This window comes from Coffea arabica, chromosome 10e, assembly GCF_036785885.1.
Source record: "Coffea arabica cultivar ET-39 chromosome 10e, Coffea Arabica ET-39 HiFi, whole genome shotgun sequence".
In the NCBI taxonomy this organism is placed as follows: domain Eukaryota; kingdom Viridiplantae; phylum Streptophyta; class Magnoliopsida; order Gentianales; family Rubiaceae; genus Coffea; species Coffea arabica.
In genome coordinates, this window is record NC_092328.1 from 10,446,850 (window position 1) to 10,518,938 (window position 72,089).

The window sequence follows — 72,089 nt, forward strand, 5'->3', positions numbered from 1 at the left end:
TATTCTCGATTAGTGAAGATTTTGCAAAATTTAATTATAAAAAGTAATTATAAAAAATAATCACAATCAGCAGAAATTATCCTTTAGGTGATTATGGATTTTAGCATTTTTTATTATTAAAAAATTGATAATCTGAATATAAAAGCAAACAAGAATATAAAAACTAATTATTTATAATTAGAATCTATAATCATTTAAATTTAATCAGCGAATAGCAAGCCCATATTATAATAAAGACCGATATTCTATACACTAGATGAGGATGAAATGTTTATCTTTTACAATTTATGGTCAAGATTACAGGTGCTCTTTAATTGTAATTATTTCTAATAACTATTAGAACAAATATATGGAAAAGCCTATTTTATTTTATGTTTTATGGTTGTCCTTCTTGCAGTAGAGAAAAATTCTATCTTCACTTTATTTATTTATTTATTTTGTTGGTACATGTTAAGAATATGATATCAGAATCCTAAGGTAAAAGGAAGTTTTCCATGGCTCCCAAATTACATGAGAACACACTCAAATCTCCTCTCCTCTTTTATTTTCCCGAAACTTAAACTTTTATTTTCATTTATTTATTTACTCTTTTTCTTCCTCTTCTCTCCAAAACTCCCAAGCTAGGAGCAGGGTGTATTATAAACAAGTCCAAGTGAAATTTCATGAATGGGAAAAGATCAAGCATCCCGTCATAATTTACAACTAGGTTACAAATACTAAATTTAGAAACCAGCTGCTACTTCGACTACAACATATAACAGTCACCTTTTCTGTTTTCTGAGTTGATTATGCACTTTGTTCTGTTTAGAGGAGACAATGGCTGATGCACCCTTAGTTCTCTTTTTCATAGGCAACTAGAACTGAAAATCACGTAAGCCATTAATCCAATCAGTCCCAACGAACATAGTAGCAGATAGACTAAAAAGTAATACAGTAATTATTCTAAATAATATTTCAAATAAACTCCTATCCAATCCAGACAATTGATATCAGATTTGAGGCAACCTTTTCCACACAATTACTAACCTGATTACCTTGTCTTTTGACAAAGGCAAAACTACAGTTACTGTTTCTATCTCTTAATCTAGCAACTTCCTGGACAAAAACACTAAGATGACTGCTGTCATTGCTACATAGAGCATCCTGTCGTGGACAAATTTTAAATCGTGTACCACAAACCATTTAGCAAGGTAGATATGGTATGAGGCAACTTTAAATACTACTTCCTCGATTATAAATATAGGATTTTGCAAAATATAGATAAGCAGTAAATGCAATAGCACTAAGTCAGGCAAGCAACCAGAAAAAATAATAAGGTGTGCCTTATTTAAGTTGTCAGAGAACCAACTCTGATGTCCATGCCAGCTTGTGCCTTTCTCAAGAACGGAGATGAGAAAGCTGCTTAGAGAGCTTCCTATCCCAAAGATGATGATAAATAGAGCGAGACCTGTGGTTCTCAATCCACTTGGCACTCGATCATAGAAAAATTCTTGCAAACAAACCATAGTAAACGCTTCAGAAATTCCCAGAATCAAATATTGAGGTGTTAACCAGACCAGATTCATTGGCACTGTAGCCTTTGGTTTGTCGACAACCCATACTCTTGAGCAGTTTGAAGACGCTTCATCTCAACAAGGGCAGCTATAACCATGGAAAGACATGACAGAACTATTCCAGTTCCAATTCGATGCATTATAGCCATACCCGATGATTTTCCAGTTATGGCTGTTGCAATAGGAACCAAAATGCGGTCATAGATAGGGATAAAGGCGACTAGTGATAGGCTGAGGAGAACATGCAGGGAAGCGGCTGGTACATCAATGCTTGGGCTCGTAGATCTGTCCATTGTAGCTCCTTGCTTTGCAAACAAGGTGGATGACTGGGAAAACACAATTCCATACACCAAACAGGTGGCCCATATTGGAAATAACCGCAGAACTGCTTTTGCCTCCTCAGCTTCCTTGATACTACAGACATTCCTACCTCCCTTTGAACCATCAGTGCCGGAAGGTCAAGGAAGTTGGTGACCTCATAACAGGGGAACCAGCGACCGCAGCCCTAGTGAATGACGGCCGTAACTGTAACGGTCCTAAAGTAGCGAAATTCCTTGTCGAGTAAGTTCCAACCCGCACAAAAGGCGTAATGATCTAGGTACTGTTTTGGAGAGAGACTTGGTGAAATAGATATGTCTGTGAAGATGCGGACTACCGGCACTTGGACAGATAGATCCTACGAAGTTTCACTATTCTTGGGATTGGCTTTGGGCCTTTCCTGCACAGCTTAGGTGGAAGGAGAAGAAGGCCTCCTTCTGGGGGGGCCGAGCCATCAGGTGCGAACAATGGTTTGTTCAGAAACCTATGACAGTTGCGAACTTGCAATGAGCATAATGTTGGGCTCTGAGAGAGCCAAACTCGGGGAGAATTTAACCATGAGCTAGAATGGGAACCACAACCATGGGTTTGACACCACATCCAACCCAAAACCTTAAGGCATTGGGTCTATGGATCATTCCCACTTATATGTTCCTCATTCTACTCATCTCTTTCCGATGTGGGATATTGATTCACACTTGATATCCCAACAATCTCCCCCTCAATTGTGAATCTCTTCCACATCGGACCTCTCTCCCTAGCCCATCCACTCCATCAAGTCCACTTCAATCTGGAGTGTACGATTCTTGCTCAAGAGCCCACATGCCCTTGCCTCACTACAGGTCTGCATGTTTTTTTTTTTCCTGCTCTTATCCAAGCCACGCCTTACCATTCCCACTGGCTTTTTATCCTGGAGTCACTGCCCAGCCGAACCATCGGCTCTGATACCACTTGTTGGGCTCTGAGAGAGCCAAACTCGGGGAGAATTTAACCATGAGCTAGAATGGGAACCACAACCATGGGCTTGACACCACATCCAACCCAAAACCTTAAGGCATTGGGTCTATGGATCATTCTCACTTATATGTTCCTCATTCTACTCATCTCTTTCCGATGTGGGATATTGATTCACACTTGATATCCCAACACATAATAACCAAAATATTCAACGGAAGAGTGTTTGTTTGGTTCCGGGGTTCTGAACATGAAGGTTAAATATAGACCTCAAGAAGTTGAGCGGTAAGATGAGAAGAAGTCTTGATTTAACCACATCTGAAAAATGGAAGTCATCGTGAAGCATGATTTTACAACATCCCAAGAACCATCAGATTTGCTTCCAATTACATTCAAATAAGTTCATTAATTTGATAAGCGAGAACAGACTTATGCACGTCACTACAACAAAAATGACCTTTCTTGACATGCCTATAAGGACACTTGCTGGTTTGTGCCATTATAGTAAACATATCATGACACTTATTAATAAATTCAATAATATGTACTATAATTTTTTTATTTTATCATGATATACAAATAATAATGTGCCTTTAGGCTACCTATGATGACACTCCGGAAACTGTGAGTTGAACAAAAAAAAAAATCGAAAAAACACAGAAAACGACATCGTTTTATTTTGGCTCCAAAACACTTGCTGAAGTACTGTGAAGTTTCATTTTGCCGGCAAAAGGACTTGGTGAAAATTTTCTTCTTCTCATCTCTCTCACCTCTCAGCATACAAGCTATCTCGGCCAGTCCAGAATGTTGGTAGCAATCGAAGCTATCTCCGCAAACAACCATCTTCATCTTTTCTAACCTCAACTTTAAATCCCTCGGCTAAGACATCTGGAAGGGCATGTAGGAAGTAAAAGCTGAAGAACGGAGCTCTACATTGGGAAAGCGGGAAGATACTTCAGGTGCGTATATCTTGTTCCAAAATTGAAGTGGTAAACACAATGAAGCTGTTGCCCATAACCTGTTCGATAAAATGTCAATTCCCCCCTGTTTTTCATTTTTTTCTGTGAATCTCTTTTAATGTTAATATATGAAACTTAGTTGTAATTGAAGCTCTGTTTAGGCTATGAATAGAAATCGACTTGGAAGCTCTTTGATGAAGATCAAAATAGCAATGGGGTGACTGGAATGACCTTTTTGCAAGACAAGTGCAAAAGTTTAAGAAATAGGTTGATGAAAATTAATATTTAAGGACTTAATTAATGGACTTCTTGTTGAACTGCACATTGGTCATAGATGACATAGCACCCTTACTAATTTGGCCAAAATGTGGTATACCCAGCTAGCAAAACTAAAGTTTGAAAGATGGATTGAAGGAAATACTCGAAAGATTGAATCAAGAAGAAACTTTTGGAGAAGAATGAAACTTTGGATGCTTTGGAAAGGTAGGGAAAGAGAGGGATTTACAGGGGAAAAGGAGGTGAAGGAGTGCAACTACCCCAACGAACTTTTAATTGTGATGGGGCGTAGGCATTGAATTTGCCAGACAAGAAAATAGCAGGATTTCGTGTAAAACTGTATTGTATTTTTTAGTCTTTTTTTCTTTTTTTTTCTTCCCCTATCCATTTTCTTGTCGAACTTCCACCCCTCCCAGTTCAGGATGACATAGCACCCTTACGGGTTCTGTTTTTTTTCTCAATTTAGTCCTGTTTCTAGATCAATTAGCTGAACAGTCATAGCAACTTAAAAGAATCCTGGGACCAAAAAAAGATTATGAGTATAAAATAAAAAGCTAGATAGATTCTCTTCTTTCTTTCACATTTCACTGTCTCTCTGTGGTGAATGCTTTTTCTTCATAAATATCTGCTGGTCTAACCGTGTCATAAACCTGTGCTTTTTCTATCAATCATTTTTTCCAATTACCTATGCCGTAAGTTGCATGCCTTTCTAAAGAGAGAACTTATAAAATTAATCACTACACACCAGAGATGTATCTATACTTTGATGGAAATTTAGTAAGATTCTTGAATTTCACCTTTAGTCTTCATGCTCATGTGTTTGTTTAACCTTTGACATTTCAGATTGAAGTTAGGAATTTTCCGAAGACGCGAGTGCAGGAGTTGGTACGAAGGGCTTTGTTCTGGTATTAGGTAAATAAAATTTCTATCCGCTTGCTTGCAAATTCTGTTTTTACAGATTGTTGAGAAATTTTGCATTTTGTTGATTTCCTTTATTTGCTGGGCTGCTTTATTTAGTAGACTGTAAATTCTTGAACTTGAAATTAGGGACTTGTAAGCCATGGCTTGAGTTTAAAAAATCAGGGCGCTTCTTATTCTCAATGATTTTATGGGATTTGTCTAGTTTTCTAAGTACTAATGTGTAGTTGTTGTTTTCATGCTCTTGGAAGCTTGTTGGAGGACATTTATTTATATTCAAAGTATGGATAAAAGTTGGATGGATTTTCCAAGAACAAGTGAAAAGTATGAGGCAGGACTTCAAATGTTTCTAAACTTTGCATTTTCTAGATCAAGTTGTGACGGACTGATTTTGTGTCCTTGCAAAGATTGCGGCATGGGTGTTTGTGTGACTAAAATGGAAGCATATGATCATTTGAAAGTGGTAGGCTTTATCAAGGGTTATAATAATTGGATAGCACATGGAGAGCTTTCTAACTACTATGAAGCCACATCTAATTCTGAAAATACATCAATTGGGGTTTCAAATGAGACTAATGACATGCAAGACTTGGTCCATGATGTATTTGGGATACCACATGGAACAAATGAATTGAATAGAGAAGGGGACTTTCCTGTTTCAGAGGCTGAAAAATTTTATAAATTGATTGATGATTCTCAACAGGATTTGTACAGTGGTTGCAAAAATTTCTCGAAGTTGTCTTTCATTATTCGTTTGCTTCACCTAAAATGCCTTGGTAAGATGAGTAACAAGATTTTTAATATGCTTGTTGAGCTGTTGAGAGAAGCATTTCCAGAGGCCATGACTAATTTGCCTTCTTCTTACTATGAGGCTGAGAAATTGATGAATACATTGGGGCTGGGTTATGAAAAGATCGATGCATGTCCTAATGATTGTTCTCTTTATTGGGGTAGTGCTGAAAAAAGAACTTCATGCGAAACATGTAACGAGCTTAGGTGGGTTGCTTCAGAAAATGATCCAACTGGTGAAAAAAGAAAAATCCCTCAAAAAGTATTGTGGCATTTCCCTTTAAAAGCTAGATTACAAAGACTATTTATGTCTTCTAAAATTGCATCTCAAATGAGATGGCATGAGGAAAAACGTACAAAAGATGGTTATATGAGACATCCAGCTGATTCTCCAGCTTGGCAAACTTTTGACTATCTACATCCAGAATTTGATAAGGATTGTCGAAATGTTAGATTGGGGTTGGCATCTGACAGGTTTAATCCATTCAACAACATGAGTTCTACACACAGTACTTGGCCTGTGGTTTTAATACCATATAACTTACCTCCGTGGATGTGTATGAAGCAACCGTACTTCATGTTGTCCCTGTTAATACCCGGACCATCCTCTCCTGGGAATAATATTGATGTTTATCTACAGCCTCTAGTTAAAGAATTGACCGAATTGTGGGATTTTGGCATTCAAACTTATGATGCATCCCGAAAAGAAAATTTTCAATTGCATGCAGCTCTGTTGTGGACCATTAGTGATTTCCCTGGATATGCAATGTTATCTGGGTGGAGCACTAAAAGTGAATATGCTTGTCCTGTTTGTCACAAGTTCACTCATGCACGACGGTTGACTCATAGTTTCAAGCATTGCTATATGGGTCATCGTAGATTCTTAGATAGTAAGCATAAATTTAGAAAGCAAGCCCAATTGTTTGATGGCACCGAAGAATATGGAAAGCGACCACCTTTGCAAACTGGGGATATGATTGTGAGTGAATTGGGAGACTTGCAAATTAAATTTGGAAAACTTGTGAAAGGTGATCCGAATCTGCCTTTTAATTGGAAAAAGAGGAGTATTTTCTTTGACTTGCCATATTGGAAAGATAATGTCTTAAGACATAATCTTGACTTCATGCACATTGAGAAGAATGTTTGTGAAAATATTTGGGGGACATTGCTGGATATTGAGGATAAAGCAAAGGACCATTATAATTCCCGCCGTGATTTGAGAGAAATGGGAATAAGAAAAGAGTTGCATCCCATTGAGACAGAACCTGGAAAGGTGTACTTACCTCGATCCATCTTCCTTTGCAATAGATAAAAAACAGAAAACTATGTTTTGCAATGTGCTAAAAAAAGTGAAAGTTCCAGATGGTTATGCAGCTAACGTCTCAAGATGCGTTCGAGTAAAACCACCAAGAATTTCGGGGCTTAAAAGTCATGATAATCATATCCTAATGCAGCAATTGATGCCTATAGCTTTGAGAAAGACTTTGCCAAAATCAGTGCGCTATCCTTTGATTCGATTGAGTAGATACTTCAGGCAGCTTTGTTCTAAAGTTATTTGTCCTCAAGATGTGGTTCGTTTGGAAAGTGAAATTGCCGTTATACTCTGCGATCTTGAGAAATGCTTTCCACCAACATTCTTCGATGTCATGGTACATTTAACTATTCATTTGGCAACTGAAGTAAAATTAGGTGGCCCGGTGTATTATCGCTGGATGTATCCTGTAGAGAGGTACTGCTTGTAATTCTAATTATGCCTTAAATGTTTATTACTTTTTTTCTTTCTTTGATTTGTGGAACTAAACAGAGAGTTTCGAATGATGATACTTTAGGTACCTAGGAACATTAAAATCTTATGTTCGAAATAAAAGTAGGCCTGAAGGTTCGATTGCTCAAGGCTACTTGGCAGAAGAATGCATAAACTTTTGCTCGTTGTATCTTGCGGACTATGTTGAGACAAAATTCAATCGTCCAAGCAGAAATGAAGAAGTACATAAGGAAATTGAAGAGGGTTTAGATATATTCTCTGAATCAGGACATCCTTTGGGGAGGGGCAAGCCAACAGTCTTTGATGCTCATATCTTGAGTAAAGCACATCAGTATATTTTATTTAACTGTGAAGCTGTCACACCTTACATAGAGTAAGTTCAACTACAACTTGATGCATTAAAATTTTATTGTAGAATTCAATGTATGATTACAATTTTGACTCGTGTACTTCTAGGCAGCATCGTAGATTGATAGACGAAGGGCATCCTCAAGTTGCACAGCATCTAAAAGAGCGATTGCACAGCGAAAATTTTGCTTGTTGGTTTGCTGAACATGTAAGTAAAATTCTGAATATTAAGTACAATTGGCATTATAGGACTTCAAATATAGTTTCATCATCTTTTTTTTTTTTTTTTTTTTTTTTTACAGATTGACAAGTTAGAACTTCCTCAAAATGTTTCGGTGTTGAGAGACTTGAGATTCCTTGCTAAAGGTCCAGATGTTGTTGGAATCCAACATGACAAGTACGTTGTTAATGGATTTCGGTTTCACACCAACGAAGTTGAGAAGAAAAGAAAAACGCAGAATAGTGGTGTTACAGTCAATGTAACAACATCCAGTTTTGCAAGTATAAGGGATCAAAATCCAGTTTTGAGTGAACTAGTTTACTTCGGCGTCTTGAAAAATGTTGTTGAATTAATTTACGGAGGTCGTCGGGTGGTGTTATTCGAATGTGATTGGATATCAAATGGTTCGAGAATGAAACAAGATGTTGATGGGTTTACTGTAGTCAATTTTGCAAATGTGAGGCCTTATGTTGAGCCATTTATACTCGCTTCACAAGCATCACAGGTTTTTTATGTGGAAGACCCAACTGATAAGGATTGGCAAGTTGTTATCTCTACCACTGCAAGAGGTGGATATAACATGGGCACAACCATGGATGTTGAGACATATTTGCAAAGTGATGTTGGCAATCCTGTTGTTGAGAATGAAAATGAGGAAATTAGTTGGGTTCATGAGGATGGACTTGGGATTGAAGTTGATTTGTCCCAATATAATCTGATTTAGTATCTTTTATAGTTGCTAAGCTTGCTGGCCCTATTGTTATATGTTTCAATTGCTAAGGCTCTACTACTGGCTGCAATTACTTGCCTACATTTCGTTGGTCTGAAATTACTTGAAGCTTGTGAGTTTTGGTTCATTTGATTATTATATAAAACAACTAAATTTGAAGGGACAAATATGGTTTCAAATTTACGGAATTGCAGATCATGGTGTTTATTCAAGCACATGCCCGTACACCATACATGGTCTCAATTGAAATGTTAGAACATATCCTGCATACCATTATTTGCATAGAATTGCAAATGTTTTCTAATTTAGACGGTGAATCATTGCAAGTTTGTATCTCCCTGAACATTAGAAACTTAAAACTCATCTCCTCCATAATTTGTTAATTGGAAGTTTAACTTTGGGAATCAAATCAGAAACCATAATTTGGAATCGGATTTACTTGAGATTCATTTAGCTAAAATTAGTAGGAACGGAAAATTGATCTCCACCATCACTTCTGGCCAAGATTATGTAGAAATTGAGTGTGAAGTTCCTTGAAATCGAAAATTGCAGGTATACTGTAATATGCTTCTCAAAAAGGCAATAATTCCTACTATAAAATTTCCAATGTAACCTTATTCCTTTGGGAGTTTTTCACCTCATGCTCTCTAACTACCTTTGTGTTATGGGAAATTGCTATCCATCAAATCCACTTTCAAGTTTGATTATGATTCGTTAAATGTTTTAACAAAATTATTTTATTATTTTTTATAATTACAATAATCATTTCTTTGTTTTGTTTTTTAAACTTTTGAGTGTAAGATATAATGCAATTTTTGCAAATCAATTCAGACCAAACATCCAATTTTTTTTTTTCAATCACCCCTCTCTAATTTTTGATCAATAGAAATAATTTGAAACTTTAATCTGTAAATTTCTTGAATAATTTTTTAATACAATGGAAAAATTATTTTTTAAAAAAATAACAATTCAAAAAGTGAATTTCTCTAAATTTCCGGTCCAACTGCTGTTTGATTGAATTTAATCGGTTTAGTCGAAATTGCACCTTTTTAACCATCAAAGTGACTGGAGACAAGATCGAACCGATCAAGCACGATCGAATCGATCAATTTGATCATACTGATCAAACATTGTTATTGCATATTCTGTATACATACTCCATAACTAATCTTTGATTGAAGGTTGTTCGGTTTAATTGAATTTTTGGATTAACCATTGAACAAGACTGGAGACACGATCGAACCAGTCGAATCGACCGAACCGATCATTTCGAACTTGGATTGTTATTGCATATATGTCCACTCCATAACTGATCTGTGAGCGAGTTTAATCGACCTTTGTTGAATTCATGACCCATATATAGTATTCAAATATGTATAAACTGTGAATTTAATTAAGAAGTAGGGGTGTAAATTCTAACTGGTTGAGGAGACAAACAAGAAATTGGTACTTATGTTAGAATTGGCTACGTACAGATTTGGTACCGTGTGTGCTTGGATCTATAAATTCTATAATAACTTTCATCTAAAATGCAGAAAACTTACTATATCAGTCATTACTAGATGTTCACTTTTCTTACCCCCATTAATTAAGTCTAAATCCATGACCCATATACAGTATTCAAATATGTATAAACTGTGAATTTAATTAAGAAGTAGGGGTGTAATGCTGAACACCTTTTCTTTATCCTTTTATTGTTTGGAATTGAAAACATTGAATATATATATATATATATGTTCATTCAATTCTAAGTGTAAGCCTAAGGTTTATCAGTGAAAAGTTCAATTTTAAGATCTTCTAAGTGTTTAATAGCTTATAATAAACACAAAGTTGAACGGCAATTGCTTTGGAATCGAAAATATTGAATATTCTAAGTGTTTAATAGTTTGTAATTAACACAAAGTTACACGGCAATTGCTTTGGAATTGAAAACATTGAATATATATATATGTTCAATCAATTCTAAGTGTAAGCCTAAGGTTTATCAGTGAAAAGTTCAATTTTAAGATCTTCTACGTGTTTAATAGCTTATAATAAATACAAAGTTGAACGGCAATTACTTTGGAATTGAAAATATTGAATATATATATGTTCAATCAATTCTAATCCTAACGTTTATCAGTGGAAAGTTCATGTATTCACAAGTTCATTTTCATGTTCCATAAACTAATTCGATCCTTCTAATGGCTTGTTAGACTACAAGCCGTACATAATTGCTAGCAGCATAAAATAAATTGAGTACCGAAAACATTTTGATTAAATTCATGTTTTTTGTTAGCTTCTCAAAATTTTTAATTTAAGATATTTTTAGTTGTTATACTATATTGTGTATAGCTTTAACAAAGTTTTTAGTTGTTATATAGCTTTAACAAAATTTTTAGTTGTTATATTTTGAGTTGTTATATTATATTGTATATAGCTGTAACAACATTTTTAGTTGTTATATTTTTAGTTGTTATGTAGCTTTAACAAAATTTTGCCCAAACACACAAAAATTAGCGCGGCAAATTGAAAAATTCAAGAGGCTTGACTAATTTACTTTGGCATCATTAGTACCGCCTTCATTTCAGACATCTTCTTCCTCTCTCGTTGTCCTCTCCCTTTGCCCTCTCTCTCTGTTTCAAGCTCGCACCACCAATTTGGATAAACCCGTCCATGAACTCGAACCCATTTGGGTAACTTTGTTGAGCTCGCACCACCAATTTGGATAAATCCCTAATTCGGCTGTTGCATTGGCTTGGTGGCAAGAAATAAGAAATTAGGGCTTCAAAGCTTGGGTGAAAGTTGGAGTTCAGATCTTTAAGCTTGGGGAAATCGAGAAGTTAGGGATTCAAGCCATAGTTTGAGGTAATTTCAGTATTTTGTGTCTAATTTTGCATTGCATGGGAGACATCTGTCTAATTTAGGTTGTTCAATTCCCATTTCTGACAAGCTCTTTCTCCGTTTCTGAGAAGCACATTTCTAGTTGATTAGGTCGAAAGCCTGGTAGAGATGATGTATGTTCTTCTTTCTTGTCAGATTAGGACAATGTGGCTTGTGAGAGCTGTCGAATGCGACATAGTGTTGTGTATTGTCAGTTGCTTTCCGTTACAACTTTAAAGAGTAAATTTCCAAAGTTTTTTTTCCTCATGAATCCTGGACTTCTAAATTGTTGGTGCTGATTGTTTATGAGGAAATTTGTAGTCACAAATGAAAAGGATAGCTTTGGATTCTAGTATGATTGTTGAAAATTGTAAGTGTCTTTGCTAGTACTTGGTAGATATTGGGTTCTAAAATGCCTATTCTATTAGTAGCGTTTTTCACCAGCAAATGATTGTGTACTGGACTGCTTGATTTGAGCAAGTAGGGGGTTTCCCCATGAATGATGGACTTCTTTTGGTTCTGCTCTGTTTTTACTTTCCATGGGAACTTTTCAGTAACCTCTCAAATGGAACTACATGACTTGAGCAGACCTTGTGACGTGAGAATATTTTGTTGATAGAGATGATAGTATTAGGATTTTGAGAATTGATTTGTGGGTTTCGTCAAATTTACCCAACTGTAATCATCAAGTTCTTAAAGCTGTTTTCAAGTTCTGATTTATAAGCAAAAAGGTTTTTCAAATATAATTAGAAGCAAACTGCCCGAGTTTGATATACAATAGATGCCTTCAAAGAAAGGGACAAACTGTAGATAGTTTTGAAGTTGAAGATGATTGGCCTATTTGGCCGACAAAGTTGCTGATGTCCTTTCTGTATTTAAACTATACAGGGGAACGATTTGTGTTTTCCTTGTTAACTAGCTGTTAGTGGTTAGTTCTTTTAAAACTTCAGGAGAATTTATAAGCAGATAAGAAAAAAATCTGAAACGAGCATGCCAGCTGATCTGGTGCTGAAGTAGCTGCTTATGCAGCTAGTTTTGCTACTAATGACTAGGAAAGTGAACAGGGTGTATTTGTATAAAATTTGCAAAAACTTTGATAGTAGCTATACTGGTTGATTCGTATTAGTAAACAAAAAATATATATACACATTTACATTTACATTTGTCCCTTCAATAAAGGCTACACATTTACATTTGTCCCTTTCTTCCCCCAAAAAATATATATATGGTGGTGGACCTGGTATCAAATAAATGGTGAATTATGCAGGCATGGCCCGCAGAGGTCGAAAATGTAAGCGCGGTGCAAATGGATTGAGAGATGAACCAATTGAGCAACCTCCCTCATGTCATGAAACAAGGCAGCAGCCTCCACTTGGAACAAGCCATGAAAATGTAATTGAACAAGTTCAAGGAGAAGCTGCTCGGGCACCTCAATCTCCAATTCAGAATTCTACATTGGGAATAATGCAGGAATCAGGTGACCAAGTTAATCAACAAGTTGATGGAGGTTCACAGTCGCATGAGCAGTGCCAGAACTCTCCAATTCAACAATCTCCACTTGGAACAAGGCACGTACCAACTGAAGAAAATCCAAATCAGGATTCTCAAGGTCCACATTCCAATGACACCACCTTCATGTCATGCAACTCGGACGATGCAGGTATTACTAACTGTTTGAACCAATTCCAGAAGTGCATTTTTTATGTTCATAACTTGCACCTTTTTCTTATTTCATACAGGAAAAGAAACTGCAAATGATTCAAGTGAAGTACATCAGAAAACCCGAGACCCTACATTTATGAAAGAAATTTGGGGTCGGCCTAAGGACCTTCCACTGATTGAGATTAAACTCGATGACAATGGGATCCCAATAAGTGAGAAAACCTCTTTCTCTGAATTCTTGGGCAGTTTGGCAAGGAATGGTATGTATTGTCCAATAGCTATTGAAAGTTGGCTTAAGATGCCAAGGAAACTTAAAATGGACATGTTAGAAGTGATAAAGGTAATGGTTTGTATTATGTATGCTTTCTACAAAAATTACTGTGAAGTTATGTTGATTTTCTTGTTCCTAACTACGTTTCAGGAAAGGTTTGCTTTGCCTATAGGATTAGAAGCTTGGACCTTAAGATCTATTGGCAAAAAATGGAGAAGCTGCAAGGCAGATTTAAAGGCTACATATTTTGATCTTGCCGTGCCAAATGCTGAAGCTCGGTTTCAAAAGGACATAAGGGTACGGGAAGAGCAATGGATCAAACTTTGGGCTTATTGGAAAAGTGAAGAAGCAAAGGTACAAATCAGCTACAACATTCTTCATAAAGTTGTGTTTATTCAATGCTGTAATCTTGATTTTGATTTTGAAATTTAGAAACTAAGTGAGAGGAACAAGAAAGCTAGAGGGGAGAAGGATGAACTACACAACTGGAAAAAAGTCATTTGCCCATCTTCGGAACCACTTGGTGATATCTCATCCTTTTTTTAGTTGCTAATTTTTTTTACTCGTACATGTTTCATTATGTTAGCTTGTTTTTTAATTATATGCTAAATGCTAAGACTATAATTAAAAAAATTCAATTTCTTATAGGCCAAACAGTTGGGAAGACCTCCTACTAGAGTAGAAATGTTCAATAAGTTTTATACCCATGCCGATGGAACTCCATCAAGTACCATAGTTGCTGAGAATTTGGTAAGGATCTGAGAACACAAGCCTATAAATTTTACCATTATTTTCAGACAGGCTTTTGCAATAACAAGTGTTTTCCTTTATTATGTAGGAAAAAATGAATGAGCTGAAAAATCAGCTTCCATCGGAGTCGCAAGATCCAGTTGGTCGTAATGACATATTTGCCCAGGTGGTTGGGCAAGACAAACATGGTCATGTTCGCTTGTTTAGTAACGGTGTGAATCCAACGGACTTATGGGAAGACATTCCTAGTCGTAACACATGTTACCGTATAAGTGTTCAACAATAGTCAACATTGGTCCGTTTGGAGGAAAGGCTTCAACGACAAGATGATGAAATAGCCAGCTTGAAGAAAATGGTTTCAGTTCAACATGGAAGGGGCTCTCCAATTGATAGCCCGAGACATTCTTCATCATCATCTAACAATGTGTCAAGCCAAACTCCATCGCGAGCCACGCGACCTATTCGAGTAAGTATTTACAACTTTTAAACTTTCACATTTGTAAACTGGAATTTGGCATGAGTTTGATTCTTGTACTTGTTGGATCTTTACTAGGTAGGGAATATGGTTTCACTAAAAAGTTTGTTTGACCCAACAAAAATCGTGGCAAAGGGATATTTACGGAGTCTGAATCCATTGGATGAGGTCGGCGGACAAGTTCTTGGGCCAAATTGGTGTGAAATACAGATACAAGTTGCAATGAGTCCACGTGAGCAATTGATTAGACCGTATGATTTGCAACAAACAATTGAAGATGCACTTGGTGCACCAGTTGCTTGGCCTTGTCATTTGGTGAGATATGCACTTAAATACATTGCAGATTTTCTGGAATTTTAGTTCTAGCTATGATGATCTAATGATCGCCTTGGTCTTTGTGCACAGGTGGAAACAGCTGAAGAATGATGGGGACTTCATGGTTATGACTGAGGACTCTCAACAAAATGGAAAGTTTGGAAGCTACTTCTACTTCTTTCAACTTGTTAGGGATGAGAGTCTTTTAGTTTGTGCACAAGAAAGTCTTTCAAGTTATTGTAAATGACAATCTTTTGGTACTGGTTTGGGATTTTAGTACTTGCTTTTAGCACTTGTTTGCGATTTTAGTACTTGTTATCGACTTTTAATTCACTGAAATATATTTGAGTATTGACTTCTTCTTTTAAATTGCTATATGCATTCTGCTCTTTGGGATAATTTTACAAGTCCCTTGGGATTCTGGTTGATGGAATGTACAGCAGGGAGGACTAATTGCAGGTTGCTTCCATATAAAAAAAAAACATGGAAAAACTCCTGGCAATTAAAAGTGTCAGTATAGCTTAGCTTCGAAAACACTAATGACAAATGGCCATGTCGTCCAAAGCAGTGTAAATTCACATGGTTGCGTGACCTTAAAGCCATATATTAAGACAACTGAAGATGCCTTCATAAATTGGATACCTACTGATCCGCTACTGATGTTCTAATGCTATACGAACACTTTCGATTATCACAAAAAATAGTTTTTGTTGGCAGAAGGAATGCTATAGCAGCATGGTTTTCCTGACACATTTGAATGCTGCTAAAGATTTGAGGCTATCCCCACATTGGAAGGGACAACACTCGCCCTAAGTGTGAGGATAGATAAAGTGTCAGGTTAGATTATTTAAACTGACACCTTTAAATGCCTTTAAAGGCCATTTTTGTTGTAGTGCGTTATGTTTAGCCAATCCTTTCAAGACAGAAAACATTATCAGAACACATTAAAATCATATAGACAACGTATTTATAAGTCAGCAGTATCTACGAGAAGTTAAAGATCAATAACTTCATCTCAGGTAGTCATGATAAATTACAGGACAAGATAATTCCTTACTTGAATTGTTGACAACTTAGATAAGGCAGAAAGCCCTCAGATTCCTCTTCAGTGGATATTACTGAAGAATTGGTTTTACAATTAAGAGCTGCTTTCAGAAACACCCGGCCAATTCTCTCAAAGGGGCTCATCTCCTCAATGCTGAAGCAGAATGGGTAACTAAAAGTGCCAAGCAAGAAAAAGATAAGCGCAAAACCAATGGCAAGGCAGAGATTCCCAAATCCAAGGCCCTAACTATGGTTATCCCGAAAATAGATCAAAATCAGTACCAAATCCAAGGCCCCAACTAAGGTTATCCTGAATATAGATCAAAATCAGTAATATGACCGACACAGCCCCGCAGACCCCGAAATTCCACCACTTGAAAAACTAGCTTTTCGGCTTGCTTTCTTCTCCATCAAATTGGTCAGCTCCAAAAGCTTGTATACAAGGCTTAAACCCTCTATGGGCTACAGTTGAAAACGAGCTTTTCGCCTTGCATTCTTCTCCATCAAATTAGTCAGCTCCAAAAACTTGTATACAAGGCTTAAACCCTCCATGGGCTACAGCTACTAGATACAATGGAAAAAAGAAGAAAATAACTTGGAACTCCGAAGGAGAACATTTCATAGCATTTGCCGCATTGTGACAGCTTGGAACTCCGAAGGAGAAAATTTCGTAGCGTTTGCCGCATTTTGATACTCAGATGACTTGACAGAGGTAAAAACTGTTGAAAGGGTTAAGAAGCCAAGTCCCTGATGATTGACAGAAATGTAAAGCTTAAAAAATTGTTATACCGAAAGTAAGCTTTTGGCCACTTGTTGATGACTAAGTAACAAATCTGGAGTCATGCATAATTTTCTCTAGTTAATTAGTCCGTTCTTCCTTTGGTAGTAATTAACCCCTCAACCTATTTTCACTCATAATTGATATATCAGGTACACATCAAACTTCTTGCGGAGCACTTTTTTTTTTTTTTGTTTGGGCTCCTTGTGGAGCATTAGCCATTGAAAATCAAATTCAGAGCATTATACAGCCAAAAGAGCTGAGATTTTTAACTACAAAATTGTCTAAATAGACAGGGTTAAAGCGATGCATCATTAGTAGCGTGCATGATGAGAAATTATATTCAATGCTCAGAGAATACATCTACAAGACTACAATGTTTTTTTTTTTTATTTAGCTTGTAGTATGACTTCTTAGAGAATAGAGTATACTACAAACATCTTGTTAGGAACTTGAGTGTTAATTTTCCCTCTAAATCACCATGATTGAGCTTAGGCATAAAATCATCCACATTATTTAATTCTCCGCCCACTAAAAATTTTTAAAAGATAAAATTAAACCAAAAACAACTTTATATACAAATTCCCAAATCCACAAATAACAGTACCAATATTAACATAAAATAAAAGGTAAGATAAAAAGAAGGGAAAATGAGATGGTAACGGCCCGTGATTTATCCCAGAGTTGTGCTAAAATTGTGGGAGGAAATGGATTACCGGTTCCTCTCATATTTTTATCTTTCTATGTTTCTATCTCTGCCGTCGGCTCCCAAATCCTTTTAATTACCAACTTATTTGTCTATTGACGGCAATCATTAGATTCTAACCATTACTCAGACCTTCTCCCCATCCGACTTCATCTCACAAATTTTCTTTTTCTTGAGAAAATTCTACTTTTATTATGTTCTGCAAAAAAAAAAAAAGGGAACTTGTATAATTTGAAAGGACAAATCATTGGGTTTTTAACTGCAATTTTCTAAAACTGTTTTAAATGTTTGGCTTTATTCCTGTTTGCTGTCCGTTTTTGAGGCATCGAAAGACAATTAAAAATTTTGGAGACGTTGCTATAAGCAAGGGATATGATTAATTTGAGATTCATTTTGGTTTTCATTTTGATTTTTACATGTCATTTAGGATTTGTTGTTGAAAAAGGTTAAAGTTATGCATCGATTTGGTAATGATTTGCAGTCGCTGGTTGGTGTCTCCAATGGGATTGTGATAGGTTGTGGTCGCCGGCAATTATCTCCACCCAGATTGTGGTGCTTGCTCCCAACAATTGTGATCGGATGCAATTTTCCTCTTTCCATTTTAATTGAATGTGAAAGTATTTTCCAAGCACTAAATTATATTATTAACCGATCTGACAGACCTCCCCTGTAAGATTCAATCTAACGGACCTCTGTAGATTCAATCTTAAACGCGTCTGTGATGTAAATGTTGCTCAAAAAGAAATAACATCGAAAGGAAAGCAACAACTAATAAATGGCCTTGCAGAGGCCCCGTCCTGAGCCTATACACATGGCAGCCCAGGGAGGCCTGAGCTGGGCTTAGACCCCGGGCCCATGGGAACCGTCCCGCGGACCCCCGCCGCTAGGGCTCCAAGGGGCTCCAGAGAACAATCCCGCATAGGTCGGGATTGATCCCCCTCAGTGCGGGATTGAGACTATTCTGGGCAGGTCCCGAAACGTACAGAGGTCGGACTCCTAAGCAGGTATAAATAATAACGCACACCGACTGTGCAAGGTACGCTCACTATTCGACAATAACTCCCGTCCGTTTACTTCCTGTGAATCTCACTCGCCGGAAAACTAACTTGACCGTCGGAGTGCCCTCGGGGACGACCTCGGGGCTCCCATATTAGTTCACTCTCTTGTTCGCTTTGCAGGTTAGGGACACGCTCTTCTCATCAGCACGCCGAGCTCATCAGGTCAGCTCGGTTCGGGGAAGTTCCGTGCTTCTTCAGTTGGCGCCGTCTGTGGGAACGAGAAGGTACGAATAGTTGTGTTGATTGCGAGAACGCGTTCAAAGCGAACCGTAGAGAACACCGATCCCGGAGCCGGCGAGGGGTCCCGGCGAATGGAGACCGAGGCGGCTCGGGGCGCCGGGGGCTCAGCCCTTTCGGGGGAACGGAGACAGCAGATCTTTCAGTTCGTGACGGAGAACCTCCCCATGCTGGAGGACATAATTCGGCAAGCGAAGGAGGGGGGTGAAGCCGGTGGCGCGCAGACCTCTAAGGCGAAGGGGAAGGAGAGGGAATCACCTCCCGTTCCCTCAGAGGATGAGTCACTGGACCAGCCCCCCAGGAGGAAACGGCCACGGACCCCCCCTCGGCCGCAGGCCTCGGTGGTCGGGGATAGCGAGAGGTATTCCCGCGACCGGTCTGCTGGGGGCCGACCGAGGAATCCCTCCTCGTGGAAGCTTGCGCGGAACGGGTCTGAACGTTCCCCGGCCCGATCTATCAAGAGCCGGCCGCGGGACCCTCCCCAGTGGAAGCCTGTCCTGGACGAACTCGAGCAGATCCTGCGGCCGCAATTGTACGAGGACAACTAGACAGACTCGCCCTTTACCCGAGGGATAGAGGACAACCCGTTACCTCGGGGATTCAAGATCCCGAACATCAAACTGTACGACGGTTCGACCGACCCGGAAGACCACCTCTCGGTCTTCCTGACGCACATGCGTCTGCAAACCGCTGTGGATGCAGTCCGCTGCAAGACCTTCCCCATGTTTCTGAAGGGGAAGGCCCGGCTCTGGTTCCAGGGTCTGGCACCGGGGTCCATCCGGAGTTTCCCCGAGCTAGCCAGACAGTTCGCCACCCAATTCGTCTCCACGAAGACTTACTCAAAAAACGCGACTCACCTGATGGCGATCAGGCAGAAGCCGGACGAGTCCCTGAGAAATTTCATGACCCGCTTCAACACGGAGAGCTTGCAGATCAAGGACAAGGATGAAAAAGTGGTCATGGCCGCCTTCATGAACGGGCTCAGGGTGGAGGAGCTCTTCTACAGGCTCGCCGAGAAGCCTCCAGGAGACCTGGAGGATCTCTTGACCAGGGCGCACGCGGCCGATAATGCAGAGGAGGCTGCTCGCCTGAAGAGAGAGTCGGATCGGGAGCTCGGAGATCGGAGAGGACGGGGAAACCCCACCGAAAACAAGGACGGCCCGGCCAAGAAGAACGTTTTCGACCGGCTCTCAAAAGATAAAACCCCCGCTCAACCGCCGCTTCCGGAAAAAGGTTACACCCCCTAATTCGGCCCAGAGCCCAGATCCTGGCCGTTATGGAGGCGGAGGGCCTAGGAGAACGGCCACCTAAGATGGGGACACCCCAGAACAAGAGGAACCAGGACCGGTACTGTGTCTTCCACCGTGATGTTGGGCATGATACGGAGGGGTGCTGGGCCCTGCGAAAGGAGATCGAAGATCTGGTCCAGCGGGGCTTCCTGGGGCGAATCGTGCGGCAAGGTCGACCAGGCCAAGAGTCAGGACGCACCTACTGCGGAGACAGGGGCGAGGGCCAGCGTCACGACCGCCCTGAGCGGCGCGACGTTCCTCGGGGCAACTCACCCGACTTGGACACTCAGAACCTGACAGGGGTAATTAACACCATTGTTGGGGGCCCCACGGGGGGGGACAACCATGCAGCTCGGAAGAACAGGCGGCCTCCCCCCGAAGGGGATGATTCCCTAAAGCGCTTGCGCATGGATGAGGAGATCACCTTCGGACCAAGGGATGCGGTTCCCCTGGCGTCCGGGAACCACGAAGCCATCGTGATAGACGTCGTGACCAATAACTATCGGGTGAAGAAAGTGTACGTCGACCAGGGGAGCGCAGTGGACATCCTGTTTTACCGGGTGTTCAAGGAGCTCGGCTTGGAGGACGGACAGCTAACCCCGGTCTGGACACCCCTGGTGGGCTTTACCGGACCGCCCATCACTCCGGAGGGGATGATCACCCTGATGGTCACGGTAGGGCAGGCGCTCAAATGCCGGACCGTCCCCGTCAACTTCGTGGTGGTCAAACAACAATCCCCATACAACGTGTTCTTGGGACGGCTCGCCTTGAATGCCCTCTGAGCTATCCCCTCGTCTCTCCACCTCAGCGTCAAATTCCCCACCCCGGGAGGAATTATTGAGGTGCATAGAGATCCGCCAGAGCTTGCTACTTGGCCGTGCTCTGGGGACATGAGAAGGTGGTCGCCCAGACGACCAGCCTGGAGCCCTACATCCCGGGGGAGGAGGCCCGACCGTTGGGCACTCAGGACGAGATCGAGGAGTTCCCCTTGAGAGAGGACAGGCCTGACCAGATCCTCCGTATCGGTGCATCGTTACCTTCCGAGGAGAAGGAGGGCCTGAAGGCCCTGCTAAGGGAATACTCCCGGGTCTTCGCGTGGACGGTTGAGGACATGCCCGGGATTCCAACTGAACTGGTCGTCCACCACCTCAACGTGGATCCTCGCTTCAAGCCAGTGAAACAGAAGAAGAGAAGTTTCGCCCCGGAGAGGAATGAGGTGATCAGGAAGGAGGTCGGCAAGCTGCTGGAATCCAAGATCATCTTGGAGGTATATTACCCGACCTGGTTAGCCAATCCCGTCCTGGTGAAGAAGGAGGACCAGTTTTGGAGGATGTGCGTGGACTTCACAGATCTTAACAAGGCCTGTCCAAAGGATTGCTTCCCCTTGCCAAGGATCGACAGGTTAGTAGATTCTACTGTGGGTTTTGACATTTTGTATTTCCTGGATGCCTTCAAGGGATACCACCAGATAGAGATGGCCGAGGAAGATCGGGAAAAGACTTCCTTCATCACCGAGGAAGGGACGTACTGCTACCGGACAATGCCGTTCGGATTGAAAAATGCTGGAGCTACCTACCAGCGCCTGGTCAACAAACTATTCCAGGATCAGATCGACAAGAGTATGGAGGTCTATGTGGACGATATGATCGTCAAGAGTCGAACTGACCGGCAGCTCGTTCCCGACTTGAGGGAAATCCTGAACATCCTTTGGGAAAGCTGGATGCGGCTGAACCCAAAGAAATGTACCTTCGAGGTCAGGTCAGGAAAGTTTCTGGGCTTCCTAGTCTCCCGAGAGGGGATCCGGGCCGGCCAAACTCCAGGCCATCATGGACATGGCCCCCCCAAGGAGCGTCAAGGAGGTCCAACGGCTCACAGGAAGGATGGCCGCCCTGAATAGATTCCTCTCGCGCTCCGCGGTAAGGGGGTTACCCTTCTTTTGAATCCTGAAAGCACCAAAGGACTTTCAATGGACGGAGGAATGTCAGAAAACCTTCACCGACCTAAAATCATACCTGGCTGAGCTGCCTGCTCTGACTGCCCCGGAGCAGGGAGAAACTCTGTTCCTATACTTGTCTGCTTGCAACGAGGCCATTAGCGCGGTTTTGGTGCGAGAAGACAGGGGGGCTCAAAGACCAATATACTACGTTAGCCATGCTTTACAAGGGCCGGAGATGCGGTACACGCCGGCTGAAAAATTGGTCCTCGCCTTGGTGCACGCCGTTCGGAAGCTCTGACCTTACTTCCAGGCCCATAGCATTACTGTCCTGACGGATCAACCCTTACGACAGATACTCACAAAACCTGAGGTCTCGGTCAAAATGACCAAATGGGCCGTCGAACTAGCTGAGCACGACATCGGCTATCAACCTCGCACCGCCATCAAAACTCAGGCCCTGGCAGACTTCCTCGCCGAGGGAGCCAGTTTGTCTGTGACCGAGCCGAGCTTTATAACCGAGGAGGCGCGGCCGAAAGAGCCGTGGGTACTATTTGTGGACGGGGCCTCGAGTAAGGAAGGGAGCGGAGCCGGCCTGCTGTTCACCTCGCCCACCGGGGAGGAGCTGACCTACGCCCTCAGGTTTGACTTCCCGGCATCCAACAATGAGGCAAAGTACGAGACCCTGTTGACAGGATTGCGGATAGTCCACCAGATGGGCATAACCGCGATCAGGGTTCGGAGCGACTCTCAGCTCGTAGTCTACCAAGTCCGCGGGGAGTACGAGGCCAAGGAGAACGTCATGAGGAAGTATTTGACTAAGGTGCGGAAGGCGATAGCCCTGTTTGACACTTTTGAGATCGAGCGGGTGCCGAGGTCGCAGAACAAGCGGGCGGACGAACTGTCGAAACTGGCGTCCTCCTCGTTTGCCCACCTGAGCAAAGAAGTCTTGGTGGAGGTGGTCAAGCAAAAAACCATTGACCAGATCCAGGTCTTGGCCATAGACAGCCCGACCACTTGGATGACTCCTCTCGTGGATTTCCTCAGTTCGGGTATCCTCTCCGAGGATAAAACCGAGGCTCGCCGACTCCAACTCAGAGCTGCTATGTATGCCTACGTTGGGGGGACCCTCTACAGGATGTCGTATTTGTCTCCCCGACTAAAGTGCGTAACTCCTGAGGATGGCGACTATGTCCTCCGAGAAGTTCACGAAGGCCTGTGCGCGGCACATGTGGGGTCCCGAGTGTTGGCCAAGAATTGCCTGCTCCTAGGCTACTACTGGCTCTCGGTGTTTCGGGATGCCGCATCTCTTGTTCAGGAATGCCGAGCTTGCCAGGTGCACGCCCCGCTGCGCCACCAACCCACTCGGGAGATGGTCCCCATCCACAGTCCTTGGCCCTTTGCCCAGTGGAGAATAGACCTCCTGGGTCCCTTCCCCTGAGCTCCTAGAAGGTACGAACACCTCGTGGTGGCCATCGACTATTTCACAAAGTGGATGGAGGCCGAACCCCTAGCCACTATCTCCGGAAGGGCAATTCAGAAGTTCTTCTGGAAGAACATAGTCTGCCGCTGAAAATCCCGCATGTCTTGATATCCGACAGCGGGCGACAGTTTGCTGAAAATCCCTTCAGGAGCTGGTGCGTCGAGCTCGGGATTAGCCAACAATTCACCTCGGTCGGACATCCCCAGGCCAACGGTCAGGTAGAGAATGTTAATCGAACCATTCTGCAAGGGCTGAAGACTAGGTTGGAACTAGCCCAGTCTAGCTGGCTAGATGAACTCCCTAGCGTCCTCTGGGCTTACCGCACTACGCCAAGGACAGCCACTCATGAGACCCCGTTTTTCCTGACTTACGGGACGGAGGCGGTGGTACCCGCGGAGGTCGGCCTCCCCTCGCCTCGGATGCAGAATTTCGTTGCGTCAGCCAACGAAGAAGAGTTGAGATGCAACCTGGACATGCTGGAGGCCAAGCGCGAGGAAGCGGCGATACGGATGGCTAATTACAAGAGGCAACTTGCCCGCTATCATAACGCAAAGGTGAGGAATACGCAGTACCAGCCGGGTGACCTCGTCCTAAGAAAGAACTCAGTCAGCCGAGCTCATAACTCCAACAAGCTTGATCCAAACTGGGAGGGGCCGTACAAGGTCTTGGAGGCAAGTCGGGTTGGGTACTGTAAGCTTGCGAAATTAGACGGAATAGAAGTACCCCGAACTTGGCACTTCTCGAATTTGCGGTTGTTCGTAGGATAGATTGGTCCAGGGTATCTTACTGTATTCATACAAGTTCATCATTAAATAAATGTTCGCCTTTCAATTTTTAAGTCCATTCTCATTATTAATGCCGTTTAAATCTTCACTTCTACACTAGCACACTCAGATAATACTAAGTGTCCTAGTAGGGGGTCCTGAGTAGGGATGAATGGTAGCGGACGGAAGGCCTTTCAAGTCTGAGAGATCGAAACTCGACCCAGGAGGTCGGCATGATTATCTTTAAAATTTTGAGACGCTCGACCCAGAAGGTCGGCATAATTATCTTTAAAATTTTGGAGACGCTCGACCCAGGAGGTCGGCGTTTAAAATTTTGACGCTCGACCCAGGAGGTCGGCGGCTAAGGGACAAATTAAAATAAAAAATCAACGGAAGGCCTTTAAAGTTTGAGAGTTGATGCTCGACCCAGCAGGTCGGCAGGACTGTCTTTAAAATTCTGCCGCTCCACCCAAGAGGTCGGCGCAGCTTAAAAAACCTTAGGGTCCGGTGCTCGACCCAAGAGGCCGGCACGCTGCTTCAGTAAATCAGGTATGATGTTCGACCCGGGAGGTCGGCGTAATTTGAAACCTAGAGGTTTGGTGTTCGGCCCAGGAGGTCGGCGCGTCCCTGACAACTTAGTTGTTGGCTTAAAGTGTGATGGATGCTCGACCCAAGAGGCCGCCACGCTGTCTTGGTGGATCTATTTGGTACTCGACCCGGGAGGTCGGTGTGCCTTTTCGGTTACTAGAGTTCGGCGTTAGCAAGGATTGAAGGTCAAAATCAGATAGTTTCATTCAAACCTCGTTTCATATATGCGTTCAGACCCTATCTATTACAAAGCCTACTGAGCTATAAAAGAAAAGGAGAACATAGCTATGCCTTCTTCTTGCTGGCGACCTGCTTGAGGCGGGAGCTGGCGGTACACCTTAAGTATGTTGAGAGGCGTATGGTGAAGGCTATTCAAAAAGATATCTATGGAGATCATGAACTGCGGGGCATGGCCACATCCTTATAAGAAGATGGAAAGGGTTTCTGGAGTGGCCGCTACCCTAAGCCACCGGCTCCTTCTCGGAAGCCCTGCCGGGAGCCTCATCCTCCTCCAGGGGGACCTCCGCCAGCTCAGCCCCCACATCGATCCTGCCCACCAGGTCCTTCAGGGCATGCCTCTTGCAGTACCCATCGAAGAGCCAGTCCAGCTTCCCCTCGGCTGCAGGGTTGTAGTCCTTGAAGTCAGCCAAGTTGAAACCGGACGGGTTGAGACCCTTCACCTGGTCCAGGGCACGCCTGAAGCCGACCTGAAGGATGGGCTGGTTGAGGAGAGCGACGTCCGCGGCAAACTGTTCGGAGGAGATGAACTCCCGAACAACCTTCTTGCGCTCCCGGCTGACGGTGCCGGAGAGCTCAATGGCGTGGTCCTCCCTCAGCTTCGCCACGCCCTTCTTCTCCTGGTCCAGCTCGGACCGGGTGGAGGCAAGCTGGACTTGGGCCGTTCCCAACTTCTTCTCGGCCTTGCCCAATTTGGCCTTAAGGGAGTCGGCCTCCTGAAGGGCCTGGGTAAGCCTCTGCTCCGTCTCCCGATTCTTCTTTTGCAGTTCTCCAAGTCGGGAGACAGCTCGGAGAAGCGGGTCACCAGGGCAGCGTCGGCGGCATTGGCCTGAGGAAAGGAAGGTAAAAATTAGCACATCCCTAAGGAGAGAACAGGGACCCAAGTGGCCTAAGTGGATGAAGACTTACTTGGGCCTGGGCGGTGAAGTACATGTCCTGGAGCTCGGACGGACTCGCCAGGTCCAGCCACCTCCTGTCACGCGAGAGGACCAAGCCCGTGACCAACTCGCGAGCCACCTCGGGGAACTGGGCTCGGTCATTGATGGAGAGCTCCCAGGATGGGCAGAAGCGGCGGGGGTCGTGCATAGAGGGGGCTTGGCCCGGCTTCACGGGGGCCACATGGCGGAAGTGCCACAAGCTCGGGAGAGGCGTCTCCCGGGCGTGCTTCTCCGCGGAGCCAACCCCCAGGTGGACAGGGCCTCCCGACGTCAACAGGAGAGGGCGCTGTGCTGGGGCTGGCGTTGTGAGGACTCGTAAATTTCTTATATTTTTCTCAAAAATGCCTTTTTATTTAGAAATTATTCATTTATTATAGCCCTTCTACCCAATCGTTCCACAATGAGTGTAAATAAACATAGAAAGTAGGGTTTCACTTTTGGTTTCAAGATTGGAGCAAAATTAGGATTTTCGCGATTTTTCGCCGGATGAATTTTCGGTTCGGAGCAAGGATAAAATTTGGTGATTAAAAATGACTTTTAAGTGAGAAATAATATGTGATTAGGAGCAGTGATATAAGGTTAGTGAATAGGAAGTAAAAACCCTAGTACGTGTGTTTTTAAGAAAAACGGCGCGAACCGACTGGTACCGCGCACTACCGATTGAATGCACCACTTGACCACCACTTTCTTACCACATGAGCTCATTAATACTTGAGCAAAATATCCCCTCAATTCCAGCTGGCTTTGACCGAAATTGGTGGCCAAAAATACAAGGAGAAGAAAGAGAAAATTTTGTGGTTGTGGTTGATCCAAGTGTTGGCAAAACTTGTGGCTTAGACTAATCCTAATCTTCTTGCCTTTTAATCACCATAGAGCAGCCTTTCTTCTTCATTTTTCCTTGAGCTTGGCCGAGACAAGAGAGAGAGAAAGGGGGAGCAGGAGAAAACAATTTTCTTCTTGATTTGCACCATCTAAGTGATGAATCAAAATTCTAAACCGATTAAAGAGTGAGTTGTGGGCTTGGGAAGCTAGGGGAACTAAAAATTTCCAAAGGAGGTGAAGTATCACTCTTTCAAACTTTGTTTTGAGGTATAAGATCTGATCATGGTTCTTGTTCTTTTAAATTTTGGTTTAAGATGTTATCTAGCTCATGTTTTGATTAGACTACAAGTTATACAAGTTGTTGTGATGATTTTGGATGATATATGCAAGTTAGGGTTTGATGATTTTCTGCCTAAACTTGTTGTATGGTAAGTATATGTTGTATATAAGATTATATAAGGGGTTTTGGTAGTGATTGGAACAAGGAAAGGAAGAAAGTTCAATTGAAAATAAAAAATTCCAGATTTCTGGAAAATTTCAGCTCTATTTTGTCCGGTTTTATTTCACCATGTTAGAGGCCGAATTAGGCTTGGCATAAAACATGAAAGTTGTAGATAATGGTATTTTATAGTTTCCTACAAAATTTCAACTCAATCGGAGCAACATATCCTGTGAAAAGACTGAAATACCATTGTTACCCTGTTTCTACCCGAACTTGATAATTGCTTCTGTAATTGGTTAATTTGGTTGGGAATACTTCTGATTTGGTTATTGATGCCTTCTTAAGAAATGTATCCTTGTATCTTAGCTTTCAAATGGCTTTAGAATCACTTGATTTGGACTTAGGGAGCCTGACTTATGATATTTGAGCCAGAATTCGGTTTGTAAACCTGTTTTGACGGTGCTGGTTTGGTATACTGATCTTTTGACCTAGTTGCACTTCAAACTGGACTGAGTGACCTTCTTCAATCTTGTAGCCCCCTGTCTTAGCATCGAAATGGCATAAGTTTCACCTCAATCTGATAATCGTAGCCTCGGATGTACCCATTCCGTAAAACCCTATCAAATCTGTGTTTTTGTAAACTTCATTTCCGCATTTGTTATGAGTTGATTTATGTCCTTGTATTGTCTTGAGCCTATGGAACAGCTATTGAAATGCATTTGTGTTGTGTATAAACTTGGGCTTGAATGAGAAAAATAATGAAGCCAAAATAGCTGGAAAATTTGGTAAACACAAAGGGCGTGCTGCCCAAATTTTCGCTCAAGGACTAAGTTTCTATTTAAATTTGTATATTTTCGTTTGGCAAATACTATGACCGTTTTACCATTCCAAAACATGATACCTCTTCGATTTGAAACGCAAAATGTTTACTTACTCCGTACCCAAAATATAGAAGTATGAGTTAGGGTTTTATCGGCCACAAGTGAACTACTTTCAAGTACGGTTTTAAGAGTCTTCCTTTTCCATATGATTTTCATCAAAACCCTTGTTATATAACCTCTACTTGAATATATAGTGACTTTTAGTCATACAAACGATTCTTTACGATTCCGAAAGAATATTTTCTTAGCCTATCTATTTGTCTTTTGATTTGTCGTTAGTCAAATGTTTTCCGTTGGAATTCTATAAGCCTTTTTAAGCTTGGTTTTGCGATTGATTTTGAAACCCTAGTTATTTTTGTTCACGGGTCCAAATGTCCTCGTTTCACTTGAAAGTCTTTTGTACGTTCTACTCAATAATTGTCGAGTTTCTTTGATTGCACCTAATTGTTGTGCTAGATGATCTGTAATATTCTTTCTCGTTTAATTTAGGTTTTCTCGGTGACTGAGGATAATATCCGGAAGGATATTTTACCAGTTATTTTGCGTACATAGGTGAGTGTTCCTTGTTTGTTATATTTCCTTGACTTATTGGCTTGTTATTATTGATTGATAATGTGTTAAGGGCTTTCAATGATTGTTAAAACGAGTTTTCTAGGCGAGTGTGTACTTTATCGCATAGTTGCCTAGAAAATTTCAGCTCAATCGGAGCAACGTAGCCTGTGAAAAGACTGAAATACCCCTGCTGCCCTGTTTCTACCCGAACTTGATAATTGCTTCTGTAATTGGTTAATTTGGTTGGGAATACTTCTGATTTGGATATTGACGCCTTGTTAAGAAATGTAGCCTTGTATCTTAGCTTTCAAATGGCTTTGGAATCACTTGATTTGGACTTAGGGAGCCTGACTTATGATATTTGAGCCAGAATGCGATTTGTAAACCTGTTTTGACGGTGTTGGTTTGGTATACTGATCTTTTGACCTAGTTGCACTGCAAACTGGACTGAGTGACCTTCTTCAATCTTGTAGCCCCCTGTCTTAGCATCGAAATGGTATAAGTTTCACCTCAATCTGATAAGCGTAGCCTCGGATGTGCCCATTCCGTAAAACCCTATCAAATCTGTGTTTTTGTAAACTTCATTTCCGCATTTGTTATGAGTTGATTTATGTCCTTGTATTGTCTTGAGCCTATGGAACAGCTATTGAAATGCATTTGTATTGTGTATAAACTTGGGCTTGAATGAGAAAAATAATGAAGCCAAAATGGCTGGAAAATTTGGTAAACACAAAGGGCGTGCTGCCCAAATTTTCGCTCAAGGACTAAGTTTCTATTTAAATTTGTATATTTTCGTTTGGCAAATACTATGACCGTTTTACCATTCCAAAACATGATACCTCTTCGATTTGAAACGTAAAATGTTTACTTACTCCGTACCCAAAATATAGAAGTATGAGTTAGGGTTTTATCGGCCACAAGTGAACTACTTTCAAGTACGGTTTTAAGAGTCTTCCTTTTCCATATGATTTTCATCAAAACCCTTGTTATATAACCTCTACTTGAATATATAGTGACTTTTAGTCGTACAAACGATTCTTTACGATTCCGAAAGAATATTTTCTTAGCCTATCTATTTGTCTTTTGATTTGTCGTTAGTCAAATGTTTTCCGTCGGAATTCAATAAGCCTTTTTAAGCTTGGTTTTGCGATTGATTTTGAAACCCTATTTATTTTTGTTCACGGGTCCAAATGTCCTCGTTTCACTTGAAAGTCTTTTGTACGTTCTACTCAATAATTGTCGAGTTTCTTTGATTGCACCTAATTGTTGTGCTAGATGATCTGTAATATTCTTTCTCGTTTAATTTAGATTTTCTCGGTGACTGAGGATAATAGCCGGAAGGATATTTTACCAGTTGTTTTGCGTACATAGGTGAGTGTTCCTTGTTTGTTATATTTCCTTGACTTATTGGCTTGTTATTATTGATTGATAATGTGTTAAGTGCTTTCAATGATTGTTAAAACGAGTTTTCTAGGCGAGTGTGTACTTTATCGCATAGTTGCCTACAAAATTTCAGCTCAATCGGAGCAACGTAGCCTGTGAAAAGACTGAAATACCCCTGCTGCCCTGTTTTTACCCGAACTTGATAATTGCTTCTGTAATTGGTTAATTTGGTTGGGAATACTTCTGATTTGGATATTTTCGCCTTCTTAAGAAATGTAGCCTTGTATCTTAGCTTTCAAATGGCTTTGGAATCACTTGATTTGGACTTAGGGAGCCTGACTTATGATATTTGAGCCAGAATGCGGTTTGTAAACCTGTTTTGACGGTGCTGGTTTGGTATACTGATCTTTTGACCTAGTTGCACTGCAAACTGGACTGAGTGACCTTCTTCAATCTTGTAGCCCCCTGTCTTAGCATCAAAATGGCATAAGTTTCACCTCAATCTGATAAGCGTAGCCTCGGATGTGCCCATTCCGTAAAACCCTATCAAATCTGTGTTTTTGTAAACTTCATTTCCGCATTTGTTATGAGTTGATTTATGTCCTTGTATTGTCTTGAGCCTATGGAACAGCTATTGAAATGCATTTGTGTTGTGTATAAACTTGGGCTTGAATGAGAAAAATAATGAAGCCAAAATGGCTGGAAAATTTGGTAAACACAAAGGGCGTGCTGCCCAAATTTTCGCTCAAGGACTAAGTTTCTATTTAAATTTGTATATTTTCGTTTGGCAAATACTATGACCGTTTTACCATTCCAAAACATGATACCTCTTCGATTTGAAACGCAAAATGTTTACTTACTCCGTACCCAAAATATAGAAGTATGAGTTAGGGTTTTATCGGGCACAAGTGAACTACTTTCAAGTACGGTTTTAAGAGTCTTCATTTTCCATATGATTTTCATCAAAACCCTTGTTATATAACCTCTACTTGAATATATAGTGACTTTTAGTCATACAAACGATTCTTTACGATTCCGAAAGAATATTTTCTTAGCCTATCTATTTGTCTTTTGATTTGTCGTTAGTCAAATGTTTTCCGTCGGAATTCTATAAGCCTTTTTAAGCTTGGTTTTGCGATTGATTTTGAAACCCTAGTTATTTTTGTTCACGGGTCCAAATGTCCTCGTTTCACTTGAAAGTCTTTTGTACGTTCTACTCAATAATTGTCGAGTTTCTTTGATTGCACCTAATTGTTGTGCTAGATGATCTGTAATATTCTTTCTCGTTTAATTTAGATTTTCTCGGTGACTGAGAATAATATCCGGAAGGATATTTTACCTGTTGTTTTGCGTACATAGGTGAGTGTTCCTTGTTTGTTATATTTCCTTGACTTATTGGCTTGTTATTATTGATTGATAATGTGTTAAGTGCTTTCAATGATTGTTAAAACGAGTTTTCTAGGCGAGTGTGTACTTTATCGCATAGTTGCCTACAAAATTTCAGCTCAATCGGAGCAACGTAGCCTGTGAAAAGACTGAAATACCCCTGCTGCCCTGTTTCTACCCGAACTTGATAATTGCTTCTGTAATTGGTTAATTTGGTTGGGAATACTTCTGATTTGGTTATTGACGCCTTCTTAAGAAATGTAGCCTTGTATCTTAGCTTTCAAATGGCTTTGGAATCACTTGATTTGGACTTAGGGAGCCTGACTTATGATATTTGAGCCAGAATGCGGTTTGTAAACCTGTTTTGACGGTGCTGGTTTGGTATACTGATCTTTTGACCTAGTTGCACTGCAAACTGGACTGAGTGACCTTCTTCAATCTTCTAGCCCCCTGTCTTAGCATCAAAATGGCATAAGTTTCACCTCAATCTGATAAGCGTAGCCTCGGATGCGCCCATTCCGTAAAACCCTATCAAATCTGTGTTTTTGTAAAATTCATTTCCGCATTTGTTATGAGTTGATTTATGTCCTTGTATTGTCTTGAGCCTATGGAACAGCTATTGAAATGCATTTGTGTTGTGTATAAACTTGGGCTTGAATGAGAAAAATAATGAAGCCAAAATGGCTGGAAAATTTGGTAAACACAAAGGGCGTGCTGCCCAAATTTTCGCTCAAGGACTAAGTTTCTATTTAAATTTGTATATTTTCGTTTGGCAAATACTATGACCGTTTTACCATTCCAAAACATGATACCTTTTCGATTTGAAACGCAAAATGTTTACTTACTCCGTACCCAAAATATAGAAGTATGAGTTAGGGTTTTATCGGCCACAAGTGAACTACTTTCAAGTACGGTTTTAAGAGTCTTCCTTTTCCATATGATTTTCATCAAAACCCTTGTTATATAACCTCTACTTGAATATATAGTGACTTTTAGTCATACAAACGATTCTTTACGATTCCGAAAGAATATTTTCTTAGCCTATCTATTTGTCTTTTGATTTGTCGTTAGTCAAATGTTTTCCGTCGGAATTCAATAAGCCTTTTTAAGCTTGGTTTTGCGATTGATTTTGAAACCCTAGTTATTTTTGTTCACGGGTCCAAATGTCCTCGTTTCACTTGAAAGTTTTTTGTACGTTCTACTCAATAATTGTCGAGTTTCTTTGATTGCACCTAATTGTTGTGCTAGATGATCTGTAATATTCTTTCTCGTTTAATTTAGATTTTCTCGGTGACTGAGGATAATAGCCGGAAGGATATTTTACCAGTTGTTTTGCGTACATAGGTGAGTGTTCCTTGTTTGTTATATTTCCTTGACTTATTGGCTTGTTATTATTGATTGATAATGTGTTAAGTGCTTTCAATGATTGTTAAAACGAGTTTTCTAGGCGAGTGTGTACTTTATCGCATAGTTGCCTAGAAAATTTCAGCTCAATCGGAGCAACGTAGCCTGTGAAAAGACTGAAATACCCCTGCTGCCCTGTTTTTACCCGAACTTGATAATTGCTTCTGTAATTGGTTAATTTGGTTGGGAATACTTCTGATTTGGATATTGACGCCTTCTTAAGAAATGTAGCCTTGTATCTTAGCTTTCAAATGGCTTTGGAATCACTTGATTTGGACTTAGGGAGCCTGACTTATGATATTTGAGCCAGAATGCGGTTTGTAAACCTGTTTTGACGGTGCTGGTTTGGTATACTGATCTTTTGACCTAGTTGCACTGCAAACTGGACTGAGTGACCTTCTTCAATCTTGTAGCCCCCTGTCTTAGCATCAAAATGGCATAAGTTTCACCTCAATCTGATAAGCGTAGCCTCGGATGTGCCCATTCCGTAAAACCCTATCAAATCTGTGTTTTTGTAAACTTCATTTCCGCATTTGTTATGAGTTGATTTATGTCCTTGTATTGTCTTGAGCCTATGGAACAGCTATTGAAATGCATTTGTGTTGTGTATAAACTTGGGCTTGAATGAGAAAAATAATGAAGCCAAAATGGCTGGAAAATTTGGTAAACACAAAGGGCGTGCTGCCCAAATTTTCGCTCAAGGACTAAGTTTCTATTTAAATTTGTATATTTTCGTTTGGCAAATACTATGACCGTTTTACCATTCCAAAACATGATACCTCTTCGATTTGAAACGTAAAATGTTTACTTACTCCGTACCCAAAATATAGAAGTATGAGTTAGGGTTTTATCGGCCACAAGTGAACTACTTTCAAGTACGGTTTTAAGAGTCTTCCTTTTCCATATGATTTTCATCAAAACCCTTGTTATATAACCTCTACTTGAATATATAGTGACTTTTAGTCATACAAACGATTCTTTACGATTCCGAAAGAATATTTTCTTAGCCTATCTATTTGTCTTTTGATTTGTCGTTAGTCAAATGTTTTCCGTCGGAATTCTATAAGCCTTTTTAAGCTTGGTTTTGCGATTGATTTTGAAACCCTAGTTATTTTTGTTCACGGGTCCAAATGTCCTCGTTTCACTTGAAAGTCTTTTGTACGTTCTACTCAATAATTGTCGAGTTTCTTTGATTGCACCTAATTGTTGTGCTAGATGATCTGTAATATTCTTTCTCGTTTAATTTAGATTTTCTCGGTGACTGAGAATAATATCCGGAAGGATATTTTACCTGTTGTTTTGCGTACATAGGTGAGTGTTCCTTGTTTGTTATATTTCCTTGACTTATTGGCTTGTTATTATTGATTGATAATGTGTTAAGTGCTTTCAATGATTGTTAAAACGAGTTTTCTAGGCGAGTGTGTACTTTATCGCATAGTTGCCTACAAAATTTCAGCTCAATCGGAGCAACGTAGCCTGTGAAAAGACTGAAATACCCCTGCTGCCCTGTTTCTACCCGAACTTGATAATTGCTTCTGTAATTGGTTAATTTGGTTGGGAATACTTCTGATTTGGTTATTGACGCCTTCTTAAGAAATGTAGCCTTGTATCTTAGCTTTCAAATGGCTTTGGAGTCACTTGATTTGGACTTAGGGAGCCTGACTTATGATATTTGAGCCAGAATGCGGTTTGTAAACCTGTTTTGACGGTGCTGGTTTGGTATACTGATCTTTTGACCTAGTTGCACTGCAAACTGGACTGAGTGACCTTCTTCAATCTTGTAGCCCCCTGTCTTAGCATCAAAATGGCATAAGTTTCACCTCAATCTGATAAGCGTAGCCTTGGATGTTCCCATTCCGTAAAACCCTATCAAATCTGTGTTTTTGTAAACTTCATTTCCGCATTTGTTATGAGTTGATTTATGTCCTTGTATTGTCTTGAGCCTATGGAACAGCTATTGAAATGCATTTGTGTTGTGTATAAACTTGGGCTTGAATGAGAAAAATAATGAAGCCAAAATGGCTGGAAAATTTGGTAAACACAAAGGGCGTGCTGCCCAAATTTTCGCTCAAGGACTAAGTTTCTATTTAAATTTGTATATTTTCGTTTGGCAAATACTATGACCGTTTTACCATTCCAAAACATGATACCTCTTCGATTTGAAACGCAAAATGTTTACTTACTCCGTACCCAAAATATAGAAGTATGAGTTAGGGTTTTATCGGCCACAAGTGAACTACTTTCAAGTACGGTTTTAAGAGTCTTCCTTTTCCATATGATTTTCATCAAAACCCTTGTTATATAACCTCTACTTGAATATATAGTGACTTTTAGTCATACAAACGATTCTTTACGGTTCCGAAAGAATATTTTCTTAACCTATCTATTTGTCTTTTGATTTGTCGTTAGTCAAATGTTTTCCGTCGGAATTCTATAACCCTTTTTAAGCTTGGTTTTGCGATTGATTTTGAAACCCTAGTTATTTTTGTTCACGGGTCCAAATGTCCTCGTTTCACTTGAAAGTCTTTTGTACGTTCTACTCAATAATTGTCGAGTTTCTTTGATTGCACCTAATTGTTGTGCTAGATGATCTGTAATATTCTTTCTCGTTTAATTTAGATTTTCTCGGTGACTGAGGATAATAGCCGGAAGGATATTTTACCAGTTGTTTTGCGTACATAGGTGAGTGTTCCTTGTTTGTTATATTTCCTTGACTTATTGGCTTGTTATTATTGATTGATAATGTGTTAAGTGCTTTCAATGATTGTTAAAACGAGTTTTCTAGGCGAGTGTGTACTTTATCGCATAGTTGCCTACAAAATTTCAGCTCAATCGGAGCAACGTAGCCTGTGAAAAGACTGAAATACCCCTGCTGCCCTGTTTTTACCCGAACTTGATAATTGCTTCTGTAATTGGTTAATTTGGTTGGGAATACTTCTGATTTGGTTATTGACGCCTTCTTAAGAAATGTAGCCTTGTATCTTAGCTTTCAAATGGCTTTGGAATCACTTGATTTGGACTTAGGGAGCCTGACTTATGATATTTGAGCCAGAATGCGATTTGTAAACCTGTTTTGACTGTGTTGGTTTGGTATACTGATCTTTTGACCTAGTTGCACTGCAAACTGGACTGAGTGACCTTCTTCAATCTTGTAGCCCCCTATCTTAGCATCGAAATAGTATAAGTTTCACCTCAATCTGATAAGCGTAGCCTCGGATGTGCCCATTCCGCAAAACCCTATCAAATATGTGTTTTTGTAAACTTCATTTCCGCATTTGTTATGAGTTGATTTATGTCCTTGTATTGTCTTGAGCCTATGGAACAGCTATTGAAATGCATTTGTGTTGTGTATAAACTTGGGCTTGAATGAGAAAAATAATGAAGCCAAAATGGCTGGAAAATTTGGTAAACACAAAGGGCGTGCTGCCCAAATTTTCGCTCAAGGACAAAGTTTCTATTTAAATTTGTATATTTTCGTTTGGCAAATACTATGACCGTTTTACCATTCCAAAACATGATACCTCTTCGATTTGAAACGGAAAATGTTTACTTACTCCGTACCCAAAATATAGAAGTATGAGTTAGGGTTTTATCGGCCACAAGTGAACTACTTTCAAGTACGGTTTTAAGAGTCTTCCTTTTCCATATGATTTTCATCAAAACCCTTGTTATATAACCTCTACTTGAATATATAGTGACTTTTAGTCATACAAACGATTCTTTACGATTCCGAAAGAATATTTTCTTAGCCTATCTATTTGTCTTTTGATTTGTCGTTAGTCAAATGTTTTCCGTCGGAATTCAATAAGCCTTTTTAAGCTTGGTTTTGCGATTGATTTTGAAACCCTAGTTATTTTTGTTCACGGGTCCAAATGTCCTCGTTTCACTTGAAAGTCTTTTGTACGTTCTACTCAATAATTGTCGAGTTTCTTTGATTGCACCTAATTGTTGTGCTAGATGATCTGTAATATTCTTTCTCGTTTAATTTAGATTTTCTCGGTGACTGAGGATAATAGCCGGAAGGATATTTTACCTGTTGTTTTGCGTACATAGGTGAGTGTTCCTTGTTTGTTATATTTCCTTGACTTATTGGCTTGTTATTATTGATTGATAATGTGTTAAGTGCTTTCAATGATTGTTAAAACGAGTTTTCTAGGCGAGTGTGTACTTTATCGCATAGTTGCCTACAAAATTTCAGCTCAATCGGAGCAACGTAGCCTGTGAAAAGACTGAAATACCCCTGCTGCCCTGTTTTTACCCGAACTTGATAATTGCTTCTGTAATTGGTTAATTTGGTTGGGAATACTTCTGATTTGGATATTGACGCCTTCTTAAGAAATGTAGCCTTGTATCTTAGCTTTCAAATGGCTTTGGAATCACTTGATTTGGACTTAGGGAGCCTGACTTATGATATTTGAGCCAGAATGCGGTTTGTAAACCTGTTTTGACGGTGCTGGTTTGGTATACTGATCTTTTGACCTAGTTGCACTGCAAACTGGACTGAGTGACCTTCTTCAATCTTGTAGCCCCCTGTCTTAGCATCAAAATGGCATAAGTTTCACCTCAATCTGATAAGCGTAGCCTCGGATGTGCCCATTCCGTAAAACCCTATCAAATCTGTGTTTTTGTAAACTTCATTTCCGCATTTGTTATGAGTTGATTTATGTCCTTGTATTGTCTTGAGCCTATGGAACAGCTATTGAAATGCATTTGTGTTGTGTATAAACTTGGGCTTGAATGAGAAAAATAATGAAGCCAAAATGGCTGGAAAATTTGGTAAACACAAAGGGCGTGCTGCCCAAATTTTCGCTCAAGGACTAAGTTTCTATTTAAATTTGTATATTTTCGTTTGGCAAATACTATGACCGTTTTACCATTCCAAAACATGATACCTCTTCGATTTGAAACGTAAAATGTTTACTTACTCCGTACCCAAAATATAGAAGTATGAGTTAGGGTTTTATCGGCCACAAGTGAACTACTTTCAAGTACGGTTTTAAGAGTCTTCCTTTTCCATATGATTTTCATCAAAACCCTTGTTATATAACCTCTACTTGAATATATAGTGACTTTTAGTCGTACAAACGATTCTTTACGATTCCGAAAGAATATTTTCTTAGCCTATCTATTTGTCTTTTGATTTGTCGTTAGTCAAATGTTTTCCGTTGGAATTCTATAAGCCTTTTTAAGCTTGGTTTTGCGATTGATTTTGAAACCCTAGTTATTTTTGTTCACGGGTCCAAATGTCCTCGTTTCACTTGAAAGTCTTTTGTACGTTCTACTCAATAATTGTCGAGTTTCTTTGATTGCACCTAATTGTTGTGCTAGATGATCTGTAATATTCTTTCTCGTTTAATTTAGATTTTCTCGGTGACTGAGGATAATAGCCGGAAGGATATTTTACCAGTTGTTTTGCGTACATAGGTGAGTGTTCCTTGTTTGTTATATTTCCTTGACTTATTGGCTTGTTATTATTGATTGATAATGTGTTAAGTGCTTTCAATGATTGTTAAAACGAGTTTTCTAGGCGAGTGTGTACTTTATCGCATAGTTGCCTACAAAATTTCAGCTCAATCGGAGCAACGTAGCCTGTGAAAAGACTGAAATACCCCTGCTGCCCTGTTTTTACCCGAACTTGATAATTGCTTCTGTAATTGGTTAATTTGGTTGGGAATACTTCTGATTTGGATATTGACGCCTTCTTAAGAAATGTAGCCTTGTATCTTAGCTTTCAAATGGCTTTGGAATCACTTGATTTGGACTTAGGGAGCCTGACTTATGATATTTGAGCCAGAATGCGGTTTGTAAACCTGTTTTGACGGTGCTGGTTTGGTATACTGATCTTTTGACCTAGTTGCACTGCAAACTGGACTGAGTGACCTTCTTCAATCTTGTAGCCCCCTGTCTTAGCATCAAAATGGCATAAGTTTCACCTCAATCTGATAAGCGTAGCCTCGGATGTGCCCATTCCGTAAAACCCTATCAAATCTGTGTTTTTGTAAACTTCATTTCCGCATTTGTTATGAGTTGATTTATGTCCTTGTATTGTCTTGAGCCTATGGAACAGCTATTGAAATGCATTTGTGTTGTGTATAAACTTGGGCTTGAATGAGAAAAATAATGAAGCCAAAATGGCTGGAAAATTTGGTAAACACAAAGGGCGTGCTGCCCAAATTTTCGCTCAAGGACTAAGTTTCTATTTAAATTTGTATATTTTCGTTTGGCAAATACTATGACCGTTTTACCATTCCAAAACATGATACCTCTTCGATTTGAAACGTAAAATGTTTACTTACTCCGTACCCAAAATATAGAAGTATGAGTTAGGGTTTTATCGGCCACAAGTGAACTACTTTCAAGTACGGTTTTAAGAGTCTTCCTTTTCCATATGATTTTCATCAAAACCCTTGTTATATAACCTCTACTTGAATATATAGTGACTTTTAGTCATACAAACGATTCTTTACGATTCCGAAAGAATATTTTCTTAGCCTATCTATTTGTCTTTTGATTTGTCGTTAGTCAAATGTTTTCCGTCGGAATTCAATAAGCCTTTTTAAGCTTGGTTTTGCGATTGATTTTGAAACCCTAGTTATTTTTGTTCACGGGTCCAAATGTCCTCGTTTCACTTGAAAGTCTTTTGTACGTTCTACTCAATAATTGTCGAGTTTCTTTGATTGCACCTAATTGTTGTGCTAGATGATCTGTAATATTCTTTCTCGTTTAATTTAGATTTTCTCGGTGACTGAGAATAATATCCGGAAGGATATTTTACCAGTTGTTTTGCGTACATAGGTGAGTGTTCCTTGTTTGTTATATTTCCTTGACTTATTGGCTTGTTATTATTGATTGATAATGTGTTAAGTGCTTTCAATGATTGTTAAAACGAGTTTTCTAGGCGAGTGTGTACTTTATCGCATAGTTGCCTACAAAATTTCAGCTCAATCGGAGCAACGTAGCCTGTGAAAAGACTGAAATACCCCTGCTGCCCTGTTTCTACCCGAACTTGATAATTGCTTCTGTAATTGGTTAATTTGGTTGGGAATACTTCTGATTTGGTTATTGACGCCTTCTTAAGAAATGTAGCCTTGTATCTTAGCTTTCAAATGGCTTTGGAATCACTTGATTTGGACTTAGGGAGCCTGACTTATGATATTTGAGCCAGAATGCGGTTTGTAAACCTGTTTTGACGGTGCTGGTTTGGTATACTGATCTTTTGACCTAGTTGCACTGCAAACTGGACTGAGTGACCTTCTTCAATCTTGTAGCCCCCTGTCTTAGCATCAAAATGGCATAAGTTTCACCTCAATCTGATAAGCGTAGCCTCGGATGTGCCCATTCCGTAAAACCCTATCAAATCTGTGTTTTTGTAAACTTCATTTCCGCATTTGTTATGAGTTGATTTATGTCCTTGTATTGTCTTGAGCCTATGGAACAGCTATTGAAATGCATTTGTGTTGTGTATAAACTTGGGCTTGAATGAGAAAAATAATGAAGCCAAAATGGCTGGAAAATTTGGTAAACACAAAGGGCGTGCTGCCCAAATTTTCGCTCAAGGACTAAGTTTCTATTTAAATTTGTATATTTTCGTTTGGCAAATACTATGACCGTTTTACCATTCCAAAACATGATACCTCTTCGATTTGAAACGCAAAATGTTTACTTACTCCGTACCCAAAATATAGAAGTATGAGTTAGGGTTTTATCGGCCACAAGTGAACTACTTTCAAGTACGGTTTTAAGAGTCTTCCTTTTCCATATGATTTTCATCAAAACCCTTGTTATATAACCTCTACTTGAATATATAGTGACTTTTAGTCATACAAACGATTCTTTACGATTCCGAAAGAATATTTTCTTAGCCTATCTATTTGTCTTTTGATTTGTCGTTAGTCAAATGTTTTCCGTCGGAATTCAATAAGCCTTTTTAAGCTTGGTTTTGCGATTGATTTTGAAACCCTAGTTATTTTTGTTCACGGGTCCAAATGTCCTCGTTTCACTTGAAAGTCTTTTGTACGTTCTACTCAATAATTGTCGAGTTTCTTTGATTGCACCTAATTGTTGTGCTAGATGATCTGTAATATTCTTTCTCGTTTAATTTAGATTTTCTCGGTGACTGAGAATAATATCCGGAAGGATATTTTACCTGTTGTTTTGCGTACATAGGTGAGTGTTCCTTGTTTGTTATATTTCCTTGACTTATTGGCTTGTTATTATTGATTGATAATGTGTTAAGTGCTTTCAATGATTGTTAAAACGAGTTTTCTAGGCGAGTGTGTACTTTATCGCATAGTTGCCTACAAAATTTCAGCTCAATCGGAGCAACGTAGCCTGTGAAAAGACTGAAATACCCCTGCTGCCCTGTTTCTACCCGAACTTGATAATTGCTTCTGTAATTGGTTAATTTGGTTGGGAATACTTCTGATTTGGTTATTGACGCCTTCTTAAGAAATGTAGCCTTGTATCTTAGCTTTCAAATGGCTTTGGAATCACTTGATTTGGACTTAGGGAGCCTGACTTATGATATTTGAGCCAGAATGCGGTTTGTAAACCTGTTTTGACGGTGCTGGTTTGGTATACTGATCTTTTGACCTAGTTGCACTGCAAACTGGACTGAGTGACCTTCTTCAATCTTCTAGCCCCCTGTCTTAGCATCAAAATGGCATAAGTTTCACCTCAATCTGATAAGCGAAGCCTCGGATGTGCCCATTCCGTAAAACCCTATCAAATCTGTGTTTTTGTAAAATTCATTTCCGCATTTGTTATGAGTTGATTTATGTCCTTGTATTGTCTTGAGCCTATGGAACAGCTATTGAAATGCATTTGTGTTGTGTATAAACTTGGGCTTGAATGAGAAAAATAATGAAGCCAAAATGGCTGGAAAATTTGGTAAACACAAAGGGCGTGCTGCCCAAATTTTCGCTCAAGGACTAAGTTTCTATTTAAATTTGTATATTTTCGTTTGGCAAATACTATGACCGTTTTACCATTCCAAAACATGATACCTCTTCGATTTGAAACGTAAAATGTTTACTTACTCCGTACCCAAAATATAGAAGTATGAGTTAGGGTTTTATCGGCCACAAGTGAACTACTTTCAAGTACGGTTTTAAGAGTCTTCCTTTTCCATATGATTTTCATCAAAACCCTTGTTATATAACCTCTACTTGAATATATAGTGACTTTTAGTCATACAAACGATTCTTTACGATTCCGAAAGAATATTTTCTTAGCCTATCTATTTGTCTTTTGATTTGTCGTTAGTCAAATGTTTTCCGTTGGAATTCTATAAGCCTTTTTAAGCTTGGTTTTGCGATTGATTTTGAAACCCTAGTTATTTTTGTTCACGGGTCCAAATGTCCTCGTTTCACTTGAAAGTCTTTTGTACGTTCTACTCAATAATTGTCGAGTTTCTTTGATTGCACCTAATTGTTGTGCTAGATGATCTGTAATATTCTTTCTCGTTTAATTTAGATTTTCTCGGTGACTGAGGATAATAGCCGGAAGGATATTTTACCAGTTGTTTTGCGTACATAGGTGAGTGTTCCTTGTTTGTTATATTTCCTTGACTTATTGGCTTGTTATTATTGATTGATAATGTGTTAAGTGCTTTCAATGATTGTTAAAACGAGTTTTCTAGGCGAGTGTGTACTTTATCGCATAGTTGCCTACAAAATTTCAGCTCAATCGGAGCAACGTAGCCTGTGAAAAGACTGAAATACCCCTGCTGCCCTGTTTTTACCCGAACTTGATAATTGCTTCTGTAATTGGTTAATTTGGTTGGGAATACTTCTGATTTGGATATTGACGCCTTCTTAAGAAATGTAGCCTTGTATCTTAGCTTTCAAATGGCTTTGGAATCACTTGATTTGGACTTAGGGAGCCTGACTTATGATATTTGAGCCAGAATGCGGTTTGTAAACCTGTTTTGACGGTGCTGGTTTGGTATACTGATCTTTTGACCTAGTTGCACTGCAAACTGGACTGAGTGACCTTCTTCAATCTTGTAGCCCCCTGTCTTAGCATCAAAATGGCATAAGTTTCACCTCAATCTGATAAGCGTAGCCTCGGATGTGCCCATTCCGTAAAACCCTATCAAATCTGTGTTTTTGTAAACTTCATTTCCGCATTTGTTATGAGTTGATTTATGTCCTTGTATTGTCTTGAGCCTATGGAACAGCTATTGAAATGCATTTGTGTTGTGTATAAACTTGGGCTTGAATGAGAAAAATAATGAAGCCAAAATGGCTGGAAAATTTGGTAAACACAAAGGGCGTGCTGCCCAAATTTTCGCTCAAGGACTAAGTTTCTATTTAAATTTGTATATTTTCGTTTGGCAAATACTATGACCGTTTTACCATTCCAAAACATGATACCTCTTCGATTTGAAACGCAAAATGTTTACTTACTCCGTACCCAAAATATAGAAGTATGAGTTAGGGTTTTATCGGCCACAAGTGAACTACTTTCAAGTACGGTTTTAAGAGTCTTCCTTTTCCATATGATTTTCATCAAAACCCTTGTTATATAACCTCTACTTGAATATATAGTGACTTTTAGTCATACAAACGATTCTTTACGATTCCGAAAGAATATTTTCTTAGCCTATCTATTTGTCTTTTGATTTGTCGTTAGTCAAATGTTTTCCGTCGGAATTCAATAAGCCTTTTTAAGCTTGGTTTTGCGATTGATTTTGAAACCCTAGTTATTTTTGTTCACGGGTCCAAATGTCCTCGTTTCACTTGAAAGTCTTTTGTACGTTCTACTCAATAATTGTCGAGTTTCTTTGATTGCACCTAATTGTTGTGCTAGATGATCTGTAATATTCTTTCTCGTTTAATTTAGATTTTCTCGGTGACTGAGAATAATATCCGGAAGGATATTTTACCTGTTGTTTTGCGTACATAGGTGAGTGTTCCTTGTTTGTTATATTTCCTTGACTTATTGGCTTGTTATTATTGATTGATAATGTGTTAAGTGCTTTCAATGATTGTTAAAACGAGTTTTCTAGGCGAGTGTGTACTTTATCGCATAGTTGCCTACAAAATTTCAGCTCAATCGGAGCAACGTAGCCTGTGAAAAGACTGAAATACCCCTGCTGCCCTGTTTCTACCCGAACTTGATAATTGCTTCTGTAATTGGTTAATTTGGTTGGGAATACTTCTGATTTGGTTATTGACGCCTTCTTAAGAAATGTAGCCTTGTATCTTAGCTTTCAAATGGCTTTGGAATCACTTGATTTGGACTTAGGGAGCCTGACTTATGATATTTGAGCCAGAATGCGGTTTGTAAACCTGTTTTGACGGTGCTGGTTTGGTATACTGATCTTTTGACCTAGTTGCACTGCAAACTGGACTGAGTGACCTTCTTCAATCTTGTAGCCCCCTGTCTTAGCATCAAAATGGCATAAGTTTCACCTCAATCTGATAAGCGTAGCCTTGGATGTTCCCATTCCGTAAAACCCTATCAAATCTGTGTTTTTGTAAACTTCATTTCCGCATTTGTTATGAGTTGATTTATGTCCTTGTATTGTCTTGAGCCTATGGAACAGCTATTGAAATGCATTTGTGTTGTGTATAAACTTGGGCTTGAATGAGAAAAATAATGAAGCCAAAATGGCTGGAAAATTTGGTAAACACAAAGGGCGTGCTGCCCAAATTTTCGCTCAAGGACTAAGTTTCTATTTAAATTTGTATATTTTCGTTTGGCAAATACTATGACCGTTTTACCATTCCAAAACATGATACCTCTTCGATTTGAAACGCAAAATGTTTACTTACTCCGTACCCAAAATATAGAAGTATGAGTTAGGGTTTTATCGGCCACAAGTGAACTACTTTCAAGTACGGTTTTAAGAGTCTTCCTTTTCCATATGATTTTCATCAAAACCCTTGTTATATAACCTCTACTTGAATATATAGTGACTTTTAGTCATACAAACGATTCTTTACGGTTCCGAAAGAATATTTTCTTAACCTATCTATTTGTCTTTTGATTTGTCGTTAGTCAAATGTTTTCCGTCGGAATTCTATAACCCTTTTTAAGCTTGGTTTTGCGATTGATTTTGAAACCCTAGTTATTTTTGTTCACGGGTCCAAATGTCCTCGTTTCACTTGAAAGTCTTTTGTACGTTCTACTCAATAATTGTCGAGTTTCTTTGATTGCACCTAATTGTTGTGCTAGATGATCTGTAATATTCTTTCTCGTTTAATTTAGATTTTCTCGGTGACTGAGGATAATAGCCGGAAGGATATTTTACCAGTTGTTTTGCGTACATAGGTGAGTGTTCCTTGTTTGTTATATTTCCTTGACTTATTGGCTTGTTATTATTGATTGATAATGTGTTAAGTGCTTTCAATGATTGTTAAAACGAGTTTTCTAGGCGAGTGTGTACTTTATCGCATAGTTGCCTACAAAATTTCAGCTCAATCGGAGCAACGTAGCCTGTGAAAAGACTGAAATACCCCTGCTGCCCTGTTTTTACCCGAACTTGATAATTGCTTCTGTAATTGGTTAATTTGGTTGGGAATACTTCTGATTTGGATATTGACGCCTTCTTAAGAAATGTAGCCTTGTATCTTAGCTTTCAAATGGCTTTGGAATCACTTGATTTGGACTTAGGGAGCCTGACTTATGATATTTGAGCCAGAATGCGATTTGTAAACCTGTTTTGACTGTGTTGGTTTGGTATACTGATCTTTTGACCTAGTTGCACTGCAAACTGGACTGAGTGACCTTCTTCAATCTTGTAGCCCCCTGTCTTAGCATCGAAATGGTATAAGTTTCACCTCAATCTGATAAGCGTAGCCTCGGATGTGCCCATTCCGCAAAACCCTATCAAATCTGTGTTTTTGTAAACTTCATTTCCGCATTTGTTATGAGTTGATTTATGTCCTTGTATTGTCTTGAGCCTATGGAACAGCTATTGAAATGCATTTGTGTTGTGTATAAACTTGGGCTTGAATGAGAAAAATAATGAAGCCAAAATGGCTGGAAAATTTGGTAAACACAAAGGGCGTGCTGCCCAAATTTTCGCTCAAGGACTAAGTTTCTATTTAAATTTGTATATTTTCGTTTGGCAAATACTATGACCGTTTTACCATTCCAAAACATGATACCTCTTCGATTTGAAACGTAAAATGTTTACTTACTCCGTACCCAAAATATAGAAGTATGAGTTAGGGTTTTATCGGCCACAAGTGAACTACTTTCAAGTACGGTTTTAAGAGTCTTCCTTTTCCATATGATTTTCATCAAAACCCTTGTTATATAACCTCTACTTGAATATATAGTGACTTTTAGTCATACAAACGATTCTTTACGATTCCGAAAGAATATTTTCTTAGCCTATCTATTTGTCTTTTGATTTGTCGTTAGTCAAATGTTTTCCGTCGGAATTCTATAAGCCTTTTTAAGCTTGGTTTTGCGATTGATTTTGAAACCCTAGTTATTTTTGTTCACGGGTCCAAATGTCCTCGTTTCACTTGAAAGTCTTTTGTACGTTCTACTCAATAATTGTCGAGTTTCTTTGATTGCACCTAATTGTTGTGCTAGATGATCTGTAATATTCTTTCTCGTTTAATTTAGATTTTCTCGGTGACTGAGGATAATAGCCGGAAGGATATTTTACCTGTTGTTTTGCGTACATAGGTGAGTGTTCCTTGTTTGTTATATTTCCTTGACTTATTGGCTTGTTATTATTGATTGATAATGTGTTAAGTGCTTTCAATGATTGTTAAAACGAGTTTTCTAGGCGAGTGTGTACTTTATCGCATAGTTGCCTACAAAATTTCAGCTCAATCGGAGCAACGTAGCCTGTGAAAAGACTGAAATACCCCTGCTGCCCTGTTTTTACCCGAACTTGATAATTGCTTCTGTAATTGGTTAATTTGGTTGGGAATACTTCTGATTTGGATATTGACGCCTTCTTAAGAAATGTAGCCTTGTATCTTAGCTTTCAAATGGCTTTGGAATCACTTGATTTGGACTTAGGGAGCCTGACTTATGATATTTGAGCCAGAATGCGGTTTGTAAACCTGTTTTGACGGTGCTGGTTTGGTATACTGATCTTTTGACCTAGTTGCACTGCAAACTGGACTGAGTGACCTTCTTCAATCTTGTAGCCCCCTGTCTTAGCATCAAAATGGCATAAGTTTCACCTCAATCTGATAAGCGTAGCCTCGGATGTGCCCATTCCGTAAAACCCTATCAAATCTGTGTTTTTGTAAACTTCATTTCCGCATTTGTTATGAGTTGATTTATGTCCTTGTATTGTCTTGAGCCTATGGAACAGCTATTGAAATGCATTTGTGTTGTGTATAAACTTGGGCTTGAATGAGAAAAATAATGAAGCCAAAATGGCTGGAAAATTTGGTAAACACAAAGGGCGTGCTGCCCAAATTTTCGCTCAAGGACTAAGTTTCTATTTAAATTTGTATATTTTCGTTTGGCAAATACTATGACCGTTTTACCATTCCAAAACATGATACCTCTTCGATTTGAAACGCAAAATGTTTACTTACTCCGTACCCAAAATATAGAAGTATGAGTTAGGGTTTTATCGGCCACAAGTGAACTACTTTCAAGTACGGTTTTAAGAGTCTTCCTTTTCCATATGATTTTCATCAAAACCCTTGTTATATAACCTCTACTTGAATATATAGTGACTTTTAGTCATACAAACGATTCTTTACGATTCCGAAAGAATATTTTCTTAGCCTATCTATTTGTCTTTTGATTTGTCGTTAGTCAAATGTTTTCCGTCGGAATTCTATAAGCCTTTTTAAGCTTGGTTTTGCGATTGATTTTGAAACCCTAGTTATTTTTGTTCACGGGTCCAAATGTCCTCGTTTCACTTGAAAGTCTTTTGTACGTTCTACTCAATAATTGTCGAGTTTCTTTGATTGCACCTAATTGTTGTGCTAGATGATCTGTAATATTCTTTCTCGTTTAATTTAGATTTTCTCGGTGACTGAGGATAATAGCCGGAAGGATATTTTACCAGTTGTTTTGCGTACATAGGTGAGTGTTCCTTGTTTGTTATATTTCCTTGACTTATTGGCTTGTTATTATTGATTGATAATGTGTTAAGTGCTTTCAATGATTGTTAAAACGAGTTTTCTAGGCGAGTGTGTACTTTATCGCATAGTTGCCTACAAAATTTCAGCTCAATCGGAGCAACGTAGCCTGTGAAAAGACTGAAATACCCCTGCTGCCCTGTTTTTACCCGAACTTGATAATTGCTTCTGTAATTGGTTAATTTGGTTGGGAATACTTCTGATTTGGATATTGACGCCTTCTTAAGAAATGTAGCCTTGTATCTTAGCTTTCAAATGGCTTTGGAATCACTTGATTTGGACTTAGGGAGCCTGACTTATGATATTTGAGCCAGAATGCGGTTTGTAAACCTGTTTTGACGGTGCTGGTTTGGTATACTGATCTTTTGACCTAGTTGCACTGCAAACTGGACTGAGTGACCTTCTTCAATCTTGTAGCCCCCTGTCTTAGCATCGAAATGGTATAAGTTTCACCTCAATCTGATAAGCGTAGCCTCGGATGTGCCCATTCCGTAAAACCCTATCAAATCTGTGTTTTTGTAAACTTCATTTCCGCATTTGTTATGAGTTGATTTATGTCCTTGTATTGTCTTGAGCCTATGGAACAGCTATTGAAATGCATTTGTGTTGTGTATAAACTTGGGCTTGAATGAGAAAAATAATGAAGCCAAAATGGCTGGAAAATTTGGTAAACACAAAGGGCGTGCTGCCCAAATTTTCGCTCAAGGACTAAGTTTCTATTTAAATTTGTATATTTTCGTTTGGCAAATACTATGACCGTTTTACCATTCCAAAACATGATACCTCTTCGATTTGAAACGTAAAATGTTTACTTACTCCGTACCCAAAATATAGAAGTATGAGTTAGGGTTTTATCGGCCACAAGTGAACTACTTTCAAGTACGGTTTTAAGAGTCTTCCTTTTCCATATGATTTTCATCAAAACCCTTGTTATATAACCTCTACTTGAATATATAGTGACTTTTAGTCGTACAAACGATTCTTTACGATTCCGAAAGAATATTTTCTTAGCCTATCTATTTGTCTTTTGATTTGTCGTTAGTCAAATGTTTTCCGTTGGAATTCTATAAGCCTTTTTAAGCTTGGTTTTGCGATTGATTTTGAAACCCTAGTTATTTTTGTTCACGGGTCCAAATGTCCTCGTTTCACTTGAAAGTCTTTTGTACGTTCTACTCAATAATTGTCGAGTTTCTTTGATTGCACCTAATTGTTGTGCTAGATGATCTGTAATATTCTTTCTCGTTTAATTTAGATTTTCTCGGTGACTGAGGATAATAGCCGGAAGGATATTTTACCAGTTGTTTTGCGTACATAGGTGAGTGTTCCTTGTTTGTTATATTTCCTTGACTTATTGGCTTGTTATTATTGATTGATAATGTGTTAAGTGCTTTCAATGATTGTTAAAACGAGTTTTCTAGGCGAGTGTGTACTTTATCGCATAGTTGCCTACAAAATTTCAGCTCAATCGGAGCAACGTAGCCTGTGAAAAGACTGAAATACCCCTGCTGCCCTGTTTTTACCCGAACTTGATAATTGCTTCTGTAATTGGTTAATTTGGTTGGGAATACTTCTGATTTGGATATTGACGCCTTCTTAAGAAATGTAGCCTTGTATCTTAGCTTTCAAATGGCTTTGGAATCACTTGATTTGGACTTAGGGAGCCTGACTTATGATATTTGAGCCAGAATGCGGTTTGTAAACCTGTTTTGACGGTGCTGGTTTGGTATACTGATCTTTTGACCTAGTTGCACTGCAAACTGGACTGAGTGACCTTCTTCAATCTTGTAGCCCCCTGTCTTAGCATCAAAATGGCATAAGTTTCACCTCAATCTGATAAGCGTAGCCTCGGATGTGCCCATTCCGTAAAACCCTATCAAATCTGTGTTTTTGTAAACTTCATTTCCGCATTTGTTATGAGTTGATTTATGTCCTTGTATTGTCTTGAGCCTATGGAACAGCTATTGAAATGCATTTGTGTTGTGTATAAACTTGGGCTTGAATGAGAAAAATAATGAAGCCAAAATGGCTGGAAAATTTGGTAAACACAAAGGGCGTGCTGCCCAAATTTTCGCTCAAGGACTAAGTTTCTATTTAAATTTGTATATTTTCGTTTGGCAAATACTATGACCGTTTTACCATTCCAAAACATGATACCTCTTCGATTTGAAACGTAAAATGTTTACTTACTCCGTACCCAAAATATAGAAGTATGAGTTAGGGTTTTATCGGCCACAAGTGAACTACTTTCAAGTACGGTTTTAAGAGTCTTCCTTTTCCATATGATTTTCATCAAAACCCTTGTTATATAACCTCTACTTGAATATATAGTGACTTTTAGTCATACAAACGATTCTTTACGATTCCGAAAGAATATTTTCTTAGCCTATCTATTTGTCTTTTGATTTGTCGTTAGTCAAATGTTTTCCGTTGGAATTCTATAAGCCTTTTTAAGCTTGGTTTTGCGATTGATTTTGAAACCCTAGTTATTTTTGTTCACGGGTCCAAATGTCCTCGTTTCACTTGAAAGTCTTTTGTACGTTCTACTCAATAATTGTCGAGTTTCTTTGATTGCACCTAATTGTTGTGCTAGATGATCTGTAATATTCTTTCTCGTTTAATTTAGATTTTCTCGGTGACTGAGGATAATAGCCGGAAGGATATTTTACCAGTTGTTTTGCGTACATAGGTGAGTGTTCCTTGTTTGTTATATTTCCTTGACTTATTGGCTTGTTATTATTGATTGATAATGTGTTAAGTGCTTTCAATGATTGTTAAAACGAGTTTTCTAGGCGAGTGTGTACTTTATCGCATAGTTGCCTACAAAATTTCAGCTCAATCGGAGCAACGTAGCCTGTGAAAAGACTGAAATACCCCTGCTGCCCTGTTTTTACCCGAACTTGATAATTGCTTCTGTAATTGGTTAATTTGGTTGGGAATACTTCTGATTTGGATATTGACGCCTTCTTAAGAAATGTAGCCTTGTATCTTAGCTTTCAAATGGCTTTGGAATCACTTGATTTGGACTTAGGGAGCCTGACTTATGATATTTGAGCCAGAATGCGGTTTGTAAACCTGTTTTGACGGTGCTGGTTTGGTATACTGATCTTTTGACCTAGTTGCACTGCAAACTGGACTGAGTGACCTTCTTCAATCTTGTAGCCCCCTGTCTTAGCATCAAAATGGCATAAGTTTCACCTCAATCTGATAAGCGTAGCCTCGGATGTGCCCATTCCGTAAAACCCTATCAAATCTGTGTTTTTGTAAACTTCATTTCCGCATTTGTTATGAGTTGATTTATGTCCTTGTATTGTCTTGAGCCTATGGAACAGCTATTGAAATGCATTTGTGTTGTGTATAAACTTGGGCTTGAATGAGAAAAATAATGAAGCCAAAATGGCTGGAAAATTTGGTAAACACAAAGGGCGTGCTGCCCAAATTTTCGCTCAAGGACTAAGTTTCTATTTAAATTTGTATATTTTCGTTTGGCAAATACTATGACCGTTTTACCATTCCAAAACATGATACCTCTTCGATTTGAAACGCAAAATGTTTACTTACTCCGTACCCAAAATATAGAAGTATGAGTTAGGGTTTTATCGGCCACAAGTGAACTACTTTCAAGTACGGTTTTAAGAGTCTTCCTTTTCCATATGATTTTCATCAAAACCCTTGTTATATAACCTCTACTTGAATATATAGTGACTTTTAGTCATACAAACGATTCTTTACGATTCCGAAAGAATATTTTCTTAGCCTATCTATTTGTCTTTTGATTTGTCGTTAGTCAAATGTTTTCCGTCGGAATTCTATAAGCCTTTTTAAGCTTGGTTTTGCGATTGATTTTGAAACCCTAGTTATTTTTGTTCACGGGTCCAAATGTCCTCGTTTCACTTGAAAGTCTTTTGTACGTTCTACTCAATAATTGTCGAGTTTCTTTGATTGCACCTAATTGTTGTGCTAGATGATCTGTAATATTCTTTCTCGTTTAATTTAGATTTTCTCGGTGACTGAGAATAATATCCGGAAGGATATTTTACCTGTTGTTTTGCGTACATAGGTGAGTGTTCCTTGTTTGTTATATTTCCTTGACTTATTGGCTTGTTATTATTGATTGATAATGTGTTAAGTGCTTTCAATGATTGTTAAAACGAGTTTTCTAGGCGAGTGTGTACTTTATCGCATAGTTGCCTACAAAATTTCAGCTCAATCGGAGCAACGTAGCCTGTGAAAAGACTGAAATACCCCTGCTGCCCTGTTTCTACCCGAACTTGATAATTGCTTCTGTAATTGGTTAATTTGGTTGGGAATACTTCTGATTTGGTTATTGACGCCTTCTTAAGAAATGTAGCCTTGTATCTTAGCTTTCAAATGGCTTTGGAATCACTTGATTTGGACTTAGGGAGCCTGACTTATGATATTTGAGCCAGAATGCGGTTTGTAAACCTGTTTTGACGGTGCTGGTTTGGTATACTGATCTTTTGACCTAGTTGCACTGCAAACTGGACTGAGTGACCTTCTTCAATCTTGTAGCCCCCTGTCTTAGCATCAAAATGGCATAAGTTTCACCTCAATCTGATAAGCGTAGCCTCGGATGTGCCCATTCCGTAAAACCCTATCAAATCTGTGTTTTTGTAAACTTCATTTCCGCATTTGTTATGAGTTGATTTATGTCCTTGTATTGTCTTGAGCCTATGGAACAGCTATTGAAATGCATTTGTGTTGTGTATAAACTTGGGCTTGAATGAGAAAAATAATGAAGCCAAAATGGCTGGAAAATTTGGTAAACACAAAGGGCGTGCTGCCCAAATTTTCGCTCAAGGACTAAGTTTCTATTTAAATTTGTATATTTTCGTTTGGCAAATACTATGACCGTTTTACCATTCCAAAACATGATACCTCTTCGATTTGAAACGCAAAATGTTTACTTACTCCGTACCCAAAATATAGAAGTATGAGTTAGGGTTTTATCGGCCACAAGTGAACTACTTTCAAGTACGGTTTTAAGAGTCTTCCTTTTCCATATGATTTTCATCAAAACCCTTGTTATATAACCTCTACTTGAATATATAGTGACTTTTAGTCATACAAACGATTCTTTACGATTCCGAAAGAATATTTTCTTAGCCTATCTATTTGTCTTTTGATTTGTCGTTAGTCAAATGTTTTCCGTCGGAATTCTATAAGCCTTTTTAAGCTTGGTTTTGCGATTGATTTTGAAACCCTAGTTATTTTTGTTCACGGGTCCAAATGTCCTCGTTTCACTTGAAAGTCTTTTGTACGTTCTACTCAATAATTGTCGAGTTTCTTTGATTGCACCTAATTGTTGTGCTAGATGATCTGTAATATTCTTTCTCGTTTAATTTAGATTTTCTCGGTGACTGAGAATAATATCCGGAAGGATATTTTACCTGTTGTTTTGCGTACATAGGTGAGTGTTCCTTGTTTGTTATATTTCCTTGACTTATTGGCTTGTTATTATTGATTGATAATGTGTTAAGTGCTTTCAATGATTGTTAAAACGAGTTTTCTAGGCGAGTGTGTACTTTATCGCATAGTTGCCTACAAAATTTCAGCTCAATCGGAGCAACGTAGCCTGTGAAAAGACTGAAATACCCCTGCTGCCCTGTTTCTACCCGAACTTGATAATTGCTTCTGTAATTGGTTAATTTGGTTGGGAATACTTCTGATTTGGTTATTGACGCCTTCTTAAGAAATGTAGCCTTGTATCTTAGCTTTCAAATGGCTTTGGAATCACTTGATTTGGACTTAGGGAGCCTGACTTATGATATTTGAGCCAGAATGCGGTTTGTAAACCTGTTTTGACGGTGCTGGTTTGGTATACTGATCTTTTGACCTAGTTGCACTGCAAACTGGACTGAGTGACCTTCTTCAATCTTGTAGCCCCCTGTCTTAGCATCAAAATGGCATAAGTTTCACCTCAATCTGATAAGCGTAGCCTTGGATGTGCCCATTCCGTAAAACCCTATCAAATCTGTGTTTTTGTAAACTTCATTTCCGCATTTGTTATGAGTTGATTTATGTCCTTGTATTGTCTTGAGCCTATGGAACAGCTATTGAAATGCATTTGTGTTGTGTATAAACTTGGGCTTGAATGAGAAAAATAATGAAGCCAAAATGGCTGGAAAATTTGGTAAACACAAAGGGCGTGCTGCCCAAATTTTCGCTCAAGGACTAAGTTTCTATTTAAATTTGTATATTTTCGTTTGGCAAATACTATGACCGTTTTACCATTCCAAAACATGATACCTCTTCGATTTGAAACGCAAAATGTTTACTTACTCCGTACCCAAAATATAGAAGTATGAGTTAGGGTTTTATCGGCCACAAGTGAACTACTTTCAAGTACGGTTTTAAGAGTCTTCCTTTTCCATATGATTTTCATCAAAACCCTTGTTATATAACCTCTACTTGAATATATAGTGACTTTTAGTCATACAAACGATTCTTTACGATTCCGAAAGAATATTTTCTTAGCCTATCTATTTGTCTTTTGATTTGTCGTTAGTCAAATGTTTTCCGTCGGAATTCTATAACCCTTTTTAAGCTTGGTTTTGCGATTGATTTTGAAACCCTAGTTATTTTTGTTCACGGGTCCAAATGTCCTCGTTTCACTTGAAAGTCTTTTGTACGTTCTACTCAATAATTGTCGAGTTTCTTTGATTGCACCTAATTGTTGTGCTAGATGATCTGTAATATTCTTTCTCGTTTAATTTAGATTTTCTCGGTGACTGAGGATAATAGCCGGAAGGATATTTTACCAGTTGTTTTGCGTACATAGGTGAGTGTTCCTTGTTTGTTATATTTCCTTGACTTATTGGCTTGTTATTATTGATTGATAATGTGTTAAGTGCTTTCAATGATTGTTAAAACGAGTTTTCTAGGCGAGTGTGTACTTTATCGCATAGTTGCCTACAAAATTTCAGCTCAATCGGAGCAACGTAGCCTGTGAAAAGACTGAAATACCCCTGCTGCCCTGTTTTTACCCGAACTTGATAATTGCTTCTGTAATTGGTTAATTTGGTTGGGAATACTTCTGATTTGGTTATTGACGCCTTCTTAAGAAATGTAGCCTTGTATCTTAGCTTTCAAATGGCTTTGGAATCACTTGATTTGGACTTAGGGAGCCTGACTTATGATATTTGAGCCAGAATGCGGTTTGTAAACCTGTTTTGACGGTGCTGGTTTGGTATACTGATCTTTTGACCTAGTTGCACTGCAAACTGGACTGAGTGACCTTCTTCAATCTTGTAGCCCCCTGTCTTAGCATCAAAATGGCATAAGTTTCACCTCAATCTGATAAGCGTAGCCTCGGATGTGCCCATTCCGTAAAACCCTATCAAATCTGTGTTTTTGTAAACTTCATTTCCGCATTTGTTATGAGTTGATTTATGTCCTTGTATTGTCTTGAGCCTATGGAACAGCTATTGAAATGCATTTGTGTTGTGTATAAACTTGGGCTTGAATGAGAAAAATAATGAAGCCAAAATGGCTGGAAAATTTGGTAAACACAAAGGGCGTGCTGCCCAAATTTTCGCTCAAGGACTAAGTTTCTATTTAAATTTGTATATTTTCGTTTGGCAAATACTATGACCGTTTTACCATTCCAAAACATGATACCTCTTCGATTTGAAACGTAAAATGTTTACTTACTCCGTACCCAAAATATAGAAGTATGAGTTAGGGTTTTATCGGCCACAAGTGAACTACTTTCAAGTACGGTTTTAAGAGTCTTCCTTTTCCATATGATTTTCATCAAAACCCTTGTTATATAACCTCTACTTGAATATATAGTGACTTTTAGTCGTACAAACGATTCTTTACGATTCCGAAAGAATATTTTCTTAGCCTATCTATTTGTCTTTTGATTTGTCGTTAGTCAAATGTTTTCCGTTGGAATTCTATAAGCCTTTTTAAGCTTGGTTTTGCGATTGATTTTGAAACCCTAGTTATTTTTGTTCACGGGTCCAAATGTCCTCGTTTCACTTGAAAGTCTTTTGTACGTTCTACTCAATAATTGTCGAGTTTCTTTGATTGCACCTAATTGTTGTGCTAGATGATCTGTAATATTCTTTCTCGTTTAATTTAGATTTTCTCGGTGACTGAGGATAATAGCCGGAAGGATATTTTACCAGTTGTTTTGCGTACATAGGTGAGTGTTCCTTGTTTGTTATATTTCCTTGACTTATTGGCTTGTTATTATTGATTGATAATGTGTTAAGTGCTTTCAATGATTGTTAAAACGAGTTTTCTAGGCGAGTGTGTACTTTATCGCATAGTTGCCTACAAAATTTCAGCTCAATCGGAGCAACGTAGCCTGTGAAAAGACTGAAATACCCCTGCTGCCCTGTTTTTACCCGAACTTGATAATTGCTTCTGTAATTGGTTAATTTGGTTGGGAATACTTCTGATTTGGATATTGACGCCTTCTTAAGAAATGTAGCCTTGTATCTTAGCTTTCAAATGGCTTTGGAATCACTTGATTTGGACTTAGGGAGCCTGACTTATGATATTTGAGCCAGAATGCGGTTTGTAAACCTGTTTTGACGGTGCTGGTTTGGTATACTGATCTTTTGACCTAGTTGCACTGCAAACTGGACTGAGTGACCTTCTTCAATCTTGTAGCCCCCTGTCTTAGCATCAAAATGGCATAAGTTTCACCTCAATCTGATAAGCGTAGCCTCGGATGTGCCCATTCCGTAAAACCCTATCAAATCTGTGTTTTTGTAAACTTCATTTCCGCATTTGTTATGAGTTGATTTATGTCCTTGTATTGTCTTGAGCCTATGGAACAGCTATTGAAATGCATTTGTGTTGTGTATAAACTTGGGCTTGAATGAGAAAAATAATGAAGCCAAAATGGCTGGAAAATTTGGTAAACACAAAGGGCGTGCTGCCCAAATTTTCGCTCAAGGACTAAGTTTCTATTTAAATTTGTATATTTTCGTTTGGCAAATACTATGACCGTTTTACCATTCCAAAACATGATACCTCTTCGATTTGAAACGCAAAATGTTTACTTACTCCGTACCCAAAATATAGAAGTATGAGTTAGGGTTTTATCGGCCACAAGTGAACTACTTTCAAGTACGGTTTTAAGAGTCTTCCTTTTCCATATGATTTTCATCAAAACCCTTGTTATATAACCTCTACTTGAATATATAGTGACTTTTAGTCATACAAACGATTCTTTACGATTCCGAAAGAATATTTTCTTAGCCTATCTATTTGTCTTTTGATTTGTCGTTAGTCAAATGTTTTCCGTCGGAATTCTATAAGCCTTTTTAAGCTTGGTTTTGCGATTGATTTTGAAACCCTAGTTATTTTTGTTCACGGGTCCAAATGTCCTCGTTTCACTTGAAAGTCTTTTGTACGTTCTACTCAATAATTGTCGAGTTTCTTTGATTGCACCTAATTGTTGTGCTAGATGATCTGTAATATTCTTTCTCGTTTAATTTAGATTTTCTCGGTGACTGAGAATAATATCCGGAAGGATATTTTACCTGTTGTTTTGCGTACATAGGTGAGTGTTCCTTGTTTGTTATATTTCCTTGACTTATTGGCTTGTTATTATTGATTGATAATGTGTTAAGTGCTTTCAATGATTGTTAAAACGAGTTTTCTAGGCGAGTGTGTACTTTATCGCATAGTTGCCTACAAAATTTCAGCTCAATCGGAGCAACGTAGCCTGTGAAAAGACTGAAATACCCCTGCTGCCCTGTTTCTACCCGAACTTGATAATTGCTTCTGTAATTGGTTAATTTGGTTGGGAATACTTCTGATTTGGTTATTGACGCCTTCTTAAGAAATGTAGCCTTGTATCTTAGCTTTCAAATGGCTTTGGAATCACTTGATTTGGACTTAGGGAGCCTGACTTATGATATTTGAGCCAGAATGCGGTTTGTAAACCTGTTTTGACGGTGCTGGTTTGGTATACTGATCTTTTGACCTAGTTGCACTGCAAACTGGACTGAGTGACCTTCTTCAATCTTGTAGCCCCCTGTCTTAGCATCAAAATGGCATAAGTTTCACCTCAATCTGATAAGCGTAGCCTCGGATGTGCCCATTCCGTAAAACCCTATCAAATCTGTGTTTTTGTAAACTTCATTTCCGCATTTGTTATGAGTTGATTTATGTCCTTGTATTGTCTTGAGCCTATGGAACAGCTATTGAAATGCATTTGTGTTGTGTATAAACTTGGGCTTGAATGAGAAAAATAATGAAGCCAAAATGGCTGGAAAATTTGGTAAACACAAAGGGCGTGCTGCCCAAATTTTCGCTCAAGGACTAAGTTTCTATTTAAATTTGTATATTTTCGTTTGGCAAATACTATGACCGTTTTACCATTCCAAAACATGATACCTCTTCGATTTGAAACGCAAAATGTTTACTTACTCCGTACCCAAAATATAGAAGTATGAGTTAGGGTTTTATCGGCCACAAGTGAACTACTTTCAAGTACGGTTTTAAGAGTCTTCCTTTTCCATATGATTTTCATCAAAACCCTTGTTATATAACCTCTACTTGAATATATAGTGACTTTTAGTCATACAAACGATTCTTTACGATTCCGAAAGAATATTTTCTTAACCTATCTATTTGTCTTTTGATTTGTCGTTAGTCAAATGTTTTCCGTCGGAATTCTATAAGCCTTTTTAAGCTTGGTTTTGCGATTGATTTTGAAACCCTAGTTATTTTTGTTCACGGGTCCAAATGTCCTCGTTTCACTTGAAAGTCTTTTGTACGTTCTACTCAATAATTGTCGAGTTTCTTTGATTGCACCTAATTGTTGTGCTAGATGATCTGTAATATTCTTTCTCGTTTAATTTAGATTTTCTCGGTGACTGAGGATAATAGCCGGAAGGATATTTTACCAGTTGTTTTGCGTACATAGGTGAGTGTTCCTTGTTTGTTATATTTCCTTGACTTATTGGCTTGTTATTATTGATTGATAATGTGTTAAGTGCTTTCAATGATTGTTAAAACGAGTTTTCTAGGCGAGTGTGTACTTTATCGCATAGTTGCCTACAAAATTTCAGCTCAATCGGAGCAACGTAGCCTGTGAAAAGACTGAAATACCCCTGCTGCCCTGTTTTTACCCGAACTTGATAATTGCTTCTGTAATTGGTTAATTTGGTTGGGAATACTTCTGATTTGGTTATTGACGCCTTCTTAAGAAATGTAGCCTTGTATCTTAGCTTTCAAATGGCTTTGGAATCACTTGATTTGGACTTAGGGAGCCTGACTTATGATATTTGAGCCAGAATGCGGTTTGTAAACCTGTTTTGACGGTGCTGGTTTGGTATACTGATCTTTTGACCTAGTTGCACTGCAAACTGGACTGAGTGACCTTCTTCAATCTTGTAGCCCCCTGTCTTAGCATCAAAATGGCATAAGTTTCACCTCAATCTGATAAGCGTAGCCTCGGATGTGCCCATTCCGTAAAACCCTATCAAATCTGTGTTTTTGTAAACTTCATTTCCGCATTTGTTATGAGTTGATTTATGTCCTTGTATTGTCTTGAGCCTATGGAACAGCTATTGAAATGCATTTGTGTTGTGTATAAACTTGGGCTTGAATGAGAAAAATAATGAAGCCAAAATGGCTGGAAAATTTGGTAAACACAAAGGGCGTGCTGCCCAAATTTTCGCTCAAGGACTAAGTTTCTATTTAAATTTGTATATTTTCGTTTGGCAAATACTATGACCGTTTTACCATTCCAAAACATGATACCTCTTCGATTTGAAACGTAAAATGTTTACTTACTCCGTACCCAAAATATAGAAGTATGAGTTAGGGTTTTATCGGCCACAAGTGAACTACTTTCAAGTACGGTTTTAAGAGTCTTCCTTTTCCATATGATTTTCATCAAAACCCTTGTTATATAACCTCTACTTGAATATATAGTGACTTTTAGTCGTACAAACGATTCTTTACGATTCCGAAAGAATATTTTCTTAGCCTATCTATTTGTCTTTTGATTTGTCGTTAGTCAAATGTTTTCCGTTGGAATTCTATAAGCCTTTTTAAGCTTGGTTTTGCGATTGATTTTGAAACCCTAGTTATTTTTGTTCACGGGTCCAAATGTCCTCGTTTCACTTGAAAGTCTTTTGTACGTTCTACTCAATAATTGTCGAGTTTCTTTGATTGCACCTAATTGTTGTGCTAGATGATCTGTAATATTCTTTCTCGTTTAATTTAGATTTTCTCGGTGACTGAGGATAATAGCCGGAAGGATATTTTACCAGTTGTTTTGCGTACATAGGTGAGTGTTCCTTGTTTGTTATATTTCCTTGACTTATTGGCTTGTTATTATTGATTGATAATGTGTTAAGTGCTTTCAATGATTGTTAAAACGAGTTTTCTAGGCGAGTGTGTACTTTATCGCATAGTTGCCTACAAAATTTCAGCTCAATCGGAGCAACGTAGCCTGTGAAAAGACTGAAATACCCCTGCTGCCCTGTTTTTACCCGAACTTGATAATTGCTTCTGTAATTGGTTAATTTGGTTGGGAATACTTCTGATTTGGATATTGACGCCTTCTTAAGAAATGTAGCCTTGTATCTTAGCTTTCAAATGGCTTTGGAATCACTTGATTTGGACTTAGGGAGCCTGACTTATGATATTTGAGCCAGAATGCGGTTTGTAAACCTGTTTTGACGGTGCTGGTTTGGTATACTGATCTTTTGACCTAGTTGCACTGCAAACTGGACTGAGTGACCTTCTTCAATCTTGTAGCCCCCTGTCTTAGCATCAAAATGGCATAAGTTTCACCTCAATCTGATAAGCGTAGCCTCGGATGTGCCCATTCCGTAAAACCCTATCAAATCTGTGTTTTTGTAAACTTCATTTCCGCATTTGTTATGAGTTGATTTATGTCCTTGTATTGTCTTGAGCCTATGGAACAGCTATTGAAATGCATTTGTGTTGTGTATAAACTTGGGCTTGAATGAGAAAAATAATGAAGCCAAAATGGCTGGAAAATTTGGTAAACACAAAGGGCGTGCTGCCCAAATTTTCGCTCAAGGACTAAGTTTCTATTTAAATTTGTATATTTTCGTTTGGCAAATACTATGACCGTTTTACCATTCCAAAACATGATACCTCTTCGATTTGAAACGCAAAATGTTTACTTACTCCGTACCCAAAATATAGAAGTATGAGTTAGGGTTTTATCGGCCACAAGTGAACTACTTTCAAGTACGGTTTTAAGAGTCTTCCTTTTCCATATGATTTTCATCAAAACCCTTGTTATATAACCTCTACTTGAATATATAGTGACTTTTAGTCATACAAACGATTCTTTACGATTCCGAAAGAATATTTTCTTAGCCTATCTATTTGTCTTTTGATTTGTCGTTAGTCAAATGTTTTCCGTCGGAATTCTATAAGCCTTTTTAAGCTTGGTTTTGCGATTGATTTTGAAACCCTAGTTATTTTTGTTCACGGGTCCAAATGTCCTCGTTTCACTTGAAAGTCTTTTGTACGTTCTACTCAATAATTGTCGAGTTTCTTTGATTGCACCTAATTGTTGTGCTAGATGATCTGTAATATTCTTTCTCGTTTAATTTAGATTTTCTCGGTGACTGAGAATAATATCCGGAAGGATATTTTACCTGTTGTTTTGCGTGCATAGGTTAGTGTTCCTTGTTTGTTATATTTCCTTGACTTATTGGCTTGTTATTATTGATTGATAATGTGTTAAGTGCTTTCAATGATTGTTAAAACAAGTTTTCTAGGCGAGTGTGTACTTTATCGCATAGTTGCCTACAAAATTTCAGCTCAATCGGAGCAACGTAGCCTGTGAAAAGACTGAAATACCCCTGCTGCCCTGTTTCTACCCGAACTTGATAATTGCTTCTGTAATTGGTTAATTTGGTTGGGAATACTTCTGATTTGGTTATTGACGCCTTCTTAAGAAATGTAGCCTTGTATCTTAGCTTTCAAATGGCTTTGGAATCACTTGATTTGGACTTAGGGAGCCTGACTTATGATATTTGAGCCAGAATGCGGTTTGTAAACCTGTTTTGACGGTGCTGGTTTGGTATACTGATCTTTTGACCTAGTTGCACTGCAAACTGGACTGAGTGACCTTCTTCAATCTTGTAGCCCCCTGTCTTAGCATCAAAATGGCATAAGTTTCACCTCAATCTGATAAGCGTAGCCTTGGATGTGCCCATTCCGTAAAACCCTATCAAATCTGTGTTTTTGTAAACTTCATTTCCGCATTTGTTATGAGTTGATTTATGTCCTTGTATTGTCTTGAGCCTATGGAACAGCTATTGAAATGCATTTGTGTTGTGTATAAACTTGGGCTTGAATGAGAAAAATAATGAAGCCAAAATGGCTGGAAAATTTGGTAAACACAAAGGGCGTGCTGCCCAAATTTTCGCTCAAGGACTAAGTTTCTATTTAAATTTGTATATTTTCGTTTGGCAAATACTATGACCGTTTTACCATTCCAAAACATGATACCTCTTCGATTTGAAACGCAAAATGTTTACTTACTCCGTACCCAAAATATAGAAGTATGAGTTAGGGTTTTATCGGCCACAAGTGAACTACTTTCAAGTACGGTTTTAAGAGTCTTCCTTTTCCATATGATTTTCATCAAAACCCTTGTTATATAACCTCTACTTGAATATATAGTGACTTTTAGTCATACAAACGATTCTTTACGGTTCCGAAAGAATATTTTCTTAACCTATCTATTTGTCTTTTGATTTGTCGTTAGTCAAATGTTTTCCGTCGGAATTCTATAACCCTTTTTAAGCTTGGTTTTGCGATTGATTTTGAAACCCTAGTTATTTTTGTTCACGGGTCCAAATGTCCTCGTTTCACTTGAAAGTCTTTTGTACGTTCTACTCAATAATTGTCGAGTTTCTTTGATTGCACCTAATTGTTGTGCTAGATGATCTGTAATATTCTTTCTCGTTTAATTTAGATTTTCTCGGTGACTGAGGATAATAGCCGGAAGGATATTTTACCAGTTGTTTTGCGTACATAGGTGAGTGTTCCTTGTTTGTTATATTTCCTTGACTTATTGGCTTGTTATTATTGATTGATAATGTGTTAAGTGCTTTCAATGATTGTTAAAACGAGTTTTCTAGGCGAGTGTGTACTTTATCGCATAGTTGCCTACAAAATTTCAGCTCAATCGGAGCAACGTAGCCTGTGAAAAGACTGAAATACCCCTGCTGCCCTGTTTTTACCCGAACTTGATAATTGCTTCTGTAATTGGTTAATTTGGTTGGGAATACTTCTGATTTGGTTATTGACGCCTTCTTAAGAAATGTAGCCTTGTATCTTAGCTTTCAAATGGCTTTGGAATCACTTGATTTGGACTTAGGGAGCCTGACTTATGATATTTGAGCCAGAATGCGATTTGTAAACCTGTTTTGACTGTGTTGGTTTGGTATACTGATCTTTTGACCTAGTTGCACTGCAAACTGGACTGAGTGACCTTCTTCAATCTTGTAGCCCCCTGTCTTAGCATCGAAATGGTATAAGTTTCACCTCAATCTGATAAGCGTAGCCTCGGATGTGCCCATTCCGCAAAACCCTATCAAATATGTGTTTTTGTAAACTTCATTTCCGCATTTGTTATGAGTTGATTTATGTCCTTGTATTGTCTTGAGCCTATGGAACAGCTATTGAAATGCATTTGTGTTGTGTATAAACTTGGGCTTGAATGAGAAAAATAATGAAGCCAAAATGGCTGGAAAATTTGGTAAACACAAAGGGCGTGCTGCCCAAATTTTCGCTCAAGGACTAAGTTTCTATTTAAATTTGTATATTTTCGTTTGGCAAAGACTATGACCGTTTTACCATTCCAAAACATGATACCTCTTCGATTTGAAACGCAAAATGTTTACTTACTCCGTACCCAAAATATAGAAGTATGAGTTAGGGTTTTATCGGCCACAAGTGAACTACTTTCAAGTACGGTTTTAAGAGTCTTCCTTTTCCATATGATTTTCATCAAAACCCTTGTTATATAACCTCTACTTGAATATATAGTGACTTTTAGTCATACAAACGATTCTTTACGATTCCGAAAGAATATTTTCTTTGCCTATCTATTTGTCTTTTGATTTGTCGTTAGTCAAATGTTTTCCGTCGGAATTCAATAAGCCTTTTTAAGCTTGGTTTTGCGATTGATTTTGAAACCCTAGTTATTTTTGTTCACGGGTCCAAATGTCCTCGTTTCACTTGAAAGTCTTTTGTACGTTCTACTCAATAATTGTCGAGTTTCTTTGATTGCACCTAATTGTTGTGCTAGATGATCTGTAATATTCTTTCTCGTTTAATTTAGATTTTCTCGGTGACTGAGAATAATATCCGGAAGGATATTTTACCTGTTGTTTTGCGTACATAGGTGAGTGTTCCTTGTTTGTTATATTTCCTTGACTTATTGGCTTGTTATTATTGATTGATAATGTGTTAAGTGCTTTCAATGATTGTTAAAACGAGTTTTCTAGGCGAGTGTGTACTTTATCGCATAGTTGCCTACAAAATTTCAACTCAATCGGAGCAACGTAGCCTGTGAAAAGACTGAAATACCCCTGCTGCCCTGTTTCTACCCGAACTTGATAATTGCTTCTGTAATTGGTTAATTTGGTTGGGAATACTTCTGATTTGGTTATTGACGCCTTCTTAAGAAATGTAGCCTTGTATCTTAGCTTTCAAATGGCTTTGGAATCACTTGATTTGGACTTAGGGAGCCTGACTTATGATATTTGAGCCAGAATGCGGTTTGTAAACCTGTTTTGACGGTGCTGGTTTGGTATACTGATCTTTTGACCTAGTTGCACTGCAAACTGGACTGAGTGACCTTCTTCAATCTTGTAGCCCCCTGTCTTAGCATCAAAATGGCATAAGTTTCACCTCAATCTGATAAGCGTAGCCTCGGATGTGCCCATTCCGTAAAACCCTATCAAATCTGTGTTTTTGTAAACTTCATTTCCGCATTTGTTATGAGTTGATTTATGTCCTTGTATTGTCTTGAGCCTATGGAACAGCTATTGAAATGCATTTGTGTTGTGTATAAACTTGGGCTTGAATGAGAAAAATAATGAAGCCAAAATGGCTGGAAAATTTGGTAAACACAAAGGGCGTGCTGCCCAAATTTTCGCTCAAGGACTAAGTTTCTATTTAAATTTGTATATTTTCGTTTGGCAAATACTATGACCGTTTTACCATTCCAAAACATGATACCTCTTCGATTTGAAACGTAAAATGTTTACTTACTCCGTACCCAAAATATAGAAGTATGAGTTAGGGTTTTATCGGCCACAAGTGAACTACTTTCAAGTACGGTTTTAAGAGTCTTCCTTTTCCATATGATTTTCATCAAAACCCTTGTTATATAACCTCTACTTGAATATATAGTGACTTTTAGTCATACAAACGATTCTTTACGATTCCGAAAGAATATTTTCTTAGCCTATCTATTTGTCTTTTGATTTGTCGTTAGTCAAATGTTTTCCGTTGGAATTCTATAAGCCTTTTTAAGCTTGGTTTTGCGATTGATTTTGAAACCCTAGTTATTTTTGTTCACGGGTCCAAATGTCCTCGTTTCACTTGAAAGTCTTTTGTACGTTCTACTCAATAATTGTCGAGTTTCTTTGATTGCACCTAATTGTTGTGCTAGATGATCTGTAATATTCTTTCTCGTTTAATTTAGATTTTCTCGGTGACTGAGGATAATAGCCGGAAGGATATTTTACCAGTTGTTTTGCGTACATAGGTGAGTGTTCCTTGTTTGTTATATTTCCTTGACTTATTGGCTTGTTATTATTGATTGATAATGTGTTAAGTGCTTTCAATGATTGTTAAAACGAGTTTTCTAGGCGAGTGTGTACTTTATCGCATAGTTGCCTACAAAATTTCAGCTCAATCGGAGCAACGTAGCCTGTGAAAAGACTGAAATACCCCTGCTGCCCTGTTTTTACCCGAACTTGATAATTGCTTCTGTAATTGGTTAATTTGGTTGGGAATACTTCTGATTTGGATATTGACGCCTTCTTAAGAAATGTAGCCTTGTATCTTAGCTTTCAAATGGCTTTGGAATCACTTGATTTGGACTTAGGGAGCCTGACTTATGATATTTGAGCCAGAATGCGGTTTGTAAACCTGTTTTGACGGTGCTGGTTTGGTATACTGATCTTTTGACCTAGTTGCACTGCAAACTGGACTGAGTGACCTTCTTCAATCTTGTAGCCCCCTGTCTTAGCATCAAAATGGCATAAGTTTCACCTCAATCTGATAAGCGTAGCCTCGGATGTGCCCATTCCGTAAAACCCTATCAAATCTGTGTTTTTGTAAACTTCATTTCCGCATTTGTTATGAGTTGATTTATGTCCTTGTATTGTCTTGAGCCTATGGAACAGCTATTGAAATGCATTTGTGTTGTGTATAAACTTGGGCTTGAATGAGAAAAATAATGAAGCCAAAATGGCTGGAAAATTTGGTAAACACAAAGGGCGTGCTGCCCAAATTTTCGCTCAAGGACTAAGTTTCTATTTAAATTTGTATATTTTCGTTTGGCAAATACTATGACCGTTTTACCATTCCAAAACATGATACCTCTTCGATTTGAAACGTAAAATGTTTACTTACTCCGTACCCAAAATATAGAAGTATGAGTTAGGGTTTTATCGGCCACAAGTGAACTACTTTCAAGTACGGTTTTAAGAGTCTTCCTTTTCCATATGATTTTCATCAAAACCCTTGTTATATAACCTCTACTTGAATATATAGTGACTTTTAGTCATACAAACGATTCTTTACGATTCCGAAAGAATATTTTCTTAGCCTATCTATTTGTCTTTTGATTTGTCGTTAGTCAAATGTTTTCCGTCGGAATTCTATAAGCCTTTTTAAGCTTGGTTTTGCGATTGATTTTGAAACCCTAGTTATTTTTGTTCACGGGTCCAAATGTCCTCGTTTCACTTGAAAGTCTTTTGTACGTTCTACTCAATAATTGTCGAGTTTCTTTGATTGCACCTAATTGTTGTGCTAGATGATCTGTAATATTCTTTCTCGTTTAATTTAGATTTTCTCGGTGACTGAGGATAATAGCCGGAAGGATATTTTACCAGTTGTTTTGCGTACATAGGTGAGTGTTCCTTGTTTGTTATATTTCCTTGACTTATTGGCTTGTTATTATTGATTGATAATGTGTTAAGTGCTTTCAATGATTGTTAAAACGAGTTTTCTAGGCGAGTGTGTACTTTATCGCATAGTTGCCTACAAAATTTCAGCTCAATCGGAGCAACGTAGCCTGTGAAAAGACTGAAATACCCCTGCTGCCCTGTTTTTACCCGAACTTGATAATTGCTTCTGTAATTGGTTAATTTGGTTGGGAATACTTCTGATTTGGTTATTGACGCCTTCTTAAGAAATGTAGCCTTGTATCTTAGCTTTCAAATGGCTTTGGAATCACTTGATTTGGACTTAGGGAGCCTGACTTATGATATTTGAGCCAGAATGCGGTTTGTAAACCTGTTTTGACGGTGCTGGTTTGGTATACTGATCTTTTGACCTAGTTGCACTGCAAACTGGACTGAGTGACCTTCTTCAATCTTGTAGCCCCCTGTCTTAGCATCAAAATGGCATAAGTTTCACCTCAATCTGATAAGCGTAGCCTCGGATGTGCCCATTCCGTAAAACCCTATCAAATCTGTGTTTTTGTAAAATTCATTTCCGCATTTGTTATGAGTTGATTTATGTCCTTGTATTGTCTTGAGCCTATGGAACAGCTATTGAAATGCATTTGTGTTGTGTATAAACTTGGGCTTGAATGAGAAAAATAATGAAGCCAAAATGGCTGGAAAATTTGGTAAACACAAAGGGCGTGCTGCCCAAATTTTCGCTCAAGGACTAAGTTTCTATTTAAATTTGTATATTTTCGTTTGGCAAATACTATGACCGTTTTACCATTCCAAAACATGATACCTCTTCGATTTGAAACGTAAAATGTTTACTTACTCCGTACCCAAAATATAGAAGTATGAGTTAGGGTTTTATCGGCCACAAGTGAACTACTTTCAAGTACGGTTTTAAGAGTCTTCCTTTTCCATATGATTTTCATCAAAACCCTTGTTATATAACCTCTACTTGAATATATAGTGACTTTTAGTCATACAAACGATTCTTTACGATTCCGAAAGAATATTTTCTTAGCCTATCTATTTGTCTTTTGATTTGTCGTTAGTCAAATGTTTTCCGTTGGAATTCTATAAGCCTTTTTAAGCTTGGTTTTGCGATTGATTTTGAAACCCTAGTTATTTTTGTTCACGGGTCCAAATGTCCTCGTTTCACTTGAAAGTCTTTTGTACGTTCTACTCAATAATTGTCGAGTTTCTTTGATTGCACCTAATTGTTGTGCTAGATGATCTGTAATATTCTTTCTCGTTTAATTTAGATTTTCTCGGTGACTGAGGATAATAGCCGGAAGGATATTTTACCAGTTGTTTTGCGTACATAGGTGAGTGTTCCTTGTTTGTTATATTTCCTTGACTTATTGGCTTGTTATTATTGATTGATAATGTGTTAAGTGCTTTCAATGATTGTTAAAACGAGTTTTCTAGGCGAGTGTGTACTTTATCGCATAGTTGCCTACAAAATTTCAGCTCAATCGGAGCAACGTAGCCTGTGAAAAGACTGAAATACCCCTGCTGCCCTGTTTTTACCCGAACTTGATAATTGCTTCTGTAATTGGTTAATTTGGTTGGGAATACTTCTGATTTGGATATTGACGCCTTCTTAAGAAATGTAGCCTTGTATCTTAGCTTTCAAATGGCTTTGGAATCACTTGATTTGGACTTAGGGAGCCTGACTTATGATATTTGAGCCAGAATGCGGTTTGTAAACCTGTTTTGACGGTGCTGGTTTGGTATACTGATCTTTTGACCTAGTTGCACTGCAAACTGGACTGAGTGACCTTCTTCAATCTTCTAGCCCCCTGTCTTAGCATCAAAATGGCATAAGTTTCACCTCAATCTGATAAGCGAAGCCTCGGATGTGCCCATTCCGTAAAACCCTATCAAATCTGTGTTTTTGTAAAATTCATTTCCGCATTTGTTATGAGTTGATTTATGTCCTTGTATTGTCTTGAGCCTATGGAACAGCTATTGAAATGCATTTGTGTTGTGTATAAACTTGGGCTTGAATGAGAAAAATAATGAAGCCAAAATGGCTGGAAAATTTGGTAAACACAAAGGGCGTGCTGCCCAAATTTTCGCTCAAGGACTAAGTTTCTATTTAAATTTGTATATTTTCGTTTGGCAAATACTATGACCGTTTTACCATTCCAAAACATGATACCTCTTCGATTTGAAACGTAAAATGTTTACTTACTCCGTACCCAAAATATAGAAGTATGAGTTAGGGTTTTATCGGCCACAAGTGAACTACTTTCAAGTACGGTTTTAAGAGTCTTCCTTTTCCATATGATTTTCATCAAAACCCTTGTTATATAACCTCTACTTGAATATATAGTGACTTTTAGTCATACAAACGATTCTTTACGATTCCGAAAGAATATTTTCTTAGCCTATCTATTTGTCTTTTGATTTGTCGTTAGTCAAATGTTTTCCGTTGGAATTCTATAAGCCTTTTTAAGCTTGGTTTTGCGATTGATTTTGAAACCCTAGTTATTTTTGTTCACGGGTCCAAATGTCCTCGTTTCACTTGAAAGTCTTTTGTACGTTCTACTCAATAATTGTCGAGTTTCTTTGATTGCACCTAATTGTTGTGCTAGATGATCTGTAATATTCTTTCTCGTTTAATTTAGATTTTCTCGGTGACTGAGGATAATAGCCGGAAGGATATTTTACCAGTTGTTTTGCGTACATAGGTGAGTGTTCCTTGTTTGTTATATTTCCTTGACTTATTGGCTTGTTATTATTGATTGATAATGTGTTAAGTGCTTTCAATGATTGTTAAAACGAGTTTTCTAGGCGAGTGTGTACTTTATCGCATAGTTGCCTACAAAATTTCAGCTCAATCGGAGCAACGTAGCCTGTGAAAAGACTGAAATACCCCTGCTGCCCTGTTTTTACCCGAACTTGATAATTGCTTCTGTAATTGGTTAATTTGGTTGGGAATACTTCTGATTTGGATATTGACGCCTTCTTAAGAAATGTAGCCTTGTATCTTAGCTTTCAAATGGCTTTGGAATCACTTGATTTGGACTTAGGGAGCCTGACTTATGATATTTGAGCCAGAATGCGGTTTGTAAACCTGTTTTGACGGTGCTGGTTTGGTATACTGATCTTTTGACCTAGTTGCACTGCAAACTGGACTGAGTGACCTTCTTCAATCTTGTAGCCCCCTGTCTTAGCATCAAAATGGCATAAGTTTCACCTCAATCTGATAAGCGTAGCCTCGGATGTGCCCATTCCGTAAAACCCTATCAAATCTGTGTTTTTGTAAACTTCATTTCCGCATTTGTTATGAGTTGATTTATGTCCTTGTATTGTCTTGAGCCTATGGAACAGCTATTGAAATGCATTTGTGTTGTGTATAAACTTGGGCTTGAATGAGAAAAATAATGAAGCCAAAATGGCTGGAAAATTTGGTAAACACAAAGGGCGTGCTGCCCAAATTTTCGCTCAAGGACTAAGTTTCTATTTAAATTTGTATATTTTCGTTTGGCAAATACTATGACCGTTTTACCATTCCAAAACATGATACCTCTTCGATTTGAAACGTAAAATGTTTACTTACTCCGTACCCAAAATATAGAAGTATGAGTTAGGGTTTTATCGGCCACAAGTGAACTACTTTCAAGTACGGTTTTAAGAGTCTTCCTTTTCCATATGATTTTCATCAAAACCCTTGTTATATAACCTCTACTTGAATATATAGTGACTTTTAGTCATACAAACGATTCTTTACGATTCCGAAAGAATATTTTCTTAGCCTATCTATTTGTCTTTTGATTTGTCGTTAGTCAAATGTTTTCCGTTGGAATTCTATAAGCCTTTTTAAGCTTGGTTTTGCGATTGATTTTGAAACCCTAGTTATTTTTGTTCACGGGTCCAAATGTCCTCGTTTCACTTGAAAGTCTTTTGTACGTTCTACTCAATAATTGTCGAGTTTCTTTGATTGCACCTAATTGTTGTGCTAGATGATCTGTAATATTCTTTCTCGTTTAATTTAGATTTTCTCGGTGACTGAGGATAATAGCCGGAAGGATATTTTACCAGTTGTTTTGCGTACATAGGTGAGTGTTCCTTGTTTGTTATATTTCCTTGACTTATTGGCTTGTTATTATTGATTGATAATGTGTTAAGTGCTTTCAATGATTGTTAAAACGAGTTTTCTAGGCGAGTGTGTACTTTATCGCATAGTTGCCTACAAAATTTCAGCTCAATCGGAGCAACGTAGCCTGTGAAAAGACTGAAATACCCCTGCTGCCCTGTTTTTACCCGAACTTGATAATTGCTTCTGTAATTGGTTAATTTGGTTGGGAATACTTCTGATTTGGATATTGACGCCTTCTTAAGAAATGTAGCCTTGTATCTTAGCTTTCAAATGGCTTTGGAATCACTTGATTTGGACTTAGGGAGCCTGACTTATGATATTTGAGCCAGAATGCGGTTTGTAAACCTGTTTTGACGGTGCTGGTTTGGTATACTGATCTTTTGACCTAGTTGCACTGCAAACTGGACTGAGTGACCTTCTTCAATCTTGTAGCCCCCTGTCTTAGCATCAAAATGGCATAAGTTTCACCTCAATCTGATAAGCGTAGCCTCGGATGTGCCCATTCCGTAAAACCCTATCAAATCTGTGTTTTTGTAAACTTCATTTCCGCATTTGTTATGAGTTGATTTATGTCCTTGTATTGTCTTGAGCCTATGGAACAGCTATTGAAATGCATTTGTGTTGTGTATA

At 38.7% G+C, this 72,089-nt stretch overlaps 1 pseudogene; it reads right to left on the minus strand.

The window, feature by feature from the left end:
• Positions 1 to 1,212: 1,212 nt before the first annotated feature.
• Positions 1,213 to 16,831, minus strand: LOC113711260 (protein NRT1/ PTR FAMILY 5.10-like; annotated as a pseudogene).
• Positions 16,832 to 72,089: the final 55,258 nt, after the last annotated feature.